A 72,089-nucleotide genomic window follows, 5' to 3' on the forward strand; every position below is an offset into this window, starting at 1 on the left:
TATATATATATATATATATATATATATATATATATGTGTGTGTATATATATATATGTATGTATGTATGTGTGTGTGTGTGTGTTATTAAATTATTATTATTATTTATTTTTTTTACTTCCTAAGGTGTATTTTCACTTTAAGCAGAGTGAGAGAACTTGAAAGTTCTGTCGATCAAAGAATAGATTTGATTGATTCTCTCCCCTTTATTTCCGAAGGTCCTTTGTGAGGGCAGGTTGAAGTTGGAGCTGTAGCCTCCTGCTCTCTATTAAAGTCCTCTTTGCAGCAGGTTTAAGCTGCTTTCTGATTACAAGGATTTAAAATGTGTCTCATCCTCTCTGCAAGGGAGCACACACACTGCAGAGAGCTATTAATCTGCACACATCTGTTATCTTGTGAAACTATGCACTTAGAGGCATATTCTATGTTTCACCAAACAAGACACAACAGAATGGCTGAAAGGAGTGTACCGGCTGATGGGGCATACCAGCAATGTGCTCATTTTATTTGGTACACGGATCAGTGCTAGTATACAGAAAATTAAGTAGTGAGCAGTGTAATGAGTGTTGCACTAATTCAGTTTAGATTGTACAATGTATAGTATACAATAGGGGTTATTCTGGTTGACATGCAGAACTGCGAAGTTCCCAGCACTGTGTGTGATTTTTCGCCCACCGCTCACAAATGCTGCTGCGCCCCTTCGCAGGCCGAATTCGGCTGCACGGCTGCGAATGGATGTTTTACATTAACATCCCTTTGCAGCCTATAGGGAAACACCCACATCATTTGATGGTCACCGACCATCGAATGATGTGGAGGGTACACGCGAAACGAAGACACTCTAAGGTGTCTTCGTTTTGTGTGTATTCCTAAGGGGAAAATGGCGGGCAGCTGACATCCGGTGATGTCAGCTGCACGCCCCTGGCACCCATGTCACATTGTGATTACCATGGGAATGCCCAGCATTTCATGGGAAGGCCCATGAAATGCTGGGCTGTCCCATGGGAGTGACTACCCGCTGCTGCACCACGCCCCCTGGCCTCATTGGTGAGTGCGTGCGCACGGCGAACACTCTGTTCGCAGTGGCAGCTTGCACCGTGCGCATGTTCGGAAATGCGCATGTGCAAATAAGAAACATTGTGCTCACATGCAAATTCGCATGCAAGCGAACAAACCAAAATAACCCCCAATGTGTGTAGAGTATAGTATACAGGGAAGTGATATATACACAGTGGATAGTGGATGTATATATTGTGTGGAGTTACCTCGCATAATAAGGGGAACTATCCTGAGAAACAGACAACTTACCATGCCTGATATCTGACTGCCCTTATAATAGAAGTGTACCAGGAAACAAAATAAGTTTCTGAATTCTGTGCATAGGTCAGGTCATACACATATCTGTATGGGATCAGTATGAAATCCCAGCAGTCGAAATACCGATGCCGGAATCCCAACCGCCGCAATGCCGACAAGGGGGGGGGGGGCGTGGATCGCCCCCCACCTTGCGGGCTCACTGCGCTCGCCACGCAGTGGGCCCAGTGCCTCGCTGCGCTCGGCACACTTTTTTATTCTCCCTCTATGGGTGCCGTAGACACCCATAGAGGGACAAAGTGTCAGCATTGCGGCGGTCGGTATTTTGACTGTCGGGATTCCGACCGCCGGGATTTTGACCGCATCCCATCTGTATGCTGTGTATACAATGCTCTCAGTATATATTGCCCCATGTACTCTGCGCAGTGTATACCGTGACCGTATGTCAGTGTATATGTGGCAGTATACACAGATAATTGCATTGTATACAGATACAATATGCAGTGTTCAGAGTGCTGTATACAAGTGCTAATAGATACAGAGGACAGTGTGTCCAGTGCAGTGTGTCCACATATTCCTTTACTGTCAATTTTGGAATATAGACCCATGTTTTATGGACAAAAGATATAATTATTTTATAATGGAATTAAGATCAAATAGTCCATGTTATATACATACTGATATAATACATATGTATTATTTTTACCAATTTTCATCAATTCTTTGTGAGATCAATAAATATATCCTGAATTTTATATAGCTATAATGTGGTGAGATGCTTATCTTCCTCTTGGTTATCCATTTTTCATAACTGTATGATTGCTGTTGCACATGCATGGGATGTGCTAGGCGTTCTATCTATTTCTGTCCTAGTTGGAGCGACAGCAGTTATCGCTCATCGCTTCAGCAGCAGCATTTGTGACAACTCATCGAGCCAGAGTATAGTGCAGCCTTAACCTATGTCATAGTTGTTTCATTGCATGATAATCACCTTGTATTTCTTGTCTACGTAGGGAGGCGTGTTGTGGACTACCTGCGCACATCTGTACATTTGGAGTGTGTTTTAGTGAAAGTTCATGAATGGACCCATGTGCAGTCTATGTGTAAGCCTACTCTCTTGAGTTGACCTCATGTGCTGCAAACAAAGTGCCAATGTCTGGGGAAGTGGTGGAGTGATTTCTGCAGCATTGGTGAAAAGGTGAGATTTTTTAGGGGGGAGGGGGTACAATTATGTGCGGTGTGTATGTACAGGTTGAGTATCCCTTCTCCAAAACGGTGGTGTGTCTCAAAGGTTTCTAGAGAAATTAATCTCCTGGTCTTCGCTGAAAAAAAATTTCAGTCATTCACGCTCTGTTTAGAGATCCCCATGTGTGCACCACTGGGGTCAGCTGTGTGCTTTTATTATAAGTGAATTTTCTACTTTGTAACCTGGGAAACAGTGTATAAGTAGTACTTGTTATGAAAATGTAGCATTATACATTGATTACAATAAGCAGGCTTAGGGTGTACAATGAACATTAGTGTTTTACAGTCATCAATGTTCAGTGGTTGCTATCGATGGTGAGAGCCCAATGTTTCTGGATATTTTCTGTCAATGTGGATCCAAATGCTGCAGTATAAAAACATTTACGGAAACATTAATCGCCACTGGCCATGTGTGGAGTGTAAGTCCTTGAGTCCTTATGCAGGCTCCTGTATATATTTGGTGTGATCCAGGGCAGTACAAAACCCAATGGCTTGCATGCTACTGCTAACATAGCGGGTGGACTGCACATGTTCAAAATCAATCCTTTGTTATCACTAGCAGTGCCCTCAATACCCTACATAATTTACAAGCTTTGGCCATTGGGGGGACAGTGATATATACAGTGCTACAAAAGGGAGGCATGTTACCCCCATTTCCTAGGCATGCAGAGGCCAGGGTTTACTGACGCGGATATTCTGGCCTCGGCAGAGGAGTTCCGGCAGCCATTCTGAGTAAGCTAAAGCTGGCCATACATCTACAGATCGATTGTCAGATTGGGCTGGTTGGACCAAAAACCTGGTAATATCTGAATGACAGTTTTTGGCAGTTTTCCAGCAATTCAAAGCAAATGGTCAACTGTCATTTGCTCTCATCCATGACCAGGATTTTGTTCCAATCAGCCCAATCTGACAATAAATCTGTAGCTGTATGGCCAGCTTTAGGGCCAGATTCTCTAAGCTTCAAAAGTGATAAAATGCAGAGTGATAAACAGCCAGCCAATCAGCTCCTGTCTGACATTTTTTAAACACAGCCTGTGACATGGCAGGTAGGAGCTGATTGGCTGGCTGTTTATCACTCTCTCCATTTTATCACTTTTGAAGCTTAGAGAATCTGGCCCTTAGTCTTAAAGGTGCCCACAGACGCATCGATCCCGGCGTGCGTTGTGGGCTTAAGTAGCACACATAGCATCGCATCGTATGCCTTGTGCATACGATGTGCATGTGATGCGATGCTATGCTAGAAAAAGCTAGTACAAAAAGTATGTGCAGCACATACTTTTTGTACTGTGCGATGACGTGCCGCGGGAGCACGCACCCCATCGTATAGCATCGCACCGCCGGGATCGGTGCGTGTGTGGGCACATTAAGTCTCCCATACATGACCGCTCCATTTCCCCGGTGTAATGTCATGGCAGATCGGCAGCTGTCTAGGGTTGGCATTCCGTGGGGGAATCAGGGAAATGAAACTTGGTAACAATACCTGATTTTCCAATCCCAATTGTGTTCGTTCAGGATTTTTAAACATGTATAATATTCCTCCTTTCCCAATCTGGCTAGCAGGGAAATGGGAAATTGGCGGCAATCAGCCACTGCTATGTGTCTCTACTCAGATAGCTGTTGGTGATCTGATGCTGCGTCTCCGCCTTCAGCAATTGGATCTATGGATCTGGCAATAGGAGCCTTTTTTTCTTTTCTGCAGATTTTATAGCTCTGCTGCGTCCATTGTGCATTGTTTACACGGGAAGAAATATGACACATCTAGTTATACTACAGCAATGTGACTTATCTGCATCCAAAACATGAGTTTCCATGCTATTCCCAGCATAGCCCTGAATTTAATTGTTCCTACAGATTGCAGTGCATTCGTGGAGTACAGATGTATACAGTCATTAGTGTTTGTGCAGTATACTGGGAGCAGTGCATACACATTCACAAGGAAGAAAATACAGGGGATCACACAGTACAGTAGAAGTGGGCGAGCTAGAAAACCCCGCCCTGCTATGTGTACGGTGGCCTGGGTGGGACAGGCCGGCTTGTGACGTCACGCAGTCCCTGCCCAGCCGCAGCTGTCACACGGTGCCCGAACACCCGGATCCGGCCTGAGGTGCGACCCGGGGGATGGGAGGTAGAACATGGTGGGGTGTGTAAAGGGCTGCAGTCTGGGTGCACAGTGCCGGGATACGCAGGACCCGGGGCAGCAGTGAGGGATACATGAGACCCAGAGCACATACTCAGTCATCATGTGTAGAACACAGGCCTGGCTTGACTGGTGTGTGTGCAATGACTGCATGCTCCTGTCCTGTTGTTTTACCATTGCAATGAGTGTACCTTGCGCACTGCACGGGGGAGGAACGCGGGCAGGCTTTTATATCTCATTAATACCTGTGTGTAATACTGACCCTACTCATCATGTGTGTGTGTGTGTGTGTGTGTGTGTGTGTAATACTGACCCTACACATCATATGATTGTGTGTGCGTTATACTGCCCAACACATCATATGCCTGTGTGTTATACTGGCCCTACACATCATATGCCTGTGTGTGTGTTATACTGGCCCTACACATCATATGCGTGTGTGTGTGTGTGTGTGTGTATGTTATACTGACCCTACACATCATATGTGTGTGTGTGTGTGTGTGTGTGTGTGTGTGTGTGTGTGTGTGTGTTATACTGACCCTGCACATCATATGCCTGTGTGTGTGTGTGTTATACTGACCCTGCACATCATATGCCTGTGTGTGTGTTATACTGACCCTACACATCATATGCCTTTGTGTGTGTGTTATACTGACCCACACATCATATGCATGTGTGTTATACTGGCCCTACACATCATATGCCTGTGTGTGTGTTATACTGGCCCTACACATCATATGCGTGTGTGTGTGTGTGTGTGTATGTTATACTGACCCTACACATCATATGTGTGTGTGTGTGTGTGTGTGTGTGTTATACTGACCCTGCACATCATATGCCTGTGTGTGTGTGTTATACTGACCCTGCACATCATATGCCTGTGTGTGTGTTATACTGACCCTACACATCATATGCCTTTGTGTGTGTGTTATACTGACCCACACATCATATGCATGTGTGTTTTACTGGCCCTACACATCATAAGTGTGTGTGTATGTGTTCTTTACTGACCCTACACATCATATGCTTGTGAGTGTTTTACTGGCCCACACATATGCTTGTGTGTGTGTTTTTTTGCTGTCCCTACACATTGTGTGTGTGTGTGTGTGTGTGTGTTTTTACTGACACTACACATCATATGACTGTGTGTGTTTTATTCACCCTACACATTGTGTGTGTGTGTGTTATACTGACCGTACACTTCCTATACCTGTTTGTGTTACACTGACTCTTCTACATATATTCCTGTGTGTTATACTACCCTATACATGTATGTTATATTGATGACCCTACACATGATATGCCTGTGTATGTGTGTTATACTACCCCTACTAATAATTTTTCAATTATTTTTCCACCAGCATTTCAGCTTGCTAACCACCAAAAAACTGTGATGTTTGCTGCAAATGCAATGAGCCCCGCCGTTATAACGGTCCTACTCGCTGTTTCCACCTCACCTCAGGGAACAGGCGAGGTGGAAACGGTGAGTGCAGGGGGGGTCATTTGGAAACTGACCGCATCATATTCTAAACTGACTTCATGAAGTCTGTATTGATAAGTTCCATATATATTATGCTCTAAGAGTAAATTATACACTAAACTTACATATAATATGCATTTTGCACCCTAAACCTTCATCATTCATTACTGCTCTGTACATTTTCTCCTGTATTATAATTTACTGCTTACACTAAAAATTTAGCAATCTAGTGAGATTCATTCCAACCCCTGATCTGTCATCAAAAGCCCTCTACATTATAGTTATTGGTCATGTAGCTGCCCAGTGATGTCCGTGATTTCTAGAGAAAGAAACTATCCAGTGTGTAAGAGTCAGGGGCTATGTGTGTCTGTATAACATGGAAGAATGGTCTTCAAGTGTTTGCCTGTTAAAATCAGAGTTGCCTACCCTCCTGGAATGGCCAGGTCCCTGGAAAGGTGGAAAACCCTCCCGGATATCGCCGCTGCCCCCCCCCCCCCCCCCCCCCTGTTAATTTCCTGCGTTTCACACGGCTTTTGGGGGTGGGGCTAAAGATGTAAATTGTGCAATTTAACCCCGCCTCCTCTTCTAAGACTGCCGGATTTTCAGTAATAGGGGTGGGGCTTGATTACTTCTATATCAGGCCCTGCACCCCTGAAAGATAGTTTAAAAGAAGGCAACCCTGTGTTAAATGCTAACTGTATATTGATGATATGACCCATTTTAAATTGCAGAGTATTTTCTTCTTTAGTTTTTGTAGAAAATAACCATTTGTTCCTGAACGTTTACTATTGGAAGCACTTAAGCTGATCAGAGTGCGGTTATTACTTCACCTCCTTTGGGGTATAGTCCACCTAGTTTGCTAGACCGAGTACCCCAACGTCTCCAACTTAGGGGTAAAGTTACTAAGATGGGACGTTGCCCATAGCAACCTATCAGATTCTACTTATTTATTTAGAACCTTCTAGAAGATAATAAATAGAAACTGATTGGTTTCTATGGGAAATCCCATTTTTAATAGAACTCAATAGATCCCATCCTATTTTCAATAGAACTCATATCTTTATAAATGCACCCCCTAACTTAGCTTGGGCTAACACACTATTTCAGACCAGGTCTTTTGAGGAATGTCACCACTTTCTCTATGGGTTTGGCTCATGAGGAATGTGGTATACACTTCCTCACATGATGAGGAAGGGGAGTCTTGGGAAGACTAGGATGGTTTGACAATTTGATCGGGTCTCCAAATCTGATGAGTCCTTCCTGTTTGGATTTTTTTATATGCTTATTGGGCTGTTGCTCTTGTCCCTCTCATACATCCGTGCTCAGAGAACTTGTCATCCATTGCACTCCCTCTTTAAAGAGGGGCAGTGGGCAGACCCAGACAGTTACTTTTGTGCCTCATGGAGTTTAGGATCCCCTTATGGCGATTTGGAGTTGTGAACATCTTTCCCAGCAATGCATAGTGGCAGGGTGACACAGACGAGAGTTTAGACAGTCTTCTAAAAAGACCTATATCCAGCGCTGGTTCTGCACTAATTCTCTTGCAGCTCACGTGAGCAGCTGGAACATTTGCAAAGCTGATGCAGCTTGCCCTAATATCTTGCATGTTTACTTTTACAAAGAGATGCTGGATTATATTGACATCCGACCTGCTCCTGATCATCAGAGGGGGCCTAGTTTTTGCTAATGGTTCCCAAGCAGGAATGCTTCTTCCAACTTCTTTTGGATCTGAAGCCCTGTTATGTTTTCCTGAAAGAGTAATTATATCTTCTGGATCAAGTTTCTTCAATTGGTATCGGTGAGGGCAGATATTCGTGGATATTGGGATCTCTATATCCATATCCTCATGTCTGTGGTCCACCAGTGTTGCCTTTGCTTTTAAGGGAACTGACTTGCAGGATTGGTCAGCTAGATCATAAAGAGGCCCAAATAATTACTAACCGCAGTGATTTCCACAGTGTTCCTGGACGCCTCTTCCTCCTACCTTTTAGTCATTTGTTCTCTACAGGTGCTAATATCCACCTGAAGAACATACACTCTCGTCAATACTGTATTAGTATATTCACCTTATAAATAATGCCCTAAACATAAATCTATAATCATTTAGGGCTTATTCAGATCTGAGCTCAGTACACATTTGTTTGGAAAATGGGCAAAACCATGTGTACTGCAGGTGGGGCAGATGTAACATGTATAGAGGGGATACGGTCAATTATCGACCACAATTAGGTCGACACCGTTAGGTCGACAGGTGGGAACGTCGGCAGGTGTCTAGGTGGACATAGGTGAAGGTCGACATGGGTTATGTCGGAAGGTCGACATGTTTTTTTTTTTTACTGTTTTTTGAGCCAACATGTGCCGACAGGTGGTATTTCATGCCCTACCATCCACTAGGGCGTGGTGGGAGAATAAAATAGTGTGCAGAGCGCAGCGAGGAACCTTGCCTGAAGGCTAGTGAGCGAAGCGAGCGATGCGGTTGCCTTCCAACTGTGTTCATGTTGACATTCGGGTAAAAAAACAGTAAATAAAACCATGTTGACCTTCCGACCTGTTGACATAACCCATGTTGACCTAACGCTATGTCCACATAAACCCTTGTCGACATTGTCCTATGTCGACCTAGACACTTGTCGACCCCCCCCCCCATCCCGACAGTGTCGACCTAATGATTGTCGACCTTAGTGTGGTCGATAAAATGATCCACACCCGTATAGAGAGAGTTAGATTTGTGTGAGTTATTTTGTTTCTGTGCAGGGTAAATACTGGCTGCTTTATTCTTACACTGCAATTTAGCTTTTAGTTTCAGCACACCCCACCCAAATGTAATTCTCTCTATGCATGTTACATCTGCCTCACCTGCAGTACACCTGTTTTTGCCCATTTGCCAAACAAATGTGTACTGAGCTCAGATCTGAAGAAGGCCCTTTGTGCAAAAGTGCATATCCCCTGTAGTGGAACTGGTCTGTACTAAATGTCCCGACCATTTATCTCACAGGCTGGATTACTCGCTGAGTTGGTGAATGGATATCCCATATCCTGTAATCTGGGACCCTTACTGTGTCTCCTGAGATAGTGATTTTCTTTGTTCACCATGCTTGGGAAACTTGTCTTGCTCCATTTTTTTACCATTTATATGTTACAGAACCCTGGCTTGTAGTGGGTCCTAAGCATCTGGACATTTCTTGGTAGGACCAAGCAGTCATGATGCACAGTGCTACCACTGTGACATCCAAAACATTAAGTAGTTCCCAGGCCATTAGGAAAGCATCTTGCAGGATACATTTGTTCTGACTAGAGTACTGACCTAAATACTGCGTATGGATGACTGGGAATCAGACTGTTCAAGCAGCCGGTGCTTACACTGAAGCAAGTAGTCCTTGCGCAGTTCTGAGTATCCCTGGAAGTAGACCTGTTTGCCTACATCTTGTCATCTTGACTGAATCCTCAATTATGTTTATTTCTTGATCAGTCTTCTATTGCTCCTCTCTTTAGCCAGCAATATTTGGGGCCCTATTTAATAGCCTTTGACATGGCTCTTGAAGCAATGATGCTTAAGGATAATAGTCTTGTTGACCCTGTTATTGAGGTCATGCAGCAGCGCCTTCCCCAGATTATCATATGGTTTTGATATCTTACTTGGTCAGTTGTACATTTGGTACTTGTTTCCTAGCACGGCCACAATCGCGGCCATCGGGGGTAATTTTTAGTGGCCTGCGACGCGACCGACGCGATGCCCCCGATTTTTCCATTGAAATGCATTGAAAATAGTGGAAAATCGGGTCGGTCGCGTCGTGTGCACATAAAAATGCTTAAATGGTCCAGACGCGATGCCCCCGATTTCCCCATAGGGAACAATGTTAAATGCCTCAATTTACCCGCGATGACCACGATTTCCCATAGGAAACAATGTTAAATGGATCAATTTACCCAAATCAGCATAGGGAAGAATGGTAAATGGGCCAGAAACCCCAAAAAAACCCACAGAGCAGTGGAATGTCCCCCCAAAAGTAGTTGACGCCACCCCGCCATCAACGTGAACCCGAAGCGTGGCGAGTGCAGCGGTACGCGTCCTCCGACCTTTTCATGCCCTAATATCCACTAGGGCGTGGAGTGAGAATAGAATAGTGTGGCGAGCCCTGCGAGGGGACGCGGATACCTTCACAGGTAAACGCGTCCCTTTGCGGGCTTCCCAGGTGTCCGCGTCGCCATGGACACCTGGGAAGCCCGCGAGGGGACGCGTATAACTGTGAAGGTATCCGCGTCCCCTCGCGGGGCTCGCCACGCTTCGGGCTCGGTCCACGCCCTAGTGGATAGTAGGGCATGAAAAGGTCGGAGGACGCGTACCGCCGCCCCTCGCGGGCTCGCCACGCTTCGGGTTCACGTTGATGGCGGGGTGGCGTCAACTACTTTTGGGGGGACATTTCAAAGTTCAGGGGTGTTTTTGGCCCATTTACTATTGTTCCTATGATAATTTGGCTAAATTGAGCCATTTCACATTGTTTCCTATGGGAAATCGTGGTCATCGCAGGTAAATTGAGGCATTTAACATTGTTCTCTATGGGGAAATCGCGGGCATCGCGTCTGGCCCATCGCACCCGATTTTTTAGCGGCCGCGATGGCCCCGATTTTACCCCCGATGACCGCGATTAAGATCGTTGTGGCCGTGCTAGGAAACAAGTACCGTTCATTTTATACCTGATACTTAATATTTCTGTTATTTCGCCTTAAGTGGGGACAGGGAAACAGTGTATTTCTCTGCATTCCCGCATTCTGTAAGTCCCTGCCCTCTCTGTGTTCTTTAAGAACCAGTTTGTACTACTTTGAGCCCAGTTAATTCTATTCCCTTGTGTTTTCTCACTTGCAGGGTCATTTTGCACGTAGTTCATGTTTTGGCTGCTGTTTCTGCTATGTCTTCTGGGGCTCCGCCTCTCATCCTACTAAATCCAAGGTGGCAACATATCACTTTGACAAGATGCATAGTTTCCATGTCTGTCTTTCCTGAGTTCAGGAGTTTTCCCTGTGGATCAGGATGGCAGTCCTGCGGGACTATTCTTTGCTGGGGTTTATTATGCAGAATAGATTAGGGGATATTATCTGGATTTTATTTTTTCTGGTCTATGTATCCTGTGGCTTCAATCATTATTATACATTTGACTGCATTAAAGATACTAAGTAAAAGGATCCAGTTTAATGTCCCATACACACGGTGTTGATTCAGTGTCATTTGGACTATATAGTCTAAATTGAATCAAAAGTGACCCTGAATCGCATAGTACCAGCCGCATATGATGCAGATTCGATCCCAATGCGCGGCATCGGGATCAAATGCAGAAATAGACTGTTTAGGTGTCATCCCGCCCTCCTGACTGCACTCCATCCCGCCCTTCTGACTGCACTCCATCCTGCCCTCATGGCCGATGCTGGCAACTTACCAGATCTCGGCGGCTGCCAATATAAAACCATAAAAGTTTGATGCTTTGATTAAAGAGTTGTCCATTCTTGTATAAATGGGATTATAATGAAAGTGGTAAAAGGTTGGCAGTGAGGGTTTTGGGCATTGGGTAGGTAGAACTTATATGTGCAAAAGTGTACCATGATGTGTGGAATGTGATGGGAAGCCTGGAGTATGAAGGTTGTTCTAGAAACTGCTGTTGGGTTGTAGACCTGGAGGAAAAGGATGGGATATTTGGGTATAAAGGACAGTAGTGGAGTGCGCTTGGGCAGCAAGGTAAGATGGCCCATGCAACAAATCAGACTGGATATGAGATACACGTTTTGAAAACTGATGTTAGAACAATAAGGAGCACTAGGCCAGTGAGAAGAGATTGCCATAGGATTTGTATGAAAGTGGACGGTAGAAAAGATGTAGCTGTGAGGAACTACAGTTTTGCATGGGTGTCAGGAAGAACAGTGACTGCAAGAAAATAGAAGGGAAACTCTGTGTAGTGAGATAAGGTTGGCCGGGATATAGCTGGGCCAGCATATGACCGCAAATGGATAGACTAAACTTTATAGACCACTAGCACTAGGCTTGTAGTTCTATTTTCTTTTTTTGCCATTTGGAAATGACATTTTCTGATCAGAGGTCTCTTTGGGATGTCTCTAGCTTGCACCAAACTTCCGGATTTAAATTTTATTACATGCTGGACAAAGTCTGAGAAGCATCCAGCAACTGACTATTCTGCCTGTTCCCTACAGTGCATGTTTCCCAGCAGCACAGAAGTACATGGCCACTGAGTAGCTTGCTTCGAAGCTAGGAATTGCCTAACATGTTAAAGACAAAAGCTGGACAGCAGCTATAGGATTGTTTTGTCTCCTCATCCGACCACTTTGCTATATGTTTCAGGATGAGATCTCGGTGAGTGACGACAAGCCGGATATGAATGACAGCACATGGGTAGATCAGTCGGGGAGCCCAAGTGAAGAAGAGAAGATGAGGAGCCCTCGGAATGAGCCAGGCCCCGAGGATGGTGAGTGATATACATACATACAAATACTGATTTCTATAAGAAGTGCTGGAATAGTATAGTGATTCCCACTTTCCACAAGCCCCTGACAGATGGCTGTGAATTGTCAGTTAATTTGGGGAGGTAAGGGTTACTCGTGTCTGGAATGTGCAGGAGGAAGAGGTCAGGGTTACTAAGGGGTGTGTTAAATCTGGATGAGCTGGATTGTAAAAGGTAAATAGACATATTCCAATTTAGGTCAAAGATCGTTTCTATGGAGTTTGGGCCCGCCTACATTTCAATTAAGATAGTGTGAAGGAAGAGTGCGCAGGGTGTCAAATGGTAGACTAATTGTGAGGAATATATTCTAGTGACACAAAAAAATACGCTGCTTGTTGGACTGTGGGATTAGTGAAAGAGGGTTGCTTTGTGACTCTAGTAATAGGAGGATGAGTACTGCTTACATGCTGTGGTAATGGGAAAAGTGCTCGGCTTGTATACTGTAGTGGTAGCGAGTGCTGCTTGTATACAGTGATGGTGAGAAGAAAGCACTGCCTGTATGCTCTGGTGGTGGGAAGAGGGTGATGCTTGTATACAATGATGGTGGGAAGAAAGCACTGCCTGTATGCTCTGGTGGTGGGAAGAGGGTGATGCTTGTATACAATGAGGGTGGGAAGAAAGCACTGCCTGTATGCTCTGGTGGTTGGAAGAGGTTGATTCTTGTATACAATGATGGTGGGAAGAAAGCACTGCCTGTATGCTCTGGTGGTGGGAAGAGGGTGATGCTTGTATACAGTGATGGTGGGAAGAAAGCACTGCCTTGTATGCTCTGGTGGTGGGAAGAGGGTGATGCTTGTATACAGTGATGGTGGGAAGAAAGCACTGCCTGTATGCTCTGGTGGTGGGAAGAGGGTGATTCTTGTATACAATGATGGTGGGAAGAAAGCACTGCCTGTATGCTCTGGTGGTGGGAAGAGGGTGATGCTTGTATACAGTGATGGTGGGAAGAAAGCACTGCCTGTATGCTCTGGTGGTAGGAGGTGATTGCTGCTTGTATACAATGATATGAATGGAGAGGTCAGATGAGCTATAGCTTGGCATAACGTCCCAGATGGCCCACTCTGGTGTTAGTGCAAACCCAATTCCTAGCGCTGTTGATATATCTGCGTAAACTAGATTCCAGAATTTCTTCACCTCCACACAGGACCACACAGTATGGACGGTGTAACGGTTAGCATTACTGCCTCACAGCGCTGTGGTCATGGGTTCCATTCCCACCTTGAATGTAACTGTGCGGAGTTTGTATATTCTCCCCATGGGTTTACTCCGGGTACACCGGTTTCCTCCCACAATCCAAAAATATACTGGTATGTTAATTGGCTCCCAACAAAAATTAACCCTAGAATGTCTGTGTGCGTGTACATGTGGTTGGGAATATAGATTGTAAGCTCAGGGACTGATGTGAATGTTCAATTATACTCTGTAAAGCGCTGCGGAATATGTATGCGCTATATCACTTTGTGAGCATTTAAAACAACTAGAATCTGTAAAGACCCCAGTAAGAAATCTCAATATAGGAGACTGATATGTGCGGTGTGGTAGTTTATGTTGCATTTCTGCATATGATGCAGAGTGTTTATTCATTTTGATAAAAGATTTAAGAATTTTGGTCAGAGATATTTTAGGGAATGTATCATTCCATTTAGCAATACCAGCTTTTTTCGAGGTTAGATCTTTTTTATGACGTATATGATCATAAAGCATGGAAGTGATGAACAACAGAGTAGGGCAGCGAGATAGAACATCATCCAAACACTGATTATCAGATTGAGGAGGCCAGTATATTGGTTACATAGCTGCGGATTTGAAAGTACACAAATAAAGGCATCCGAATATGTGGGAATTTATCCTGCAATTGATTGTGGGAGTAAAAGGTCATAGTGGATGTGTCTACTAGTTGGTGAGTGTCGCTGAGCCCCTGGGAGTTCCAAGTGGTAAGAAGTTGTGACAGAAAGAAGGGTTATGTCCAATGGGTCAAACTTGGTCTATAATAAATTTTGTGTTATGTGTGGTGAGAAGACGCTGGGCGAGCGTGTAAAAGGCTAGTTAATGGGACATCAGTGCTGAAAGATTGCTCTAGAGGTGTATCAGAAGAACCATTTGTGACTTATCCAATCTAGCGCATAATGACAATTTGCACATAGTGCATATGATTGAAAACAAAAAAAGGTTTACTTCATCTAAAATTGGTGATTTAGTTAAAACCGAGAAATTATAGGCATTTCCCCATGCCCAAATGAATGTGCTGACAGCTCTATTCAAGACTTTAAAGTATAATTCTAGGGGCAATATCGGGAGCGTTTAAAGAAGATATAAAAACCTAGTGAAAGAAGTCTTTTTAATTTGCTGATTATATAAAAGGGGAAGATATTTACATTTTCCAAAATCTTGGAGATTACGTCTCATTATAGTAGGATAGTTAGCTGCGTACAATGGCCTAGATCCTTGATGGCTAACTTTGACAATCCAGATGTTTTTAAACTACACATCCCAGCATGCTCTGCTTCAGTTTTGCTATTTTGGCCATGCTAAGTCTGATGCAGAGCATGCTGGGATGTGTAGTTTAAAAACATCTGGAGTGTCAAGGTTTGCCATCAAGGGCCTAGATATTTCAAAGTGGTCTTGGCCCACTGAAAGGGGAAAGATCCTTTCCAGTTTTTGAGAACGTCTGAGTGCAAGGCCAAAGCCGCCATTATGGATTCATTTATTAAATTTTTTTTTTAAAGATTTTAAGATCAGTAGTTTAGGTACCACAACATGCGGGTTCTTCCAAGCGCTTTCTTAAACTTAACATGTCTTAAGGCCCCCTTTAGGGTATTTCATGCCCTACCATCCACTAGGACTTGGTGGGAGAATAAAATAGTGCCCGACGCATAGCGAGCTATGCGGTGCACTTTAAACTGTGTCCATGTCAACTGTGAAAAACCCTGTGTCGACCTAGACATTGTCGAACTAACGACCTGTCGACCTTTTCGTTTTGACCTTTGATTTGACCACATTTGACCGATCTAGTCTGATTTGATCACTTTTGATTTGAAATCGGGTGAAAAGTGGACAAATTGGATGTGTTTGACATCTAAGTCGATGCTGCCTACTAATCGCTTCCTCCCACTCCTACATACAAGACTTTTCACATGCTGATTTCTCTACCTCTCTGATTCGGCTCTTTACCTCTCTACAAAACTTCAAACTAGCTTGGACCACTTCACCAAACCTAGCCAAATCTTACCTTAATCCTCTGTTCCTTGCTCACGGTCTACCCCATTTGGGTCACCCCTGTCTGCTCCTCCCCTTTAGAATGTAAGCTGTCATGGGCGGGGCCACTTCCCTGCGCTTTATTCTTAAACCAGCTTAAATGGCACCTAATACTGAGGTTTTATGCCATCCTTTCTTTTATTGTTTTCAACTGTTAAGGCCCATACACACAGGGCGATGTGCGTTAGCATGGATCGCTCAATACACATCACTGTACACGCGCCAAACACGCGCAATGTACGCTGAGCGATCAGTGCAAGGCAGCATTTAACAATGCGATCTTAGCAGGATAGATGGCGCTGCGTGGCCCATTGCTATTCCACGTACACACATTCAAACAGTGCACCTGACATATCATACCATTCTAGCAATGCCACACACCTGCCTGCATTCTGACATATCATACCATTCTAGCAATGCCACACCTGCCTGACCTTCTAAGCCAGGCATGTCCAAACTGTGGCCCTCCAGCTGTTGTGAAACTACACATCCCAGCATTCCTTGTCATAGTTTTAGCATTCCCTTATAGCAAAACTGTGGCAAGGCATGATGGGACTTGTAACAGGAGGGCCATAGTTTGGCCATGCCTGTTCAAAGCGATCTAGTCAGATCGCTTAGAAAATAGCCCCAAATCGTCCCGTGTGTATGGAGGGGATGCGATCATTTGGTCTACAGCATGATGGTTGACGCCGTTAGGTCGACATGGGTAAAGGTCAACATGGTTCTAGTTCGACGGGTCATTCGTTCGACAGGTCATTCGTTCGACAATGTCTAGGTCGAAAGTCAAAATGTCGACATGGGGTTTTTCACTGCTATTTGAGCCGACATGTGCCGACAGGCGGTATTTCATGCACTACCATCCACTAGGGCTTGGTGGGAGAATAAAATAGTGTGCCGAGTGTAGCGAGGCACCGTGCCCGACTCATAGCGAGCGATGCGGTTCACTTTACACTGTGTCCATGTCAACTGTGTTGACATTCAGGTAAAAAAAACAGCGAAAAACCCCATGTCGACCTTTTGAGTGTCGACCTAGACATTGTCGAACTAACGACCTGTCAAACTAATGACCTTTTGACCTTTTCCCATGTCGACATAGACCCATGTCGACCTAATGACTGTCAACCATCATGCTGTAGACTAAATGATCCCAACCCGTATGGACCTTAAGCCCTGTTTCCTGTGTTGCTTATTTATGTATAACAATAATCACAGCATACTATTTAACCTGGGACACTCATGAATTACACAGGTTCTGTGGCTGGCTGAACTTCAAGCCTACATTTCATGCAAAAGAACCTGTGTAATTCAGTAAATGTCCCTGTTTAAAGGGATAGTATGGTAAGCCTGACCATAATACATGATGATTCCCTGATTACAGTTTAAGCAGAGTAATGAGATTAACTTGTTTATTGTTTGAAATACTAATTGGCGTGTCCAGTGTTTCATAATACATAACTGGGGTGCTACTTAACCTGTCTAGTCCCTCTAATTGGCATAATATACTAGTACAATAGTACTGTGTCAAATGGAAACCATGTAATTAATACAGTGAGCATTTCTGTAGTAAATAACCGGATTGAAGCAGTGAGAGCAGAATAGGTGCAGTGAGGAGTTGGGTTTAAGCATAGTGTATGCCGAATACTTTCTAGGCACTGAGGTGAAGAATATATGCAGTAAGGGGTGGTGTGCTGGATAGATCCAGTGACGTGAGAATGTTACCACTGGATGCGGTGTTCTGCAGGATGCATGCAGTGAGGCTGATGTACAGATCAGATGCAGTTAGTTGTGGAGTTGTGGCATTGGAAGAGGCTGAAAGATGTAGAGATTAGGGCAATTATTTTGAGGTTGAGGCATCATATTGGTTGGTGTCTGAGGTAGGGGAGAGGCAGGGTTGAAGTTTTTGCCACCTTGGGTAAGGCTATTGCTTTGTACAACAAGCACATCTGTGTGTTGTGCTTGTACTGCAGGCAGGTGTGTGGCATTGCTAGAATGGTATGATATGTCAGGTGCACTGTTTGACTGGGAGGGGTTATACCATCTTAATCTCTGTAAAATCATGTGTAAAATAAGTGTGGGGGAGGGGATGTTCTCCAGTCACTCTCCCTGCTGCTGTATGCAGTTATAGCCCACACCAACATTGTCTCACGTCTCGCACACACTGCTTTTTTACTGTCTTGCTATGTCTCTCACACACGCCTATGCAGTGTTATTCTGTGTTGCTCACACACTACTGTGTACAGTTATACTGTATTTCGCACACACATCTGTGTATTGTTTCGCACACACATCTGTGTATTGTTCCATCCCTGTGTGGCACTTAATGCTTTATTGTATTACATTGTCACATAGGCACTAATATGTATTGTGACACAGTCACGCACACACTGCTGTGTCTGTTTTGAGGATAGATGTTGCACATTTTTATTTTGCACTTGCTAAGTAGCCAATCTTATGGAACTACAATTGTTGTAGACTAGTGCACCCCTTAGTCACATCTCCACTTGTGGTTGGAGGGCATGACTCAGCCTAGAAGTGAAAGCCCTATTGCTGCTGTGTATTCAGTGTGTTGAAAAAACCCTCCTATGTTCACCTGGCATAGGACTGGTGCAACTACATGCTAATGAAGGCAACAATGACGATCACTAGTATATGCATAGAGGTGGCAAGGTCGCAGAGGTGCCTACAACTCAGCTTGTGGGAGAATATCAGCATAGTACCCCTGTACTCAGAGTGTGTAAATATGGCTGACTTGTGTGTGGCACATAATCAGCTCCACTGTGTGTATGTTACCATCAAGCATACTCACCCATACTCATCCATACTCCTTTTATTCCACAATACAAAACATCTCTAAGCATACCACATCCACCTTTCATTCACCCATTCATACTCCCATCACCTTCACCCTCCTTATTCCCTTCACAAAATGAAAATTTACTAAGATGTGTGTTCAACTTCATATGATGTTGCTATGGGCAACCAATCAGAATCTTCTTATTTATTTAGCGCCCTCTAGAAGATCGTAGACAGGATCTGATTGGTTGCCCTTCGCAACATTACATGTGAAGTAGAATACACATCTTAGTAAATCCCCCCCACTGTATCTGAAAGGAAGTATAGCATCCTGTTTCATCATATAGTAAAGTGCTTACATGTCATGGTCAGACATATTGTGAGGGGGGTTCTGCTGAGTACACTAAATAGCGAAAAAGAGAATAGCAATCCTGTTCGTTAGTACTGTAATTCTAGAGAAATATCAGATAATGTGAAAGTCATATGGTTTACTATGAAGTAAAACAAGGAATATGACCTAGCACAAAAATATTTTAACTATATTAAAAATGTTTTACTAAATGTGTGTTTAAAGAAAAGCTAAGTGAGAAAGTGACACACAGACACACCTTGTGTAGGTCTAAAATCTCTCTTTTATCGGTGATGTTCTAAATTGATAGTTATCTATATGTGTTAATCTCTCCGAACAGGTGTCGTAAGGAAACTTGTCAGTTAAAGTTAAGATAACATCGTCGTCGTATAATGCGATTTTGTGTTAGGTTTATAATTGTTTTTGTTTGGTTACGAACTCCTTTTGTTCAGGAGACACTTCCTTGTGCCCTATCACTTACATACTATAACTTCTATATCAGTGTAACTATTTCTTAATGCCTTAAATCAGTAGTGAAGCTTCCAGTAAAGCCTGAAGTGCTGTTTTTAAAAGATGGTGGTTGGTAGTCTTTTTTTTCAGTGCTAGGATGAAGCGGTCAGAGACCACCGCCAGTCTCAGCGCTATGCCGAGAAACCATGTAATCTGGATCCTGGGTAGGCAATCACAGCCCTCTACGGCTCAAACCCCCACCCCTGCCCCACCACAGGAAAAGAGAAAGTATACATTTAATTTTTATTTATATATATATATATATATATATATATATATATATATATATATATATATATATATATATATATATATATATATATATATATATATATATATATATATATATATACACACACACACACACACGCTGCCTCCTTCTTGTAGACTCTGCCATAAGTATGTATATATATATATATATATATATATGTGCCGCACCGAGTGCCGCACCTTCTTCGTATATATATATATATATATATATATATATATATATATATACTTAGTAAATGCTCACTTTCTACACACTAGGCCCCTTCTCAGCTTTACATAATGTCATAAATGACTTCATCAGACATGCATTCAGACACTGGAAGCACAGGAGCTAGATCATTGATCCAGGTTATTGCACTATACCTAGTGGAAATATCATCCTTTAATCCTACTTGAGATTCTCTTATCCTGTAGGAAAAGAGTTCTTTTCCATAATCTTTAACACTATCAAGAAATCTTTAAACCTAAATTCAAATGGTTTAGAGAACATAACCCCTGATGAAGTCATTTATGACTAAACGCGTGGGGTATCAATTTTGGAAGAATTGGATTATGGAATCCGTGTCTGTTTTGATCTAATAAATTTTACTGATTTTAATTGTATGGTCTACCATTTAATTGTTGATTGATCACATCAAGCGCACCCTATATCTTTTTCTTCCATAGATAGATAGATAGATCTATCTCTACCTCTTTCGTCCAGTCCGGTGACACAGCTAACCTTGGGATGTAGGAGGAGTCCTCACTTGTAATACAGCTAAACCAGATATATGTATATGAATTTCTGTTTTGGAGTTTACTAGTACATAACTCCATACTACCAACAGGTCAGATACTTTGTTCTATAAATATATGTACAGGGTGGTCCATAAGTGTGAAAGTACCCTCATAAAAGAATGAGTACGGGAATATTAATCCAGTGTCTACACATGACATGGGAGGGAATTTATTTTGAAGTGTATGTCACCAGTATCGTGGCCACCTTGAATGCATCTTTTAATTGAGAAGGTAGTCATGTGACATATCAAACATACAGAATTTGATAAGAAAACAATAGTGTTCTCCATTTTAGGGTTTCTTTATGCATTCTCCAGTTTAACATAAAGTACTTGCAAAAGTTAAAACACAATAATGGTGACACTCCCTAAAATGTTTTCCTTAGGCCACACATAGTGGCAGACCCGCTGCGCCGCACACAGGCTCCTATGCCGCTGGACACACATTAGCGGTGCGGCCGCAGCTATCGGGTCTGCGGTAGGACCGGATGACTGGATTTCAATGGGAACACATACATTTCAATGCCGCACTGTGTTACACATGAAATGTGGTCGGGAGTGGGCGGATCCTGTTCTGCAGGATCCAGCCACACAGGGCCTCCTCGAGGGAACTGATTTGCTGGTCCTTTATCACCCTCCACTTTATCTCTTGTTAAGGCTCAATACATTTGACCCAAGTGGTAGAGGGTTTCAGATTGCTTCTCTGTGAAGATTATAGGTGGACTTTAAACAGTAGAAGGCACAGATGTTGCATTGTTCTAAAGATGAGCAGTGCATAACTTGGGAAGGTCCATTTTATCCTTGTTACAGACTAGACTTCCCCTCCCCCTTTGTTTCCTTCCTTCTCCCTCTTTAGATCTACGACAGCCAGTGTCTCTAGGAAGTAATCCCATGTCCGTTCATCTATCCCAGAATTAGCTAAATCCTCTCAGATCTGTGGACTTGAAATGTAGGTGTGCACTGAATGAGATTGTATTTTGCAATAATCTGACTTATACTCTGCTACAATCACTCTGTTGATCCTACTTCCGATGCTGAGTGACTACAGCATGTACATTGCTGCTGATATGCCAGGCAGAGGTGTGTGTATAAAAAATTAACAAGCCCTTCAGTCCTTTGAGTGTCAACATTGCTATGAGAGATCCTCAACATATCTGCTAAAAATATATATATATGTATATTTTGAGGATCTCTCACAGCAGCGCAGACGCTCAAAGTAGCTTCCCTCGCTCACCATTATTTCTACCTTGACACTGCCACTATATTATCTAGAACGTGACCCACAGCTGTAGACTGACCCAGACAAATAATGACTAGGAATTGCAAGGTCCCTTCTCCTTTAATTTACAGCTGGTGCACATGCAGCTCCCTCAGTAACGACAGCCAGGGGGAAGGGTGGGGGGGTGTTGTGCCCGGTGACAGTTGGGCAGCAGTCAGTGTGGGTACCAGCCAGAGGGAGCGACCAGTAGTGAGAGTAGCGGCAGAGTTATTTCCACACCGCTAAAAGCCGGATGGATGGATGAAACATGGTTTCTTGGGTCGAGTATCGGATGAATGCAGACTGGGTGAGTTCAGCGCTTGCAGGATTCAGAGCATCAGAGGCTTATCCGTGTGTATCTTTTGCAGATTTTTGACACTGAGCAGCTTTTCATGGTCCTATTACGAATAATTGGTGGTAGCAGATCTGATAGGCCCTACACACAGAGCGAGCTGACAGCACCAGCATTCTCCGGTGGCGACCAGCGTGATTGATGGTCACTGCCCATTAATCTCGAACAGTGACGTGCGGGGAAGCACATTACTATCACAATAGCCCCGACACACACACACACCGATGCAGGGGCATTTTCTAAGCGACTTTGTCAAACTAAGCAAAGTCTCTTAGAAAATGCCTTAATATCAGCATGTGTGTAGGGCCTATAAGAACTTGCCGCTGACAGGAAATGAAAGCTTCAAAATAAAGTTTTATGATGTTGGTTGCAAAGGAAACAGCCATACAATGTTCCTTTTAACAGTGCTGAAATACATACACTGAAAAGCACTGGTACTTGTTGATCAGGAGCAGATACAAATTGTACTAAAATAGAGGCTTAAAAATTTGGTGGCAGAAAAGAAACTATAGGTCCAGCTAGACTTCCCTTTTAAAGGTTCGGTGGGGGTGGGGGTAGGCGGGGAGGGGGTGGTTAGTTCTTTCTTACGTTACAGCTGTAACTGTCCCATGCGTGTTTGAGTTCTTCTATGAGCCCTCGCCACATTTATCACCATTTCTGTATGGATTCATTTTTAAACTTAAAGTCCCTCCAGTTTGAGATCATCTTGTTATAGAAATGATGTGGCCTTCCTGTAATCTGAGAATACTTCCCATATCTTTAAATATAGAAATAGCTTTGTATGACCTCTTTCAGTTGTGTTTACTGATATACGTTTTATTGTGTGGTTCATGTACTAATATAGTAACCCTAATATGTTCCATTTTTATAATGCCTTTATGGAAGTAGGGACTCTAGAAATGTATATGGTACTCCATGTTGTCAGCTTGGACCATCCTGCAGATTTGATTAAATCCCCAGCACGGTTTATAACAGACAGCAGTAACATGGCAACTACTAGTGTTATGCCAGGTACACACCACAACGCTGTTGGCACAATTTGTCATTTCCAGGCTAATTGGATTGACAAACTGTGCAGATCTGTCAGTGTGTGCCCTCAGTTGCACTTTCCTGCAAAGTTGCACTTTTTACGTCTGGTTGTGATTGCTGCACAGTAACTCCGTAGATACCGTGTGACCTGTTGGCCCAGTGGAAGGCGGATCAGCCGGAAATACATGGTTGTGTTGTGTACCCGGCCTTGTATATAGTGATAAGTTCAGGCACCTCTTCCATGTTGGATTGCTGGCTTTTAACTCCCTTCTGGAAGCCACAAACCTCATTACTTGGTCCCAGGAAGATCAGTCCCCTCTTAAGGGCACAGGTAGAACGAACATCACAAAGCTAAGGGTGCTTACAAGCAACCCAACACATTTGGCAGCTAGGCAATGGTCTATTTTCTTCAGCCTACTTATCAAATTATTTGTTTTATTATAACTTTTTTCAGTGATAATAATGTATAGTCTCTGTGGAGAGTGGGTATCGTGTGACGCAGTCGGTGGGTGTCCTTGTGCAAGGATGTTGGGTTACAGCAGAATCAGCAAATAGGAATTATGAAACTTGTGGGCACATTTTATATTTCACGAGCGGTGTCCGTTTTGGTGCCCTAACAAGATTTTTCTGGTCATGGCTAGTTCCATTTTAGCTGCTTTGTGCCTTTGAGTGTATCAGAAGTAATGGGCAACCGATTGGAACAGCAATTGAATTGCTTTGATGGACGCCCATTACCTTAGATGTCCAATAAAAGTTTAAAGGCCCCCAGTATGTCTAAATTTGATCTGGACAGATCATGATTTCATTTATTAGGTTATGAAGTAACTGATTCTCATATTATCCAGCTCATTAAATTGTTTCTTCCAGATGACTCTTCCTCAGAGAGCTGCAATGGAAATGTCTTTCCTGTGCTAAACCCGTCCACCACCCCCGCCAGCACTGCCCTAAGCCGCTCTCTACCAGACATGAATGGGAATACCACTGGATCTGCCCTCGAACTCACTGCCCCATCCGAGGAACAGCCCATCAATCTCAGTGATAAGATACGTCCTACATTGGGGGTCCCACCATATCCATCTGAGGCTTGTACAACTGAGGCGCTCCGCACACATGGAAAATATGCCCTTAAAGCCACATCTGAGGTGATTCTAATAAAATCTTTGGTAAATAAAAATGGTCTTAAAACCTCTTGAGAGTTAAGGCCCATACACACTGGGCGATTATGCCCTGCCTGTATGGACAGCTATGACCGCTGTCACCACTGGGGGAAAATCCGCTTGGTGCATACACACTGAACGGCTTTCCCACTGCCCGGCGCTGTCAGCGCTATGCAAAGCCGCTCATCTGCTGGTAATACAAGCAGATGAACATCGTACACATTTGGCTGCTTTGACCTGAAAGCTGCTCAAACTTGGTGTTTTGAGCTCAAAATCACCCAGTGTGTATGGGCTTTTACACACCCTTGCATTAGTACGTCATGATGGCTCTTTTGAAACTGCAAATACCCCATTGAATTAAATGCCATAACAGTACACTGATCTTGTACATATAGAATTTTTCTGCATGTAATCCCTCCCACTCAGCGTAATGTGAGAGTGCTAATATATGGGAGGAATCGGATAGATAGACATAATTCATAAACGTGTATGGCTTGGTTTCAGTCCCCTCCTTACAGCTCAGGAAGTTATGATTCCATTAAGACAGAAGTAACTGAAGTAAGTGGCTGCGCAGAGGATCTGTCAGTAGGTAGAACTCCGGCAGTTGACGATGATGATGACGATGACCATGAAGATAATGATCGCATTACAGATACGGAAGGGCTGGACCCTGAACGTCTGAAAGCTTTTAATGTGAGTGGCAGGTTCTTGCCCCTACATAGAGACATGCTATGTTGGGCCTGTATCTGTAGCCTATCCATTGTATATCCCACTGCCTGTATTGTTTATGACTGTAAAGGACCTTTGGTTTATATTTTCAGATGTTTGTACGCCTCTTTGTGGATGAAAACCTTGATCGCATGGTTCCCATCTCCAAGCAGCCCAAGGAAAAAATACAGGCCATCATTGAGTCTTGCAGCCGCCAGTTCCCAGAGTTTCAAGAGCGTGCAAGAAAGCGCATCCGCACTTACCTGAAATCCTGCCGTCGCATGAAGAAGAACGGCATGGAGATGGTGAGAACCGAACCGGATACTTGCAGGGTCTATGTGAGTTGACAATAGGTGTATAACTTGTTTGTGTGTGTGACACTATACAGGTGTAGAACTTGTCATGTGTGATATCATACAGGTATATAATACATCTGCGTGTGATATCCTATAGGTGTGTATAATATAGGCACATATCTGGTCTGTTCATAGTAGATTAGAGGTGTATTACTTGTCTGCTTACAGCCATTGCTTATGTAATACGACACGTGTGCATGTATAAATGGTCTAAGTACTTGACTATCTTGTCTGTCTGATGCAATATAAGGTGCAAATGTTGTCCATGCTTGCTACATTAACGGTTTACAGTATGCTGGATATCATACTTATAACTAGTGACTGTGCCATATCACAAATGTGTATAACCTGTTATGTGGGTGTCCTATCTCTCAGGTGTGTAGTCTCTCTGTGTATCCTCAATGCTTGTTTGATAAAATATAGTTGCGTAACCTATTTGTGTATGATATCATACAGTGAGATGTATTTGATATAATAAGTGTATAACAGATCCATAGATATAGATCAGAAGTGTCATATACTCACTACCCTCCTTTACAGGCCAGGCCAACTCCTCCTCATTTGACCTCAGCCATGGCAGAAAACATTTTGGCTGCTGCCTGTGAAAGTGAATCCCGGAAAGCTGCCAAGAGGATGAGACTAGAGATTTACCAGACTGCTCAGGTAATGCACTTTACTCGAAAGGGGTCACCGCTTCGTTACTTTCTAAGTTTCTTGGCAGCTATACATGACGTTAATATTTAGGCATTAGATGTGCTATTACAAATCATTATAAAATCATCATAATAATGTTACATTAAAATCTATGGCCTAAACACAGAAACCCCCATAATACACTTCAGCTAAATCACATGATTCGGCGTTCTAATTCTTTGCATTCGGTGTCTGCTGGTGGTCTTATATTACAGTCGGCTATTTTAGGATGGGTGTCTCACCGTGTCTACAATGATATTTAGGTTTTTAGTGCTGCGCTCTGCCCCAATGTTGTGTTGTGTGCACTCTGGTAATAATAATCTATTAATTAATTGCAAAAACACACTTTACTTGTGAATATGAAAAACATAGGGATACATAGAATATCTCTATGTTTTTCATATTCACAAGTAAAGTGTGTTTTTGCAATTAATTAATAGATTATTATCACCAGATTGCACACAACACAACATTGGGGCAGAGCGCAGCACTAAAAACCTAGATACTATCGTGCAACTTAAAGGCGTAGTCATCCTTCAGTGCAGCTGCTAGCCACAATGATTCGGTGTGCTGATAGCAAACCCATTTACCTGTGTCTACAATGAGTATGTTAAAATTACGTTGGCAGCATCGGAATAACGACACAGGTGTAATGCTGCTTGCAGAATTTTACCCATGTGGGTGTTGTAACTATTAAACATGCCACATACCAGTATGTATGAGCACAGCGCAGACAGAATAGGCTGGCAAACTGCTGCATCATATACTGTATATAAATGTACCTGCACTTGTCTCACCGTGCTACTGCCCGTTATTGTGTGCACTGATTTGTCTTAGAAATGTGCACTTGTTTTTTTTTTACATAAAATACTACATATTAATTTGAGTTCAGAGTCTCAGAACTATTGTGATGAGAGGAAGGCAAAGATTCAGATATAAATGTGTTCAGCGGGTTTTTGCAGCATGAAAGAGTTTTGTGACTGTGCTTGGTGTGTAATACTGGCTTGTCATGGCACATTGGATCTTGGACACAATCTGGTTATGTACTCCACACAGGAAGAGAACATCTCAGTAGAGAAGCCCTCGGGGCTTACACAGTCAGCATATGTGCTGCCAACAGGCACTTACAGCCAGGATTCGGTCTCTATGAATGGCAGCCTCCACTATACTTATCGTGGGTATGGATCCATTGGAGGGAGCCTCCCGCCACCTACTTCACTGCAAACTGGAAACCATTGCAATGGTAAGGGAACTGTGGCTGAGCTAGAGTTATGCTAGATATGTATCCACGCATTAATGAGCTATTTTATACTGATTATTTTTTGGGTTTTCTTTAGCTGAAAAACTATTTTTTCTTTCATCACTGACCAGGTCCAACTGACCTCAGCATTAAAGGTTTGGCTTCTGGTAGCACCCATACTAACACCACCAACAGGGCTGTGCCATGTGCCCAACTCAGCCCTACTGAGATTGGGGCAGTGCGGCAGCTGATCGCTGGATACCGGGAGTCTGCTGCCTTCCTCTTGCGCTCTGCCGATGAACTGGAAAACTTGATATTGCAGCAGAACTGACTGGTGTACCGGGCTGACCTTCAACCTCAACTTCTTGCTCTAAGGACTGAGATAAGACAAAAATGTCTCTTTACCCCTCAGATAGTCGCAGACACTGAACCTGCTCTCAGAGCAGGAGCCATACTCTGTTTTGCTGGGAAATCGGGGACTCTGTGTCTGCACTAAGAGATTTCCTTTTGCACCCTACTGTTAGATTGAAGTCTGTCCAGCACAGGGGACAGCCATCGCATATTTATTGAGAACCGAACTTATTCTTTTAGTAATTTATTTGTTTTGTTTGATTTTCTATTTCATTTATACAAAATAGTTGTTTGGATCTGTTATAAAGTGGAGGCCTCCGTTTTTTGCGAGATGAACCAATGTTCCGCCTGTCTCTTCCCCAGGAACGTGTCACTAAGGCATGATTGATGTAATTACTTACTGGTGAATGGACAGACTTAATGCTCATTAACATTGGGTCATTCAACAAAATGGCTGCCTTGACTTTGTGCTGGTGACGGGTCTGCTTTAATGAACTGTAGCATTAAAAAGTCATTCCATCTCTCCAGCAGTGGTGCCACCTGCAACCTTGCCTGGAAGCATTCCACTAGGGCATGGTTTCTCTTGGTCCACTGCACCATTCCCCCCTATTCCTTGCCCAAAAAAACACTCCACTAACAGCTTAGATTGATTTTCCCTTTGTTTCCTCAGGTCCAGGACCTTTCTGTCATCTTCCATACTCAGGCCATAACATTGTGCACGCAGTTGGTTTCACACTGTTTTGTGCTAAGCATTGACAAAGATCATTTATTTGTGATGTTTACCTACATCTTTCATCCATGGGAAGCTGAATCATTAATACACGGTTAGCTTACTGCTGCTATAATTCACTTTTTTTCAGGTTAACTCAGCTTCCCAGTGCATATATTGACCATCTGACCTCTCCTGCTTGCTAACGTTTCTGCAAGTTTTGCACAGAACGTAGCAAATAGTACCTTTTGCTTCACACAACTCAGGCGGACAACCGGCTCAACACTCAATCTGCACTTCCGATGCTATAATCAGACTGACCTCACATGTTCACACCATTCCTATCTACGCTCAAACTGCTGTCTCCGTGTAGGTCCTCGCCATTTCAGCATGTGTTTCCCAACATTCCAACAGATGCCTTCTGTTCATGAGTTGTTGTTGTTTTTTTATGTTGTGGTTTTCTATATATTTGTTTTCTTTTAATGTTAAACCATTCCAAGTCCCATTGTTCCCTCCTCCCAGTTCATGTCAGTTTAGCACTTTCCCATGAATGCATTTTCCTTGGGTCCTTTTCAGGGAGGATTTAGAAAACTGTCTTGTCCTAGCCAATTAGTCCATCCATTGCTGTGATCTGCTCACCTTAGGCAACTGTGGTTTCATTTTACTGCTGCTGGTGGGTTTGCTTCTGCATCCACGTAGCTTGTTCAGGTGCAGAAAGCGGCTAATTTGTATTTTGTGTGAAGGACGTGGTGGTGGCGCAGTTTTCACTAAGCACTTTGTGGCTAATTGAAATCTGATTTTCTTCTGACCTCATTTTCAAAACAGCCACACCTCTCTCTGTCTTCATAGGTGCAGCTAGATTTGATTTTGTTTTTTACTTCTCAGAACAAGACATAGCAACCTATTTTATTTGTATATTTATGTGGTGCTTTTAATTATATTATACTTTTTTTTTTTTGCCTTTGCTAAACCATTCCTTCCAACAGCTTTACCTACAGCCAATGTGTATTTTTGTATGAGTTGATTCTGATTTTGGACTCTGTAAGGGTCCTGTTTACATGTACAGATGTCCCAACTCCTGCAAAACCTGGTGTGGATGAGTAACCACCAGGGGGCACTCCTCTGCTTACTAAAGCCACAAGTACAGGACAGTAAACACTGGCTTCTTAGCAGACCGATATCGTACACTCATTTCACTTTATCCCCACTAACTCAGGTAAAACACATGCACACTTTATAGGCACTGCAATCAGATACAGGTTAACTTAGTAAAAGTGTTTTAGAAGGGAACAGAAAGGTCCCTAACTAATCCACGACGGAACGCAAATTATACGATAAGGCTGAAACCAAACCATAAAGAACAGCAGCCATGTTGTAATAAATGGTTGGCCAAAGCGATCGTCCCTACACAAATTAGAACACTAAATCCACTTTACAAGGCCATGTGCCTAAGCCCTCAAAAAGGTCAGAGCGGCAAAATGCTGGCATCCTCCACCCCTTGCACTACTGAGTTGCGGCATACTTTCATCCGTCCTTGCACTCCACAGTATCCCTTTCACTCAAGAGCAGCCCCTTCTGTATGTACTTACCTCTGCACTTGGCTCTTCTAAGCAGATGAGAAATTCCAATAAACATATATATATATATATATAATATATAAAATATTTATTGTTACTTACAGTGCTTTCTTTATCAGTAAATGTGGTTTTAATTATTATAATTTGTAGAATGTTTTTGTCATACAATGTGATGTGTTTAGCAGGCAGTCCCCATCATTTACATAATCCACCAAGATGTCTATAACACAGTAAACCCCATGGTATTATTAAATGCTAAGTGCACTGACTTGCCACAAAGTGGATCCCTTCCTTTTTAATATGTATGTCATATGTTAGGCTGACTAATGAATAAACCACTGCATAATAAAATATTCCACCTTTCAGAAACTGTGTGTGACTTGTAATTCATATGCGGTGGTGGCACAGTACATTCAATGGAATATACTATGTCGTGCAGCACGGACGGTGTAATGGTCAGTATTACTGACTCACAGCACTGAGGTCATGGGTTCAATTCCCACCATGGCCTTAACTATGTAGGGGTGTATATATTCTCTTTGTGCTTCGGTGGGTTACCTTCAGGTACCTCCTGTTTGCTCCCACACTCAAACTGCTAGGTTAATTGGCTGTGAGTGTGTATATGTGGTAGGGAATATAGATCGTAAGCTCCACTGGAGCAGGGACTGATGTGAATGGTCAACTATTCTCTGTTAAGCGATGCGGAATATGTGTGCGCTGTATAATGAACTTAATAAATGCTAGTGAGCTTCAGCGCATATTAGTGATGACAGGAGGGAAGAACAGTTAAACAATTGGGAACCTAGGGCTTGCACACTAGTAGCTGCACAGGTTTTGGTGCATGTTGGGTCTGATGAGGGGCTGTAAGCTAAAATGGTATGCAGTCATTTGTCAACATTTACAAGTTCAACTATTATAATGAGGACACAATGTATGGTGACATTTATGATGTTGACAGTATTGAAAGGTCAACATGTGAAATACGGACACTTACAGTTAGGCACTTTGGGGGGTTTAGAATAAGGTTGTGGAAGGGGAGGTTGGGAGTTAGCAATATTCCACACGAGGACTGCCACAGAATCAGCCAGTAGTCACCATCAGCTGACCGCTGTAACAGGAGTAAAGCTGCCTAACCAAGCAAGTCGCCACTAGACCACCAAGAAAAGTTTGGCGGTAATCTACGATGTTGCCGTAACGAATGTCTTGACAAGCATGTCTGCATGCAGACATAATGACATCAACATTATCATGATGACCGTTGAAAATATATCACACTACTGAATGTAGACTATAAATTGTGGACAAGATCACTGGTCACTGCTATCTAGCTTCTACACCACTAACCTAACATAACACCATGTTTCTCACCAGCAGCCAAATACAAATTACTGGTCTATATGAAGAACTGATAAATTGATGGCTGAACTGTAACCAAGCTTTTAGAATGCATACTGGACCACATGAACACAATCTTTCCTAGTAATTCAATACAACAAAGAACCAATTAAATTTTTACTTCAAACGTTTCCAAACCTAGATTTTGAAGGCTCTGGCGAGGTGGGTATTGAAAACAAAGCCTAAAATCCTCATGCAATTACTTGGAATTATCTTGGATTTTTACCAGGTGATGATCCATCCATGCAACTCAAGCACTTTCACTTCTTTAGTAGATCCATTTGAAGAACATTGTTGGAAACAATTTTAAAATGCAATTAATTTAAATAGGGAATAACCGTATTTCCTGTACATCTTCGGATGACTTTTGGAAATATTAAAGGGACTGTAACTAATTGGAGAGCAAATTGACCACAAATTTTAGCACATGGATAGCTCTCCCAAATGGGTTTTGCGGGTAAGCATCTGTTATGTCTATATCTAGAGCTAAAATGATCCTACCTCATTTCTGACCATTCTAACAGATTCCATCCTTAATCGGTCTACCGCCAGTCTTGTATTTAAGTTCTTTAAATTTAAAAAATGTAAATTTTGGACTAAAACAGTGGTTCCCAACCTGGGGTACTAGTACCTCTGGGGGTACTCTGCAGACCAGTTGGGGGTACTTGAAAATAATATTGGTAATAGTGGAAGATGAAAAAAAAGTCTTTTGATAGCAGAAGAAGAATACCCATTGCTATGGAGAAGAACCATGTTGTGTCACTTATGGTTCTGTCTTCAGCGTCATCAGCATCTCATTGTGCTTTTGCTCACCAGCAATCCACTGGGAGCTACCCGTGCTGCCCTCAGACACCAGCGATAATCTGCCCTGCACTGACACGGGTGGCAGAAGCAGCGGCATTAATCCTACAGGTGTTAGTGGGAACCCTGGAGACAGCACACAACCAGCGGCAAGACACGGAAGGGCACGATTCCGATCCGCTACTCCTTAATATAAGGACATGCATAAGGATACGCATACCGCTCACTTCCACTCCACTCGTACGGTCTATATTTTAAATTGAGAGGAGGGGGTACTCCTCAATGAAAAGCCTAATCAAGGGGTACAGGAGAGAAAAAAGGTTGGGAACCACTGAACTAAAACATTGAAATATAATTGTATTTCTTTTTCACTTTCTGGTATTCAGACAACTCTTACGACTCCAGAAGGTCATGAATAGGGTGTTCACACAGTGCGATTTTGCTTGTGACTAATCGAACAGCAAGAAAAATGCATTTGATTTGGACAATATAGCACAGATCTATACTATATAATACCAAATGGAGATATGGAGGTGTTCCTGTGGCGCTAAATAAGTGAAATTCTCTTTCTCATTCCATATAGGTGGATACCCAAAAGAGAAAGAAAGATGCACATAGAGTAACACTGTATGACATTTTTTGGTCATAAGCACAGATATTCAAAGGATCCGTACCAGAGGTTGTGGTCTACTTAGACGGTAGACAATTGTATTTGATGGGGGGGGACAAACTTCTGTCACCTGCGGCTTTAAATTCCTCCACATCAAGGGTAAATCACTCAGCTAAAAGATATAGAGTAAAACACCATCATAGTGTAGTACAATTTAACCCCTTCCTGACAGAGCCAGTTTTTGCGTTCCTGACAGAGCCCTTTTTTTCAAATCTGACATGTCTCACTTAAGTGGGGATAACTTTTTTTTGCTTTTACTTATCCCAGTGATTTTGAGATTGTTTTTTCGTGACACATTGTACTTCAAATTAGTGGTAAATTTGGGTCGATACAGTCTGTGTTTTTTTGTGAAAAATACCAAAATGTCGTAAAAAAATGGAAAATTTAGCAATTTGCAAAATGTTAAATTTTCTGCTTGTGAGACAAATAATCATACCACTCAAAATAGTTAATAACTAACATAGACCATATGTCTACTTTATGTTTCCATCATTATTTCAACTTCCTTTTAATTTTTTTGGACACTAGGAGGCTTACAATATGAATAGCAAATTCTCAAATTTTCAAGAAAATTTCAAACACTGATTTTTTTAGGGACCAGTTCAGTTCTGATGTGACTTTGAGGGACTTGTATGTGTGAGACCCCCATAAATGATACCATTTCAAAAACTGCACCCCTCACAGTATTCAAAACAGCATTTTGGAAGTTTGTTAACCCTTTAGGTGTTTCACAGGAATTAAAACAAAGTGTAGGAGAAATTTCAAAATTTAATTTTTTTTGCAGATTTGCAATTTTAATACATTTTTCTAAGGAACACAGTACATTTTACTAGAGAAATGTGACTAAAAATTGATTCCCCCAATTCTTTTGTTTTCATAAATATCCTATATGTGGCCCTAGTGTGCACGTTGACCAAACCACAGGCTTCATAATAGAAGGAGCACCTACTTAATTTTGGAGCCTCCTTTTTATGAGATTATTTTTTAGGCACCATGTAGGTTTCTAGGCACCATAAGATGCTAAAAGTTAGGAACCCCCCCACAAGTGACCCCATTTTGCAAACTACACTCCTCAGGGAATTCATCTAGGGGTATAGTGTACATTTCAAACCCCCAGGGGTTTCACCAATTTTGATACAAGTGGGCAGTGAAAATGAAAAATTACATTTTTTTACACAAAAATGCAGTTCTGGCTCAAAATTTTTCATTTTCAGAAGGTATGAAGGAGAAAAAGCACCCCAAAATATGTGCCCCAATTTCTCCCGAGTACGGCAATGCCTCACATGTGACCAAAAAATACCAGTTGGGTGCATGGCAGGACTCAGAAGGGAAGGAGTGATTTTTGGATTTTGCAGCTCAGATTCTGGTGGAATTTTGGTGGGTGCTATGTCGCATTAGCAAGACCCCCCAAGCACCAATACAGTGGAACCCCCCCACAAGTGACCCCATTTTGCAAACTACACCCCTCAGGGAATTCATCTAGGGGTATAGTGTACATTTCAAACCCCCAGGGGTTTCACCAATTTTGATACAAGTGGGCAGTGAAAATGAAAAATTACATTTTTTTACACAAAAATGCAGTTCTGGCTCAAAATTTTTCATTTTCAGAAGGTATGAAGGAGAAAAAGCACCCCAAAATCTGTGCCCCAATTTCTCCCGAGTACGGCAATGCCTCACATGTGACCAAAAAATACCAGTTGGGTGCATGGCAGGACTCAGAAGGGAAGGAGTGATTTTTGGATTTTGCAGCTCAGATTCTGGTGGAATTTTGGTGGGTGCTATGTCGCATTAGCAAGACCCCCCAAGCACCAATACAGTGGAACCCCCCCACAAGTGACCCCATTTTGCAAACTACACCCCTCAGGGAATTCATCTAGGGGTATAGTGTACATTTCAAACCCCCAGGGGTTTCACCAATTTTGATACAAGTGGGCAGTGAAAATGAAAAATTACATTTTTTTACAAAAAAATGCAGTTCTGGCTCAATTTTTCATTTTCAGAAGGTATGAAGGAGAAAAAGCACCCCAAAATCTGTGCCCCAATTTCTCCCGAGTACGGCAATGCCTCACATGTGACCAAAAAATACCAGTTGGGTGCATGGCAGGACTCAGAAGGGAAGGAGTGATTTTTGGATTTTGCAGCTCAGATTCTGGTGGAATTTTGGTGGGTGCTATGTCGCATTAGCAAGACCCCCCAAGCACCAATACAGTGGAACCCCCCCACAAGTGACCCCATTTTGCAAACTACACCCCTCAGGGAATTCATCTAGGGGTATAGTGTACATTTCAAACCCCCAGGGGTTTCACCAATTTTGATACAAGTGGGCAGTGAAAATGAAAAATTACATTTTTTACACAAAAATGCAGTTCTGGCTCAAAATTTTTCATTTTCAGAAGGTATGAAGGAGAAAAAGCACCCCAAAATCTGTGCCCCAATTTCTCCCGAGTACGGCAATGCCTCACATGTGACCAAAAAATACCATTTGGGTGCATGGCAGGACTCAGAAGGGAAGGAGTGATTTTTGGATTTTGCAGCTCAGATTCTGGTGGAATTTTGGTGGGTGCTATGTCGCATTAGCAAGACCCCCCAAGCACCAATACAGTGGAACCCCCCCACAAGTGACCCCATTTTGCAAACTACACCCCTCAGGGAATTCCTCTAGGGGTATAGTGTACATTTCAAACCCCCAGGGGTTTCACCAATTTTGATACAACTGGGCAGTGAAAATGAAAAATTACATTTTTTTACACAAAAATGCAGTTCTGGCTCAAAATTTTTCATTTTCAGAAGGTATGAAGGAGAAAAAGCACCCCAAAATCTGTGCCCCAATTTCTCCCGAGTACGGCAATGCCTCACATGTGACCAAAAAATACCAGTTGGGTGCATGGCAGGACTCAGAAGGGAAGGAGTGATTTTTGGATTTTGCAGCTCAGATTCTGGTGGAATTTTGGTGGGTGCTATGTCGCATTAGCAAGACCCCCCAAGCACCAATACAGTGGATCCCCCCCACAAGTGACCCCATTTTGCAAACTACACCCCTCAGGGAATTCATCTAGGGGTATAGTGTACATTTCAAACCCCCAGGGGTTTCACCAATTTTGATACAAGTGGGCAGTGAAAATGAAAAATTACATTTTTTTACACAAAAATGCAGTTCTGGCTCAAAATTTTTCATTTTCAGAAGGTATGAAGGAGAAAAAGCACCCCAAAATCTGTGCCCCAATTTCTCCCGAGTACGGCAATGCCTCACATGTGACCAAAAAATACCAGTTGGGTGCATGGCAGGACTCAGAAGGGAAGGAGTGATTTTTGGATTTTGCAGCTCAGATTCTGGTGGAATTTTGGTGGGTGCTATGTCGCATTAGCAAGACCCCCCAAGCACCAATACAGTGGAACCCCCCCACAAGTGACCCCATTTTGCAAACTACACCCCTCAGGGAATTCATCTAGGGGTATAGTGTACATTTCAAACCCCCAGGGGTTTCACCAATTTTGATACAAGTGGGCAGTGAAAATGAAAAATTACATTTTTTTTTACACAAAAATGCAGTTCTGGCTCAAAAATTTTTCATTTTCAGAAGGTATGAAGGAGAAAAAGCACCCCAAAATCTGTGCCCCAATTTCTCCCGAGTACGGCAATGCCTCACATGTGACCAAAAAATACCAGTTGGGTGCATGGCAGGACTCAGAAGGGAAGGAGTGATTTTTGGATTTTGCAGCTCAGATTCTGGTGGAATTTTGGTGGGTGCTATGTCGCATTAGCAAGACCCCCCAAGCACCAATACAGTGGAACCCCCCCACAAGTGACCCCATTTTGCAAACTACACCCCTCAGGGAATTCATCTAGGGGTATAGTGTACATTTCAAACCCCCAGGGGTTTCACCAATTTTGATACAAGTGGGCAGTGAAAATGAAAAATTACATTTTTTTACACAAAAATGCAGTTCTGGCTCAAAATTTTTCATTTTCAGAAGGTATGAAGGAGAAAAAGCACCCCAAAATATGTGCCCCAATTTCTCCCGAGTACGGCAATGCCTCACATGTGACCAAAAAATACCAGTTGGGTGCATGGCAGGACTCAGAAGGGAAGGAGTGATTTTTGGATTTTGCAGCACAGATTTTGGTGGAATGAATGGTGGGTGCTATGTTGCACCAATACAGTGGAACCCCCCCACAAGTCACCCCATTTTGCAAAGTACACCCCTCAGGGAATTCATCTAGGGGTATAGTGTACATTTCAAACCCCCAGGGGTTTCACCAATTTTGATACAAGTGGGCAGTGAAAATGAAAAATTACATTTTTTTACACAAAAATGCAGTTCTGGCTCAAAATTTTTCATTTTCAGAAGGTATGAAGGAGAAAAAGCACCCCAAAATCTGTGCCCCAATTTCTCCCGAGTACGGCAATGCCTCACATGTGACCAAAAAATACCAGTTGGGTGCATGGCAGGACTCAGAAGGGAAGGAGTGATTTTTGGATTTTGCGGCTCAGATTCTGGTGGAATGAATGGTGGGTGCTATGTGGCATTAGCAAGACCCCCGAAGCACGGTGAAATTATGAACCTAATAATCCATAGATGTGTGGTATATTTTAAAACACTCCTTTATACATAGGCCGGGTTTGTCGGGGCAAGTGTCACACTGGAAAATAGTTTGCTTTCTTATTCCCTTTTTATAGCAAACTTTGCACCTTTTTTGTGTCCTGCCCTTTTTTCCAGTGGAGGGGATTTCATCAGGAAAATGCTGCCCTGGTACAATACGGGGGCCAGTACTAGAAGTACTGGGGCCCTCTGCCTGCTGGTTCCCAAATATTAGGCCCTTTATGACTTCCTCTTGAAAGTGCATAAATGTCCCCCTCTGGCCGGTAGAACGGAATAGCACGTAAGCGTTATACAGTGCCATCTGGATGATATACACGGCCAGCTTCTTGTACCAGATTTTTGTTTTCCGCAGGGCACTGTACGGCTTCAGTACCTGATCTGAAAGATCCACTCCGCCCATGTACCTATTGTAATCCAGGATACAATTAGGTTTTGAGGTGTGGGTACTGGTACCTCGTACAGGGACAGAGGTGGTACTGTCTCCGTGAATTGTTTTCAGTATAAGGACATCCCTCTTGTCCTTATATTTGACCAACAACATATTTTCGGTGCATATTCCCCTGCTTTCACCCCTTCTCATTACTTGGGCAATGTGCGTTTTTGGGAGGCCTCTTTGGTTCTTGCGCACAGTACCGCAAGCTGCTGTACCTCTTGAACCAAGGGCCTTAAACAGGGGGATGCTGGTGTAAAAGTTATCCACATAGAGGTGATAACCTTTATCCAGGAAGGGGTGCACTAAATCCCAGACAATTTTTCCACTAACACCTACGAGGGAGGGGGGGCATTCTGGCGGTTCAATTCTTGAATCCTTCCCTTCATATACCCTAAACCTGTGAGTGTACCCTGAGGTGCTTTCACACAGCTTATACATTTTTATGCCATACCTTGCCCTCTTACTGGGAAGGTACTGGCGGAATTTAACCCTTCCTTTAAAATGTATAAGGGACTCGTCTATGCAAATGAATTTATCTGGGATGTACATCTCTTCAAATTTGGCACTGAAATGATCAATGACCGGCCTGACTTTGAATAGCCGGTCAAAGGTGGGATCATCTCTGGGTGGGCACTGTGCATTATCGTTGTAATGCAAAAATTTAAGGATCGTCTCAAATCGAGCCCGGGGCATGGCCATACGGTAAAATGGGGTGCTGTACAGAACATCTGTACTCCAATATTGCCTAATTTCTGGCTTTTTTACTATGCCCATATGAAACACCAGACCCCAAAACGTCATCATCTCTACTGCATCTACAGGGGTCCACCTAGCAAATGATGACGTGGGGTTTTGAGCAATAAACTGCTGGGCATATAAATTAGTTTGGTCCACCATTAAATTTATAAAATCATCAGAGAAAAATAATTTGAAAAAGTCAATTTCTCTGAGACTTGTGGAATCAAATTGGATTCCTGGCATGGCCAAAAACTCAGGAACCTGGGGCTCAAAATTGTCTGGTGGTGGGGTCCATACGAGATCAATTATTGGGGGGGGGGGGGGTCTCAGCTGCTCTACGGGGGCGTCTTTGATGGGGTCCCTCATCACCAGAGGAGGAAGAGGAGCTTAAGGCGAATCCTTCAAATTCCCCGCTTGCATCACTGGCTGTGTCAGAGTCAGAAGCAAGCATGGCATATGCCTCCTCCGCTGAATACATTCTTCTGGATGACTGGGATGACATTTGGGATGCCATTTTTATTTTTGTGTTACTGGTAGTGAAATGTTTCAACACGTGTATAGTGTAGGGGGGGGTACAAACTTTATTTCAACCCGGGGGGTATGTAGTGTGTAGTGTGTATGTAGTGCAGAAAAAAAAAAATACTTTATACAAAAAAAAAAAATTGAAGGGGTTAAAAAAAAAAAAAAAATTGAAGGGGTTAAAAAAAAAATTGAAGGGGTTCAAAAAAAAAAAAATTGAAGGGGTTAAAAAAAAAAAAAAAAAAGGTCCTGCGCCAAAAATTGAGCACAGATGTTGGTCAGTAACGTCCGTCACTGAACAGCGCTCAAAGGCAACAGGAATTTGATCAAAAAAAAAAAAAAAAAATAGATCAACCCTGTGCCGAAAAAGATGATCAGTGATGTACGTCACTGATCAGCGCACAGCGGCCACAGGACACCCACAAAATCACAGTGTGTGTAAAAAAAAAAAATTAAAAAAAGACCCCACAGCACACACACAAAAAAAAAAAGGTGATCAGTGATGCAACACTGATTACCAGTGAGGGGCAGCAGGTGCACAACCTATATACAAGGTATATATAAAAAAAAAAAAACCTCTGCACCCCCAAAAAGTTGCTGATCACCTCAGATATAGTGATCAGCACAAAAGGCGGGGGCAGCAGACACAAAATTTAGCACTCTCTATCACTCTCTGTCACTATCTCTCTCTATCTCTCACTATCTAACACTCTATGACACTGCAGCAGCAGCAGTGACAGGTATATATATATATAAAAAAAAACCTGCGCCCCCAAAAAGTTGCTGATCAGTTAATTTATACTGATCAGCACAAAAGGGGGGGCAGCAGTCAGTTATATAAAAAATATATAGCACAATCTGTCACTATCTCTATCTCTCTCTATCTCTCTCTATCTCTCTATCTATAACTATCACACTGCAGCAGCACAAAATATAGCACTCTCTGTCACTAGGCCTCTCTATCTCTCTCTCTCTCTCTCTCTCTATATCTCTCTATCTCTCTCTATCTCTCTCTAACTATATCACACTGCAGCAGCACAAAATATAGCACTCTCTGACACTATCTCTCTCTATCTCTCTCTATCTAACGCTATTACACTGCAGCAGCACAAGTTCACAACACAGGAAGTCACAAGTAACAGGATCCAGGAAGCATCCAGCACACTACAAGCAGTGATGAAGCAGGCAAGATATTTGCAAGGATCAGGTAAGTATTTGGCAAGGTTCAGGTCAGTATACTGCGGCAGCTAGGCACGGTGACCGCACTGCACGCAATTCCAGACCGGAATGGCGTCTGCAGTGCAGTCACCGTTAGTTTAAACCCCCCTCCATGGCTGTGATTGGTCCGTCGGTCCGACGGACCAATCACGGCCTTTGGGGGCGGGCGGGGTGAGGTGGGGTGACACCAGTGTCACCCTTACACCCCGCGGTGATTGGTGCTGTACTTTACAGCACCAATCACCTCCGATCGCGTGTCACCGGCGAACGTTATTCGCCGGTGACACAGAAAACGCTGTAATTGGCTGTTCACACTGAACAGCCAATCACAGCGATCGCCGACGGGGGGGCGGCATCGCAGCCCCCCCTGGGCATGCACGGACATGTCTGCTGTCAGGGACAGCAGACATGTTGAAACTGTCACCGCGTCTATAGACGCGGTGACAGTTACAAGCCATGACGTACATTTACGCCATGTGTCGGGAAGTACTTCCCGACCATGACGTAAATGTACGTCAATTGTCGGGAAGGGGTTAATAAAATCTTCATAAAAAAAAACAAGGTGGTACAATAAGAATGGACTCTCACCCAGCGTTTTTGTCCACAGGTAAATGCAGACAAATAAAGCATAGATAAAATTTCTCCACACAGGCGTCCCTGGGAATGCTGCACAGGAGGTTAGAATCCAAAAGAATAGTCCCTCTGTGGTCCACAGATTACCGACTGATTTCGACACTAACAGTGTCTTTTTCACCACCTCTGCACACTACTATCCAAGTGGGCACAGTAAGAATATAATAAAGTATGAACCAAGTCTGTCTACACCAAAAAATTTTGAAAAACGCATGTTTGACCTTGTGGGTGTTGACCATGCCCGTGTTGACCTACTGCCAATTTATGGAATTTCAACCATTTCAAGGTGTCTTATCTAGTCACTGTTGACCATTAGCGGTCGACCTAGATATTGTTGACACAGGTACCGCATACCGTGTGCCAGACCCTTTGGAGAAACTAGTTTCTCATTGTCTAGATCGTTAGTCTCTTCAATAGGAAATATAGTCTTTTCTTTAAATCAGGCAAGTCCAAACTGTGGCCCTCCAGCTGTTGTGAAACTACAAGTCCCATCATGCCTTGCCAATCTTTTGGCTATTAGGGAATGCTGAAACCATGGCAAGGCATGCTGGGATGTGTAGTTTCACAACAGCTGGAGAGCCATAGTTTGGACATGCCTGCCATACAGACTCCTTCCATTTTATTTTATGTCAGGGAAAGGGACATATTGAAGTCTGACAAATGTGCTACATTGGCATCCATTTTTGGCAAAAGCCAGGATTACTAGGGATTAATTTACTAAAATGAGTTATATTGAAAATGGAATATTCTAGAACAGTGGTTCTCAACCTTGGTCCTCAGGACCCCCCAGCAGTTCATGTTTTCCAGTTCACCCTGCAGGTGCACTCAATATTCACTGACACATATTAAAAGATCTGCAAGTGGGGCTAATTACTTCATGTGATTCTGTGTGGAGACCTGCCAAACTTGTTAAGGGGTCCTGAGGATCGAGGTTGAGAACCACTGTTCTAGAACATAAATTAATGTGATTGGTTGTTATGGGCAACACACAATCTTCAAAATAACTCCCATCTTAGTAATTGAACCCCCTATTCTCAGTACACTGGCAAATTTGTTTTTGAAAACAGTCATTCAGAAATCTGGAGCCACTCACATATTAACATCATCATGAGTTAACAAAGGTGTGAGAAAGTGGTTAGAAAAGTATTCATATCCAAAGATGAAAGATTTTGCACACACCAACTTAAGTATGTTGCCGTTCATAGAGGCAATTTTAGATTATCGCATAGTTACAACACCCTCCAATTGGTTAAATTAGAAAAAGATTTTTGAATTAATTGAAATCAGGCATAGCCAACTCCAGTTCTGGAGAGCTACCAACAGTTCCTGTTTTCCAGGTTTCCTCATAGAATCACCCTGTGGATCTTTTAGAATGTGTCATTGTGCACAAGCTAGGTGCTCTAGAAATGTGAACTGTTGGTAGCGCTTGAGGACTGGAGTTGGCTAGCCCTGATTTAAATAATTTTCTCAGTCTTTTAAGAGAAAAATGACTGTCACCCATTACACTTTGGGACTAGACTTGTTAAGCTACCTGTTTGATTTCCATGTATATTAGATTGTGTAACCAATGATGGTCAGGAAAAGTGAAAAAATATCCCTTTTTATAAGGAATCCAAGTAAACCTAGTATACACATAAAAGAGGAATGATACAAAGATGCAGACAAGACAGGTTGAAAGAGTGCTTTACTCCTTAAAGTGTATGGCAGAGTCAAGAGTGGAAAGACCAACATGACCAGTGAAAATCATCGACAACCGCTTAGGTTTTGATGAACAGTTGCATTTTAGAAAGAGTTAAACACATTGGGATGTAGTGTACTACAGTCGAAGCACTGGACATTGATGGAAAATGTTGGAGAGGGTGTTAAATGAGATGAGTGGCTGGGGCATTTGCAAGTAAGAGCGAATAGTTTAACATGGATTATATAAGGGGCTGAAAGTAGAGAATGGCCAGACAGAAACAAAGGGCTTGGAAAAATATATTGCTAATGAACAGCAATCACAGGAGGACCTTGGGAATTAGGTGCATGTGGGTGTATTAGTTACAATCATGCATGAGAACAGCTCATTCTACTTTAAAAAAAAAATGGGATTTTGGTATTTACCAGGTAAATCCTTTTCTCCGATTCCACAGGAGACACTGGAGAGTTTACAGCGGGTTATAGATTGGAAGTCACCGGGAGCATGGCACTTTAAGAAATTTAACATACTGTAGTGTGGCTGCTCCTCCCACTCTAAAACCCTCCCTCAAGGCAGTCTTAGGAACTGTGCACGAGGAGAGCTGAAAAAGTAGAAAGGTGAGAACAAAAAAAACAGTGCACATATAACCGAAGTAACGCAAGCAGAAAAACACACATTAACAATACACCATGGCAGGAAAAGAACCAGTGCTGCATGGCCATTAAGGGTCTCCTGTGGAATCTGAGAAATTTTTTTTACCTGGTAACTACCAAAATCCCAATTGTCTCCTCAGCAGGAGACACTGGAGGTGGTTACAGTGGGGAAGTCCCAAAGCACCCAACACAGGTGAGAGAGCTGGGAACCCTGCAGCACCATTCATCCAAATTGAGAGGACGAGGTCACAAAATGATCAAACCTGTAAAACCTTACAAAAGTATGACGGCTAAACTAAGTCGCTGCCCTACAGAGTTAATCTATAGAAACTCCCCGGCCAGTTGCCCATGAGGAAGCCACAGACCTAGTTGAATGAGCTGAAATAGAAACTGGCGGAACCCTTTAATTGCCACATAAGCTTGGTGAATGGGCAAGCGTAGCCAACGGGCCAAAGTTTGTTTGGACACAGGCCCTCCCTTGCGAGCCACGTCATAGCGAACAAAAAGAGAATCCAAATGGGGCTGTACAAGCCAAATAAATGTGAAGAACCCTAATCAAATCAATTTTTTTTTGTCACATACAAAAATCATACATAGTACAATATGTAGTGAAATGCTTATTATACAACTGTCCTACATTACAATAATTAGATCGGCTGAGGAAGAGTGTAGAGAGAATGTGTCGGGTAGGTCTAGAAAGAAAGAAAGTCCCAGTATTAGGAGGTCTGGTTGAGAGCTCTAATGGTCTGCGGGAAGAAGCTCCATCTCATTCGCTCGGTGTTTGCCTTCAATGAGCGGTAGAGTTTCCCTGACCGCAACAGAGCGAATAGTCCATTGTTGGGATGGCTGAGGGCCTTCATTATCTTCCTGGCTTTGGTCCAGCATCACTTGCTGTATATAGTGTCCAGGTCTGGAAGCTCGATACGGATGGTACGCTCTGCCAATCGCACAACCCTCTGGAGAGCTTGTCTGTCTTTTTTGGTGCTATTGCCAAACTAGGCCGTGATATTTACTGTCAGGATACCCTCAATGGTGCAGGAATAGAAATTCTTTAGTACTCTTGAGGATAGTCTAAAGTCCTTCAGTCGTCTAAGGTGTAACCCGTACCATGTCCAGGCTCTTAGAGGCAGGGGAGTCCTCCGAAAAGACTGGAACCACAATTGGCTGATTCAAATTAAAACTTGAAACCACCTTGGGATGGAACTTTGATTTTTCACAAGGACAGGGTGGAGCTTTATACCATTCCAAATAGGGAGGTTTACAGGAGAGCGTTCCCAATTCAGAAACTCTTCTCACCGAAGCTAAAGCAAGAAGTAGAACCACCTTCCAGGAGAGATACCGTAAATCCACTGAATCCAATGGTTTGAAAACAGAGGACTGTAAAAAGGACAGAACTCCAGGTCACAAGGAGCTGTAGGTACAACAAATGGAGGCTGTAACCATACATCTTGAAAAAAGTTGCACACCTGGTAGAAGAGCCAACTTTTTTTGCAAAGAAATTGGACAAAGCAGAGACCTGCACCTCTAAAGATCCCAACCTGAGGCCAGCATTGAACCTTGCCTGTAAAAACATAAGTAGGCAAGATGTTTTGAACGTAAGGATAGAAAAACCATCATGCTCGCTCCAACCAATGTAGGCCTTCCAAATACAGAAAGAGATGCGGCAGTAACGGAAAGGAAATAGATAAGAGAACTGGAAGTCTCATGGAGCCACTAAGGCGCCTACCCGAATAGTTTCCAGGTCTCGGGATCTTGCAAAGTATAGAGGGCGTTGTCAATTCATTCTGGACATCATGAGATCGACCTGTTGATGGTCATTCCCCATCTCAGTGGCAGCATGTGGGACACCTGTGGGTGGAGAGACCACTCTCCCGGATCCACAACCTGATGACTGAGGAAGTCCGCTTCCCGATCTTCCACCCCTGGTATGAAAATTACCGATAGAGCCACGGTGTACCTTTCCTCCCAAAGTAAGAATCTGGTCACCTCCTTCATGGCTGCGCAACTCCAAGTCCCTTCTTGGCGGTTTATGTATGCCACTGCTGTGGCATTGTCTGATTGGACTCTTACAGCCTTTCTTTGAAGAAAAGTGTGGGCCGACTAAAGAGCATAAAAGACTGCTCTCAGTAGTAAGATGTTGATTGATAAGGCCGACTCCGTCGGAGACCAGGTTCCCTGGTCACTTAGACTTGCATTTGTTGTGAGCAGAGTCCACTGGTAAAGGTTAGACCTCCGCCCCTCCAAGAGGTGCCTGGAATCCAACCACCATAGGAGGGACAGTCTGGTCGTTGCGAATAAGCAAACTTGTTTGTGAAGGAATAAATGGGAGCCTGACCATTGACGTAACAGGTCCAGCTGAAAAGGTCTGGAATGAAATTGACCATAGGGAACTGCCTCAAAGGCAGCCACCATCCTTCCAAGAAGGATGATACAGAGGTGCACTGCCACCATATTGTGCTGCAAAACCAACCGAACCATCTGCTGGATTGCCGAGCACTGATGGTGTCCAGGACCATGCCCAGAAAGACAAGCCTGTGATGGTTCCGAATGGGATTTCTGATAGTTCAGAACCCACCCATGCTTATGAAGAAGGAACAGAGTCTTCTGCAAATCCTGAATAAGTTGATCCCTGGAAAACTCCTTTAACAGGATCTTTGAGACAAGGAATAATTGTTAATCCTTGAAAATGGTCATCACCACTATCACTTTTTTGAAAACTCTGGGTGCGGACAGCAGGGCTCTGAACTGGTAGTGAGCGGATCTGATGGCGAATTATAAATATTGTTTGTGAGGAGGCCAAATTGGCATGTGTAGGTACACATCCTTTATAATCAATTGACACAATAAATTTTCCCCAGTGGAGTGATGCAATGACGGAAACTTAATCTTGAACAGATACTTTTTTAAGAAAGGATTGAGATCCTTTACATTGAGGATCGGTCTCACTGAACCGTCCGGTTTGGGGACTAGGAACAGAGTGGAATAAAATCCCTGTTTTTGCTGTGTGTAGGGTACTGGAAGTATCACTCCTGCAGTTAGAAGGACAGATACTGCTGTCTAGCTAAAGAGCTAGACACTTTTCCTTCGACACCAGTAACATGGTAGTGAAGAAATGTGGAGGTGAAAAATACAGTTTTGTAACCCTAAAGTACGAGGTCCCTTAGCCATACATCTAGGCAAGTGTCCTTCCAGACCTTCTGAAAAAAAAACTAAGTCATCCTCCCACTCTGGGGTCCCCCAGGTGGGCCAGATGTCCATCATGCACTGGGTTTTTGAGTGGGCTTGGCAGATTCAGCTCTCTCTGCCTGGGAGAATGATGTAAAGATTCTACCTCGGCCTCTGAAACCCCTAGATCAGCGGTTCTCAAATTGTGGGTCCTGACCCCAAAGTGTTTACGACCTTCTCAGCATGGGGTCGCAACTCCATGTTGCTGACCATCAGGCTGATAACTTTTCTAATCTCAGACAGTAATTCAAGGAGTCTGAAAAATCTGTTGAATTGATTATGCCTCCACAATGCTGTCATGCATGTGCTGTCTGGTGAATAAACGTGATGACCTTCTGCACTAACTTGCTGGGGTCCAGTAATTATTTTTCTTGTCTGATGGGGTCCCAGAGCAAAATAGTTTGAAGACCGCTACCATAGATGAATGGGTCGTCCTTCTGGATTCGACCCCTGAAACATGCAGTCGGGCAAAGGGAAGGTCTAATGTAGCGTCTAGGAAGTATGGCTGAGGGAAAAATTGTTAATTTGCCGCCAGTGGCTTGTGTATCCATTTATCGAATTCCTCTCGAAACAATACAGAAACCCATGAATGGAAGAGCCTCCACTGCCTTCTTGGATTCAGAGTCTGCCTGCCACTGTCTCAGCATGCAGATACTGACAAGGCAGACAATCTGGCCACCAGGGAGAACACATCCTTTGAGGCTTCCCCCAGATAAAATTGCTGACTCCTAAACATGCTCAGCTAAACAGACAATCTCCTCGATTGTTCTACCTGAACGTAAATCCTCTATGATCTGAGTCGCCCAGGACTCCACCCAGCAGCCCACCATGGCTGGTCTTAACATAACCCCCGACACAGAGTTTTAAGAGGTGCATCCAGCTTCCTCTGTGATGTTCCTCTTCTGCAGGCTGCATGAACTCTCCCTCTTCTAGAAGGGGTGGATCCTCATCATCAGATGAATCCATCTGTAAAACAGCCAGCAATAGTCAGTTTTTTTGTTAAAAGAGCCAAGATGCCCCTGCTGGCGAATTTTGGTTCTAATCTATGCCCTGCTTCTCAGGCATGCATGTGTCACAAAACTGTGAAGCAGGGTACCTTTTTTCCTGCACATTTTGTTCAGGTCACCAATTTTTGGGGAGCCTTGGCACCCTTTCCAGCCACACAAAGCAAAGATAACACAGGGACAGCAGCAGAGATAGTCAAGTCAAGGGATGAATCAGCCACCTGCTTTTCCCCACCAGCCCAAAGGCAATACCTGTAAATGCTGGGAATGTACTGCAGATTCCCCTGTACAAATCTCCACCACTATTCATGCCCCTGGTGTGCTCCTGTAACGACAGGTAGGTTTAATCAGGATTGCAATGCCTTGTGCGGTTAAAATTGCCGCTGACATTTATTACAGGGGATGCTGGGAGCAGGAAGAAAGCTCTGCCCCCGCCACTATGGCGCTTTTATTTTTAAAAAATGCTGCGTACCACTGTATGCTGTACTTCTGGGACACTTGTTTAGTATATATGAAGCACCCTCCACATTTATTATTACCTCTTACTTAGGTAAGTCTTATCACATATAATTTCCCCTATCACATCAATATGATGCCGTGGGGTGGTTCTGCTGGGCTGGCCTGGGGAGGTCCTGTGCCCTAGACCTATCTGAGAGTAGTGTTAGGGACTTGTCCTATTGAGGTAACCTGGACGTGGTGGACAAGCCGATAATAATGGCCATCATTATGCCAATAACCTCAGAAATGCAATATAGCAATGATATTAAAAGATCTAGCATTTATATTTAGTGTGCACCTGCAGACTCCTCCCTCTTGCTTGCTGCACTACAGGTCTCAGCAAGTAGCACCTCAGATGTCCAGGATGTGCAGTTTAGGGTCCCTTCCCCTATGTAGTCAGGTGTCCGGCAGACTACTCAGTCTTAGGTGCAGAGCCACTCACTGAGCACAGCGGGTCTGGGCACCCAGAGACAGGGTCTCTGAATCGGGAAACCCCAGTGGCGGTGGGATGTCCCCGGCCAGCCCATGGTGTGGACAGGCAGTGGGAGCACTGCCTGACCTCTTCATGCTGATTGAACAATCCTAGCTAATAACAAACCCTACAGGAGGACCTGAACAAAATGTCCAGCTCCCTCAGGCGCGAATCTAAAGGCCCCCATACACTATCCGATTTTGTGCCGATTTCATCACTTTGTGCCGATAATCGGGTGAAATCGGCCCAAAATCACAGGTGTGATATCTGATCCGATCCGCAGCCCCATGCGCATCGGACCGGATCAGGAAAGTCGGAGGGACAGTACATACGATCACGTCTGACCTCCCTGTATGCATATGCCTGCCCACCTGACAGGCATATGCATGCAGACACCGGGGGAGCAGTGGGTCCCTGAGCGCCGGGGAGTGCTGACCTGGCCGGGCGGTGATGTTCATATATATCAGCAGCACTGCGGGAGTCGGGAGGGGACGTGGTGCCGGGTGCGGCGAGTGCTGCTGGCTGACCTGGCCAGGCATGTGATAACAAATAGCAGCGACGGGACGCGCAGTGGCGGCTATTAGATTTTTAAAATACCTGTCAAATGACCGGCCGTTCTCTGATTGGCTGAGAGCTCTCTCAGCCAATCAAAGAACAGGTCAGCCAGCAGCACTCGCCGCACCCGGCACCACGTCCCCTCCCGACTCCCGCAGCGCTGCTGATATATATGATCACCGCCCGGCCAGGTCAGCACTCCCCAGCGCTCAGGGACCCTCTGCCCGCCCCGCAAGCGATTTATCACATGTCAAATTTGGCTCATCAAGTGCCAAATGTGTGTGAGCCTCCCGGGGAGCTCTCGGGCGGCTCACAGGAGAATTGGGTCCGACTTGTCTTAAGGACAAGTCGGCCTAATGTATGGGGGCCTTAAGACTACCTTGAGGGAGGGTTACAGAGTGGGAGGAACAGCCATCCTACTGTATGTTAAATTTCTTAAAGTGCCATGCTCCCAGTGACTACCAATCTATAACCCACTGTATACATCTCCAGTGTCTCCTGCTGGATGAGGAAAAGAATATTGTGATGAGACATTGAATTTGCAGTGCCTTTTTGTACCTCATTGTCATTCATTTGTGTGCAGACTCCACTTTTCAAAAGATCATTTGGGAAAGCCACACACAGTCTGAGGGAGTAGGCGGTCATAGTGTTTTATTCTTATTCTGCAACATCCTAAGATAGCTGAAACATAACGGCATAGCACAAAAACAACTGTGGAGCTTATTTGGAACATTATGGTAGGCTGCAGAATCATTTTGTCATTTGTTAAAACCTTCGACTCCCTAGAAGTTGTATAAGATATGTGAGCATTGGCAACAAATGAGGTTGTAATTTGTCCCATCATGTTACTGTACCTGTACTTAGGGGGGAGTACTCTATCCCCAACACCATTTCTGACTGGGGAAATAGCGGCAGGAACCTATTGAACGCTATCTTGCCCAACTACATTGAAGAGGCAGAAAAAGCCCGACTTTAAAAGCGGTCAGGCACCTTATGCCAAAAATGGCCGTGAATTGTCATGATCACGGTCGGATCTCGGCAATCTACGGCCAATTACGCAGACACATCCACTTTTGCAAATGGGCAGACGGGACATTTAATCCCACCTGGCGATTTGCAGTCTAGCAAAACAAAAATGGGCCAGCATAACAGCTGTCGAGATGGATCGACAGTCGTGATCTAGGATTGAATACCCCCCTTAAAATCATAAAGTCTCTATTTCATTCAGGTTGGGGGGGGGGGGGGGGGGGGTTACTAGAGTTACTAGTTATACAACAGGCTGCATGCACACAAGTAGTAATTACACAAGCCCAATGGCTAAATACCATATGTGTAATGTTAATTTGAACAGCTGTGCTTAAATGATTAATATGGCTTCTACATTTTATCAGTGAAAGAGTTAAAGCCCCATACACACAGAACGATTTGAAGGACAATGGGGCAGATGTATTAAGTCTTAACAAGAGATAAAGCCAAGGGTGATGAGGAGAGATAAACGTCCAGCCAATCACCTCCTAACTGCCATGTTACAGGTTGTGTTTGAAAAAAGTCAGTAAGGAGCTGATTGGCTGGACATTTATCTCCTTATCACCCTTGCATTTATCTCTTGTTAAGGCTTAATACATGTATCAAATTGTTCCGTGTGTACGCACAATGAACAATTTGATACTCGTGAACGATATTTGAACGCTTCTGGCATCATTCCGTGGGTATGCACCTTCATACAGGATGTCCAAAATATGTGTGTGTATACATATTATGCAAAGGAGTATGTGTACTGAAATATATGTGTACTAGAAGCTGGTAAGTACCATATTCTATGACAATAATGAGTTGATGTACACAACAGTTGTGGCATTGCTACAAAAATAAGTGTATATATTCAGCCGCCAACTGAAAGAGAAAAGTGATCTCTACACAGAAACACCGCTAGAAGAAATCCTGCCATGACCACTAATTCATACTCCGGTTACATGGGGTCAGGTGAGTATTGCTTCTATAGATGCAGATACCCAGCATTCATGTAAATAGGATTCATAAGCATTCTGCCTGAACCAATAAGCTGCATTCTCCTGACTAGCTGCTGCTGCATGCAGACCCCATCCCACTGGTCTATATAGTAGATGTGCAATAGTAAATGAGACACACGCAAGAGTGCCAGCTATACAGAATATACATTTATAGTGTGGGTCAGTAAATGTTTACAACATAAATACAGGAATAAAACACAAATGCAGAAGCCAAAATATTTTACTTTATATACAACCTGTTTGACTTTCATACATTGCTTCTTTTCAGAAATACTGTCCATGCATAACAAGAGATGGACAAATCCCCTCCCTAACCCACCCCCCCCAGAACACTGACCATTACCCTGCCATGCAGCCGTAGCACAAACAAGGCAGGGAAACCCCTCGCACAGCTTCCCAACATCCTCCCTGAGTGTGCGAGAGCTTAAAAAAAGGGGCAATAATGTGTAAAAGGCATTCACCAAACATCAATATACCTCAAAACCGTGTACACCTCAGCAAATAATAGAATCATTGGACTTTTGATCATATTAATCAGTAATTACAAAACGACTTGCAGAGGATGTACATAGTGGATTTGTTAGGGATTTCAGCAAAGGGACTATGATAAAGAAAAAGGTTCTATATAAAAAAAAAAAAATTAACTACACCACATACTTTATTAAAAAATAAAATAAAGTTTACAACTAGTTATTGTTATTGGCTGTGGCTTAGTAAATGAGAAAAAAACATCACTTTTTCAGATTGTTTTCCACATTAAGGGGTACATTTATTAAACTGGTTTCTAGGAAAGGTTACCCATAGCAACCAGTCAGACCACTTGTCATTTATGTAGCACCTTCTAGAGGAGAATAACTAGAATATGATCCGTTGCTATGGGCAACAATTCTGACTTTAGTAAATTTACCCCTAAGAGTAGAACAGAATTTGAATGAAAAGCTGAAATTTGAAAAAAGGGCCTTTATCTATTGCATGCCCTCACCACACTGTTGTGGCAGCCATTTTGAGACTGAACCTGTCTGTATACATGAGACCGCAACCTATCAATTTACTCGGAACCAGTGACATTACAATAGCTAGCCATTTAAGGATGAAATAGAATTTAGGGGATATCACTTGTGTGCTTCATCATCCCCTATTATTCATTAGGGTCTGGTTTATACAACAGATTGATTGCACTCATGAACAAAATGGCTGACTGCAGTTAAGATACTTTGAATGCAACAGTCAACTCACAATCTCTAGCAAGAGACCAGTTTTAAAAAAAAACACGAGTTCGTATTCCTCCGTTCCTTAGATTAAATAATGGTTTCAAACTGCCGGAAGAAAGCCCAGGTATTTTCTGGCCAGTTACACTTTAGCATTCATTGTTTCATACAAGCTTTATATTTTTATGGGTGGGCTTCCTTTTTAAAGCATCTGCTACTTTAAGTGTTCTGATGCTTGTGATTATTTTGACAAAGTTAGTGGAAGTTATCCTAATACCTGTTGTCGTTGTCCTCCTCCCCCCCTAGTTTACCCTACTCTAGCAAACTCACATTTTCTTTAGAAGTCAATGTATCCTGTACCCCACGCAACCATTATTACACATAAAGAACAAAAGAAACCGCTTATCTGTGGAATGGACCTAGAAGCATTTCCCCTGCCGCCAAACCTCATCCTGTAGGTGCTGCATCCACTGAACTGTTTTCAGGCGGCCAAGAGTGATTATTTCTCTGGGGCTCCCACTCCATGTGCAGCCATGCTCAGGAAGTGTGGTTGCCATCATGTCAAGAAGGTATCTAAGAACACGGAGCCAGATGCACTAAGCTTCAAAAAAGTGATAAAATGGAGAGTGATAAACAACCAGCCAATCAGCTCCTGTCTGACATTTTTTCAAACATAGTCTGTGACATGGCAGGTAGGAGCTGATTGGCTGGCTTGTTTATTACTCTTCATTTTATCACTATTGAAGCTTAGAGACTCTGGCCCCTAATCTTACAAAGCTAATGTTACCTGCAACAAAAATCACCAGCTGCCATTTCTATTGGGTACAGGGATGCCACTATCAGGGGAGACACAGTAAGGTGTGTGGTTCACAATTTTCCTCTTTTGTAGTCTCATGTTTAGATGGAGATAAATTGCCGTTTGAAAACAGGACTTTGTGATCACACAGCCTATGTACAGGACGTGTGCCACAGCAGCCTACACTGAGCAATAAAAATAGGCTTCAGGCTGCATAAACACCTCAGCAAGTACTGTGGTGCAAAAACTTATACTTGGTAAATATGTTCCAACAACCAGAGGTTTCATAAAAACAAAACAATCTACCTTTTAGCATTACTACCCCTTCAATAGGATCTTTAATCACAATAAAAAGCTGAATAATAGTCATCAGCACTTTAATCTCTAACAAAATGAAGCATAATACATATTAACATTTCCAGGCTCAAATATTATGAAAATACAGACACTAAACTATATAATGTCCCAGAGCCATCATTTATTATCTTATGACAAGGCACGAAACACAAAGCTTGGAAGGTCCTATGCAGTCAGTATGACAGAAAGCCCCACATCCTTCACACATGGTCATGGCTTTGAAGCTGCAAGAACACCGCACGGATACTTTTTCACCACTGTCGTGCTCTGTGAAAACCTCCACAGAAAGCGATGCACTGCCGGACATCGTATAGTCCCCAGGGAACCCGGACAGACGGACACCGTAACGATAGGTCCCTGCCTCCTGTGACAACTTCCCAAACAAAGTATTCTTCATTTTGTGAGTTGAAGAGAGATCGGACAACCCTACAGGCAGCTGGACATGAACCCCGACCTCCTTCGGAAAGCAAAGGAAAGGCATATCCAAAAACAGAGGAACTTTGTTGATGAACTCTGTAGAATCAGCCAGCAAACGCTCTTGGTCACCACAGCTCTCTGGACATCCCAACGGCATTTCTTTACATGGGGAAGGGCTTAAGTAGGTACAAGGCTCTGTACCATCAGGACTATGGTTACCTGGAACATCCGATCCCTTGCCAGGAGTTGTTGCTTCAGAAGATGAAAAATTAGATTTCAGGTAAGCGCTTCCCTGTTCATTTTTGACCTTCCCTGCCAGAATATCTGCATCATTGGCAGGCGAGGTAGTGAATTTAGACAGTTCTTCCTCAGGAACGTCATTCAAGATGGAAGGTGCAACTTTTGGGTGTAAAAAGCCCATGCCTCCTTTATGATCACCAACTGCAGAGTCAGTCTCCCATTTCAGAAGTGAAACGCTTCTTTGTGGCACAGGAGTGTTTTCACGCAAATTACCATAAGATTGTGAGTTATGGGTCAGTGAAACGTCCTGAGTTGGCTCTGCCTGGTTTTGTATAGCACCATTTAATGGGTCAGATTCATTTGGCTCCTGTAAATCTAGATCATTTGATATGCTGACCATCTGACAAGGGGTGCTTTCCTGAATTTGCCTGTTAAAGCAAGGATTACTCGCATACTCCCAATCTGTGTTATGAGCTGAGGTGTCATTGGTACATACTGCTAAGTAATGTCCCGTTGGTGAGGTTTGTGTTGCTTGCAGGTTTTCCACGGTCTGAAAATGAACTACCGGTGAAGTTGGGAATTCCTGCAGTCCGGCACATTCCGGCTCATGAGATTCCATGAGCACACAGTCACTTCTTTTTTCAAAGGACTCCTTTTCGGTCAAACCAGATGTGACCGGTTTAATTCGGTTCTGAAACGTGTTTGACACATCACCAAGAACAGGTGCCACAGTCTCACAACTTTGTCCAACAGTCCCATGTACTGATGATCCATCAACAGGTTGAGTCAATATACGCTCAGCAGTTAAAATATCACCTCTTTTATTCTCCTCCTCTGTGTCCACCATAGACTCCCCTTTTACACATACAGCTGCAGTCTTTTCAGTAGTAGAGTTGTAGTCCAACGAAAAGGAAGCAATACTCCCATTGGGAACAGGCCGTGTGACATGCCATTCTTTGGTTATAGAGTCACAAAGGTGTTCCTGGTCTTCGGGAGAGCTCCTTGTCCAACTGATTTTGACCCGTGGAACTTCCGGCTTCTCAGTTGTCTCTTTCACTGCAGCGGACGGCAGTAATTGTGTTCTGCAGCAATTTGTTGCTTTCTTTCGGTGTCTTCTCTTTGTAGACCGTCTACTTCTCTTGGAATCCCTGGGTCTGTTTCTTTTGCTTGTGTTGTAACCTCCGCCTGGGCCTCCACCCCCACCAATGGAGGTCTGGAAGTGATGGCCACGGGTCTGACTGTCAATAGACGAGCAGGTACGAGTCCAGCTCCCAGTGGGATCAGTGTTTGGGATGATCCGGGGGCAGATCTGGTAAGCTGGCAAACCTTTAACCACCCAGGGAGGTTTGATCCGAGAAAGCTGTATCTGGGGAGAGGGAAGACATGGATTATAAAAATAATAAAACCAAAAATGCTTAATAAAAATCGTATGCAACACATTAGGAACATATAAAATGTATAGACCCAATGTACCTAAAGTTTGTTCACAGTGGTGGCAGCTACTTTGTGGCCTGGAAAAATGTGTATGAGAATGCAACCTAGCCTATCAATACACTAGAGCAGGCATTCCCAACCTCTATCCTCAAATCACAGTGTCCAGGATTTAGTGAAATTCATGCTTGGCCACAGGTGACAGCCTAGATATCACTAAAACCAGCAATTGCGGACAGGGTCTGGAAATGCCTACAAGTTACTGAACTTTAAAGAAAATGAAAAATAATAAATCATACTTTGCTTGGTTATACTGTTTCTAGCAAGCCTAGTGATTGTTTAGGTCTCTGACCCCATGAACAGCTCATTTACATAAATGAAAATTTAAAGGGGGAAGCAAGAAGTGCCACTATTTCTAGTAAAAGAAAGAACAAAGCCATTTGTGTCACCTGTGTATAGTACACACGAAAGCAGGATTAGGTTTGTTTTATCAACAGCAATACATTTTTGGATGTAGATGGAAATATCATTTAAGTAGGCTGTATACAGTTTCAGACCACAAAATAGCTGCTTCTATTATTAAAGTTAAGAGAAGGCTCATCTCATACCCGGATTGGTGGGACTTTTGGTTCCTCTTTGGTGGGCTGTGGCTTTTCGGGGTGAACACTCTGAATTGTGTTACGAAAGGACCGACGCTGTTCCATCCGTGGCTTCTTTTCGAGGGAGGGGTTGGAGGTCTCCGGCTCAGAGGTCTTTCTCTTCTGCTCGGAAGTTTCAGGATGAAGCTCTGGGACTCTTTCAGAGGTGGATGGGAGGCTTCCAGCATCGCTGAGGAACAACCTTGGCTCTATGACTGGACTGGCAGCTTCTACTGCCTCTGCACAAGGTGAAGAGGTGGTTTTCACTTCAGCAGTTGGGAGGGTTGGCAGGATTCTCTCTTTGTGTCTGTGGAGACTCCTTCGAGTCCTGCCCAGAAACTCTGGCACAGGCTCTTCAATGTGACCAGGTTCTGGGCTTGTACGCTGCACACATGCGGTTTCCGATGGATTACATTTATCGTCTGGATCAGAACTTGGCTCATCCGATAATCCAAGTCTAGAGAGAAAATATATATATATATAAGACAACAATTTTACTGGAAATACTGACATGTAAGATCTCCTAATAGCAGTAACATTTCAGGACTGAAGATATTGTAGATTTGTAAATTAAGTTGAATGGTGGTGTGTGAGGGAGGGTAGTTTTGGGGCTTGGTCAGTAAGGTCTCTGAAGGAACTATTCCCCAAATAATGGTTTTATCCAAATGCATCTAGGGAACACTGCTCACCATGAGCTGCTGGAAAGGAACGAAGTGAAGCCACTGAACACAAGCTCCTCCACTCTACAAGCCTATATTAAAAGAAGCCCAAAGCCATGTGATAAAGTAAATTGTTAAAACAAAAAACGCCCACATAAAGACAAATCTAAATATGGATGAGCTCACAGGTGGGAAGGCAGTGTCCCCAAATACATGGAAAAATAAAAAGGATTTAATGGTAAAGAGAAAAAAAACTACATTTTCATTCAAGGTCACACTCAGTAAACTGGAATAAAGAAGCCATTAGGGTCGAAGAAAGAGCATGCGCAACCAGCCCACATGAATGACCAACTGCAGAAAAATCTCCACCCCAGTCTCACCAGAAAGCAGCCCGAGACCCTGTAGTGTAAAGGCTAGAAATCCCCAGTTCGGCACTGCTGGCACACATCCCTCAGTAAAAATAAAACCCAAAAACACAAAAAGTAGAACCCTAACGCCAAAGTTCAGGGATAGAAGATGGTCTTAAAATGATAGTTTGTTTTAGGTGCCAGTCACGTTCATTTCAACAACCCATGGTGAACAGTGTTCTCAAGACTGGATTAAGGAGGGGGAAATAGTGATTTAAGTAGTATGTTAAACATCCCAGTTCCTTCTAGCTGCAGTAACTCGCCATGAACGCATTTCAATTGTGTAAACAAATCCTTTGGGAGTATGTTCCCACAGCATCTACCTTTAACGCCAAATGACCTAACCTAAGTTGAGAATAAGAGGTGGGTGGTTGGTAGTTCTAGAAAACCAAGCATATACTTCCGACACAGACCAATTTAGGTCCTGCTAACACATGGATGTATTAGTTTCCTACATAATGCAATTTTGCAACAGCAGCACAGCATAATGATGAAAAAATAATAGTAATTCCTTCCGCCACAAAAGCAGGTTCAAAGAATATTCCAAAAAGCAAACCAAAACAGCTTACTTCTGTCCGTAAAAATCTTCAAAGAACATCTCTTTCCAGTCTTCCACCTTTTTCTCCTTGCCCATCTCTTGCCTCATTCGCAGCTGCATCTCAGGAGTAAATTCACCTATAGATAATAATCTGTTAGAGTCATCATAGACAGATACTTGCAGTAACAGAAAATAGGGCATTTCTTGCCACGCACCATCTCCAAGCCTCTCCCGCCATCTTTGGCATGCGTGAGCAAAGAACTCATTATTCAGGGCACTTCCACTCATCCGCAATTGTCCTTCGGGATTGACCTTCAAAGAGAGGACAGCTTACAGTAAGAGCAGCTATTGTTGAGGTGTGTGTGTGTGTGTGTGTCTGTGGCCGGGTGGGGGTGGGGGAAGAGAATCTCTCCACAACAGGAAAAATACCTGTCTGTCAACCTCCGGGAGCAGAAGTAGAAGTTGTTGTTGTAGATGGGCGGGAAGAGCGTTAAATGTTCGAACATTGATCAGTGCACGAAGGTTTGTGTTCACAAGGATGGAACCGGGCGTCTCAAAATCAATCTCCTCTTCTTTCTTTTTCACTTGAACTGTGAGAAGACACTTATTAAACCAGGTACATATCACTATTGTCTAAGCCAGGCATTCCCAACCACGGTCCTCAAAGCACACTAACAGTGCAGGTTTTAGTGATATCCTGGCTTGAGCACAGGTGACTTAATTAGTACCTTAGTGATTCTGATTAAACCATCTGTGCTGAAGCCTGCATATCACTAAAATCTGCACTGTTGGTGTGCCTTGGACAATGCCTTGTCTAAGCAAATGGGCATGTATGTAACAAACCTGGAGCAGACACATTTTTGATGCTTCGCAGATGATGAGTCGAGTTCCCACTCATTGCTGCACGCCGGTTAAAATTCAAATTGCCCCCAAGGGAGCGGTTACTGGAGGACTCGCTCTCTGCATGACGAACAGACAAGCCTGAGACAAAGGTTTAGAAGAAAAGTAAATCAATGTTGGCAAATAAAAAGTTATAAGCCCGGAACTGTATTATCCAGCTTCTATCCTTGAGTTTACAAGTCATGGTTGATAATGCCTTTATACTTCCACAAATAAATGTATGCATTGGAGTTGCATTGTAATTGATCACCACAACGTGATCTGAGCAAGTGTTTGAGAAAGTCATCTCTAAGTGCCCTCAACACAATGAAAGATGGGGGGGGCCTTGATACATAGAGCATTTAAAAAAACACATTCACCTGAAGTTGATGGAAGATGAGCCCCATTTACTTTGAGGGGTGTTAGCACAACACGGGGCAGAAGGACTCCGCTTCTTCTCTTCTGCTTATTCACCTAAATGAAAATCAAAATTACCAAAAGGGAATGCCAGCAGCGATAGGCACTCAGAAAAGCAACACGCACCTGTACCAGAGATCTGGTTTCCCGGGCATTAGGCTCTCGAGAACAGGAGGCATTGACAGATGTCTCAACTACGGAGGTAAAGAGAATGAAAACCCTGAGCTCACAGCATTACAGACAAACGGTGCCTAGCACAGACCAATATCACAAACTCATCCATGAGTCCAATGCATTGAGCAGGTACTTTTATTGTTACACATTACCACAAGAAATGTTGGTACTTATATGTTAGTTGGGCACCCACTATAGTTAGTACGCTCATACCCCCACTATCCATGTCAGCACGGAGATGATTTTATATAGTGTGGCGAGCGTAGCGAGCCCCGCGAGGGCACAAGGAAAACTAAGCAAATATACCGAAATGTTCATGGACCAAAAAAAATAAATGATATCAATCCTAATAGGCAATTTTAGTCAGAAATTAAGATCAGCCCTAGGATATGCTGACTTGATACTAAGGGTGCTCATATAAATAAATTATATATCTTTCTAAATATAGAAAATTGGAGAAAGTAAAATTTTTAACACACACTCCGCACCCACTGTTCAAGCACTTCCCACTCACCAGCAGCCACAGAGCTGCCTTCAGTCCACTGGCTGCCTTCTTCATCCGCAGTGTCCTCTGTGTCTCCATCCTCAGGGAGTGACACAACACGAGACCACTGCACAGCATTTTTCTATGAGAAAAGACAGAGTCCACATAGATGCAGTCTTACCAACTATACATAGATGCGTCCTCATACCTCTAGCATCAAAATGCTTCGCAGCGCGAGACACCTGGCGTGAGTGAGCTGGCAGGTCCTTCGCAACTCTGCTAAAATTGACCATTTTCTTTTGCTGAAAACGCATATTTGCAATGCAATGTGACTAGGATACACAAGGAGACTGTGCTGATAACAAAGAATACAGATATTCGGCAACAAAAGCTGTGGCTGCTACATTGTAGCACTTACACATATACAGAGTCGCCTCGTGCCTCCTACTCGCATTGTGTCCAAGAAGCAAAAAATAAACCAGTCCCTAGAAGATTCATATGGGACCTGACGTGCCAAGAGGGGCTGTATGGTGTGGCTGCAGATGTAGGAGGACATGTCTGTATCAAGGGCGGAACTCAACCTATAAATTATATGGTTTTGGGTGGCAGGGTATGGTGAGACTTGCAGTTCCACAACACGTAGCATAACCCTGCCGCAGAAATATAACCAAAGCCCCTACAGCATTAAATGGATATTTAATCCCTACAATATAATGCTCCATTGCTACAATGACTGCCCAGAATGGTAAATCATGGCCATCACTACAGTTCTGATAAATCAAGCCACGCCCAATTTATCATCTGCTGCCCTAAGTACAGTTTTGCCATGTGCCCCAGAAGATTACCAGGGCATTGTTAACCAATTATCTTGTCAGAGCAGCCCTTTCTCTGTCAAAAAAAATATATTTTTTTCTCTATAAAGTTGTGTTACTATAAGATACAATAAAATCCACCCAGTTGTCATGTTCAACAACACCAAAAACAACCTTGCCGATCTTTATATATTTTATCTAATTTAAAAAGAATTTACCTGTAATTTCATAAACAATTACGGATGTCCACAGCATGATGTCACGACAAAATGCATTAACAAAAAATGTAAAAACAGAAGGCTAAAGTTTTAGGCACAGTTCCCGCTACTGCAGTGGAAGCTTTCAATGCCTCCCCTCTCTCTCCTAGAAGCCAGTTTTTCTCAATTTACATAGGACTGAGCAAGAGACCAAATTTCCTTCTCAGATGTGAAACTTGCTCAATTCCTACCTTATACTAAAGAGATTGTTTACAAGCTCTATAACACATGGTCCTATACGCCAAGTAAAATTAATAGGACGCCTGTAACGTGGATAATGGAGAAAAGGGAAATGCTGTGTGTTGCATATGTAAACTAGGATGGCTCCTTGTACTCACTAGTAACCACACACTCACCTTCATGGTAAATAGACTGATGCGCCCTGGGAGCTTGTAGAAAAGGGCCTCTCGCGTCCGGGAGTTGGAATGTAACATGGCATTTAAACAGGCAAGTGGGGAAGTTCCACTATATGGGCAAAAGACCACAAAGAAAAGCCTCATTAGATAATCTTACGGATTTGCTTACTTTGCAGCCATTAACCACTGCCACCTCCCAAGCATTTTTGCCATCCTTACCTTCTATAGGTGCCAGGTAGACATGCAAAGAAAAGAAACAAGAATAGTCACTGATTTGACACTAGATAAGTAGAATATGCTAGAAAAGAATACAGGTCCCAATAGTCTGCCTCAGCATCTTTCCTAGATTCAGATGCTATACTCAATAGCCGTACCTTCTTCCCATACAGCTTACACTGCAGAAATCCCTACCACAGCTGCTGGGAAGCTATTGCATGGAACTAGCTTCCTCGCCGTCTTTCCTTATGCATTTTTGTTTTAGCCTTCTTCCCTCAAATTCAGTGAGCTCTATATTTAGTAACTGGCTACATGCCCCCAAGAACTCTATACATTACTAGTGGTGAAGTCTATGTAGCAGCCATATAACCTCACTCTTTCTATACAGCCAAGTGTTCTATAGGCTTCTCCCACTGGCCATACAATCCTCTGTCATATTATGTGCATTTAGTTTACTTCTGTGATGCCAGACCACAAAAAACACATCCGTAATATTTCTATTATAAATAGGAAAAAAAGTTTACATTCTGCTTCAAACAAAACCACTTATTGGAATTATAACCACGCAAGTTGAAAAAATGGGGCCGAGTTAATTACACACGCATACTCGCTCCAACTGCTCACAGCCATCTTACTTCATTTCCTTCAGCCCCTCGGCCTCAATCACATTCAGAATCTGTTTCGGAGTCATAGGTGCATCTGAGTAATTTTCTAATACCTGAAAAAGAGAGAATGGTCACTTCTTGACTCCAAACTTATCTGCTACTAGGATCCTCAATTTCAATAATATCAAAGAAACGAGGGGTAGATTTATTAAGCTTGGTGAAGTGATAAAGTTTCTGTTTATCACCGGCCAATCAGCTATCTGTGAAGTTACAGGATTGGTTTGAAAAATGACAGGAGCCGATCGGCCGATGATAAAAACCAGACACGATCACTTCACAAGCTTAATAAATCTGCCCCTTATTCTGTTAAAATTAGCACTGCTAATGTGCTGTCGGCCACTTCAGTAGCTTGCAGCAATACACAAGGTATAAATGAAACAACCACAGTAGGCAGAATACATGTAAAGATTCAAAAACTGGGAGATAAAGATATCAGTTTACATATAATCAGCATTTCATCTGCACCATACTAGTGATGGTTTCATTATTTCTAATTTAGATACAAACTTGATGAGTTCTTATAGGACACTAAATAAAAAGTCTCTCGCACTTTAGAATCATAAGTAGTTTAATGAGTGGCAGTAGGGGGAAAGTTTTTTGTATTTCGACTACCAGTACGGAACAGGTCTTTTATACAGCACCACCAATGAGGACACATGTTTACAGCTGATACTGCACATTGATGATACTGTCTAAGCTGCCGAACACACAAGCTTACACGCCATTTGTGATTGGCCAAACAAAAAGGTATCTCCATTGTAGTAAGGGACATGGTCACTAGGCAAATTAAGGTTAAAAAAAAAAAAGGAAGACGACCAGGAACACCAAGATTTGGGGGGGGGGGGGGATCACTGCCTGATCCTCAACTAATTCCAGTCTTGTCCCATTCTATATAAGTGGACCAAAATTGTGAAGTTTCTTATGTCTCCATATACTAACGCCCACAAACCATCACAGTCATGCAGACAGAAATGAATAAACCTAGCACAAGAAAGCATCCTAATGTAGCAGCCGTTTTACTATAGTGACCTGGCAATAAGCCGGATCGCTGAGGTCAGTCAAGGGCTGTCTCCAAACGCTGCCTCCTTCATAAGTGTGAACGGGACCCTGGCCGCTCATTCAAATTGCACAGCAACCCAGTTTAGAGCAGTGTTCACCAATGTTGTGACCAGGGTTGAAATGCAGAGTTGCTCAACCTGGGAATTTGGACTTTGACAGTCTGAAAGGGGCAAAAGTCTGCACTGAAAGTGAATTACTATATCCTATAATAATCTTCTCACTATAGACATTCTTATGATAGTATAACACGTTCAATTTTTTCACTTTTCTGCTATGTACTATGACCATAATATAGGTATACAAAGATTAAATGCATACATGACTCTCTAAAAGGTTATTCTTTATTAGCATAAGGACATGGATTAGGAAATGTATAGCACCTGAAGGTTTTTTGTACTCAAAAAAGGAAGAAAAATAAATAAATTTATAACCAATATGCCCAATCATGTCAAGAATTAAACTTCATTTAAAAATATGAAATTTGAAGGTTTATTCCAATATGAAGACCTAATAGCCTTAGGTCTACGCCTCGCTGCCGCTTTGCATAAATCTTCTGAATCCAGAAAGTTGCCAGTGCCCTTGTAGAATCCTCCTTGCTTACTTAAGGGAGATCCCCTTGTAAAGGCCCATACACACTAGATTTAGTTTCCAATCTGGTTTGAAAGAAAATCTGGAAATTTTTGGGAGCAAATAACAATTGACCATTTGCTCTTAAACATGGAAAATAGACGAAAATGGTCCTACAGACAAATTGGTTAAATCTATTTATGCAGATGTCTGCTTTTGTCCATTTTCCAGCTTTTGGGAGCAAATGGTTGATTGTAACTTGTTCCCCAAAACTTCCATTCCAACTACGCAGATTGTAAAGATAATCTTCTAGAGCAGGCATTCCCAACCACGGTCCTCAAGGCACACCAACAGTGCAGGTTTTGTAGATATCCAGGCTTGAGCACAGGTGACTTAATTAGTACCTGAGGGATTCTGATTAAACCATCTGTGCTCAAGCCTGGATATCACTAAAACCTGCACTGTTGGTGTGCCTTGAGGACCATGGTTGGGAATGCCTGTTCTAGTGTGTATGGGCCTTAAAACTGCACAATGACCACTTTAATTTATCTTTTAAAAAAAACCTGCATGGATTGAGCATGTCCTTGCCAAGATCGTACAGTAAAAGCAGTTCAACCATTTTCCTAATTGCTTTCGCTCTAGAAAGATTCACAGAACCGGTGGACCATATCCAGTATGGTATTTGTTTTTATTTTGTCATTGGTTGCTAGTAGAAACCAGATGAAGCATAATTCTTGATTCATACCAAAAGGTAAACCCCTTTCACATCACACCTCGGGTTACGACGTATGGCATACAGGGGGTTATTCAGGTTCATTCACTCCTCTGTGCATTTCTGCTCATGTGAAGACACAGCGCGCATGTTTCAACGGCGAACAGAATGTTTGCCAGGTGCATGCGGGCAGGGGGCGTGGAGGTGCGGGACAGGCATATGGGAACGCCTAGCGTTTCATGGGCGTTCCCATATGCAAATGCCCCGATGACACGGGTGCGGCCAACTGACATCACCGGATGTCAGCTGCCCACTCACTTCCACACATAAGTGACTTGAGTCACTTTTATATGCGTGCCCCTTCGCCATCAAATGATGTGGGTGGATCCCCCCTAGGCTGCGAATGGATGTTACAGGCCCTGCGAGGTAAACTCCCTTGCGAATGGGTGGTGGCCAGGCCCCCATTTGTAAGGCCGGGTTTGGTGGACTGGAATCAACCAGAATAACCCCCACAGTGTATTGTATGCAGTCCTACCAACCAGGAAGCTGCCGGGAGCTTTAAGGGAAATTGCCAAAGACCACTGCCTTCAGAGCAATCGCCCTAGCCTAGTGTATGTGCACCTTAGCAGTTTAAGTATTAGTGAAATTGATGCTTAAGCTCAGGTGTCTTAATTATTTCCTCAGGTATTTTGTAACCATATTTGCTGAAAACCTGGATATCACTAAAACCTGCACTGCCGGCAAAAGAACATGTAGATCAGATATGCCCCACCTGCAGTGCATATGGTTTTACCCATTTTAAGAACAAATTTGTACTGTCATCAGATCTGAATAAGGGCCAACGTCCAGACTAAGATATATGATAGGGATTCAAGAAACAAGACAGCGCCAATCCTGCTACAGTACATCAGCAATACTAAATGCCACTGTAAACTATAAAAAGCCTGGCATAAACGCAAGTACAGCTCTTACTTCCAATGCTTTTCAGCAACTACTGCAGTGTGGGCAAAGTGAGTAGATTGTGGGAACACATTTTCTGCCCACGTCATAATTATTGATACTTCGGTTATCATGAGCCCGTTTCCTGTGGGAACCATTTTTAGGTTGTTAGACTAAAATAGTAGTTTGGTTTGTGTGCTGAGCAGCAGGTCATACGACCCTGAAACATTTCCATGCAGATGTTTTTAGTTCTGTAGCCACACTACTTGCAGCTTTTAGCCTTGGATTTTGTCATCATAGTAGAAAGTTTATTGCAGTCTTTGTAAGCTGAAAGCACTTCCCATCTAAAGATCTCTCCTATGCCACCTTGTGTGGTATGGATCATGGGGTCGACAGGAAAAAAAGTCAACATGAGGTCTTCATTCTTGGTGTCTACGTCAACACAGACACCTTATAAGTGTACCACTTTGCTCATCATTGCATGTGGACTAAACACCTCCCCTGCGAATAAATGATTTGCATAATCATCCACTCGCAGTAGTGGACGCGAGGGAGAAATCATTTGATGGCCGTCGACCATCGAATGATTTCTCCAGCATTCGCAGGATCGTGTCTCAGACCTGCGAGCGCCCTGCTCAGGAAGCAAACATCGGCTGACTTCAGCTGCCCACGTCACCGGCCCATTACTATGGGAACGCCCATGAAACACTGGGTGCCTGCACCAGCATCAGCGCATGTGCAAAACATCTGTCCCCCGTGCAAACGCGCGAGGGACCGAACAAATTAGAATAAATCCCTAAATGTACAGGACTTCTTTTTAAAGACTTACAAAAAGGCACAGATTAAGCACATCGGAGTTAGGCGTGAGAAAAAGCCGCAGGACACCATTACAGCACGTCATACAGATTCTGTTGCACACAGATATACAAAATTTGCCGATATAGCACAATGTTATCTAGCAAGGTAGGTTTTGTATGTACAAAAAATACCCCCTTTCACATTGCAAATGTCGGGATTTGGACAGGGGTTCAGCTCCCCACCATTTTCCCTGGGTCGTTGACCTCAGATGGGGTGGGCAGGAGCAGAGGTGCATCATTGGGGGTGCTGGGGAGGAGGTAGCACTTGGAGTTGACACTGTCTCCAAGCGCTGCCTCCTCCATAGTGTTAACGGGACCCAGGTCGCTTTTCCCAGATTACCCGTTCACACTGCACAGCAACCCGGGTCGGAATGCCGTGTTGCTGGACCAGGGGAATTTCAAAAGACCCTTTCACACCGCACAGAGACCTGGGTCGACGGCAACAACCCAGGATCGGCCCAAGTTATTTTTACGATGTGAAAGGGGTATTAGGTGCACATTTTGATCAAGCATAGCTGAGAAATGGGTCTACTTGGTGCACTTGTAGCCAGTGTATGAGGACACATGTACTTCCTTTGGGTATATAGTGTACTCTTGAGTGATGAGCGCGCATTTCTCCACATTCCATCAGAATTCCATCTCGCAGATATCTGTAGAGATGCTTTCAAACAAAAAGTACCTAATTTCCTTCCCATATCCTGAAGTAATGAAAAGGTCATATATGCACTGGCAGAAATGCCGCTTCCCTGGAAAATAACTGTGCTTCTATGAATTGTTGTGAGAAGATCTTAAACATTGATTTTTCCCCCCCTCCATTATGGCATTTACTAGTGCCTTCCTATAGCATTGTGTCAAACTTTCTCCCCAAAGCTCCAAAAAACAGAAGCAGGGTTAAGATTCTCTGAATGCGTCCTGCGGACCATGTTCCCAAACCATAAAGGTCCATACACAGTGAGCGGCTTTCTCCCTGCCCGGCGCCGACAGAGGGGGGGGGGGAAGGACGGCATTGCATAGAGCAGAGCTATGCAAAGCAGTCCTCAACGCCGCTCATCTGCTGGTATTACCAGCAGATAAACGGCTTTCCCGGCGATGATGCGGGAGCGCGCAGAAGCGCTCATCGCTGGGGCATACACACTGGGCGGCTTTCAGATCAAAGTCGCCCAGTGTGTATGGGCCTTAAGTCACATCTGCCCACCACCACACCAACTTCTTACAAAGATTCAAATGAAGTTCTTTTGTAGCAACTCAGTTTTTATATTTCACACAATAAAAAAAAGTTTAGGTAAAAGTTAACATTCACCTGGTGGGTACAGCGATATATGGGGGATGGTCGAGCCACAGCACTGAGGGCTCCCAAACTTTTACAGGGCACATAGGATCAGTGTCTGGCTGACCATTCCTCTAGCTGTCAAGCCTGGAAACAATAGGAATACTACTGTGTGCCTTCCCAGTAGGCCTGGAAGCTATCTTCTGATTGGAGGTGGTGCTAGAGCCCAGTAACAAAACCCTGCAAGTCTGGACAAGAGGTAGAGAGATTAGATCCCCCATCTCAGACATAAAGGCTCTAGGCTGGAAGGGGGGCCAAGCCCACTAGCAGCAGATGGCCCAGGAGACAGACCTAGTACTGTGCCACAATGGAAAAGTTAGAATATTGAGACTGGTTAATCTTTGTGTACATATAATGGGGAGTATCTGAACTGGTAAAGAGCTTCCACCCCTATTACTGTAAAACAGTATATAGGTGATGCTAGAGCATATAAAATGTGAAACATTACTCTAGCAACGAATGCATTTTATACGAGCTATTTGAGCCAGTAGCACCTTATTATTAAGAGCCTAAAACTGGACACCTACAGACTTATCTGTCCAATTTGTCTGGCAGGAACAAAAATCTGGTAATGTGTGGGAGCATATCACAATCAACCATTTGCCTCCAAATGCTGGAAAAGAGAAACAATTATTTGCATACATTTGTTAAATTTAATAGATTCAACCAATTTGTCTGACCACTGGCCGCTTTCCAGTGTTTGGGAACAAATGGCCAATTTTCCTTCACTCCCATACACTGCGAGATCTTTGTTCACACCAGACAGATCATTTAAGTATGTACCCAGCTTAACACTTTGTGAAACATCTGTCCCTGATACAATTTGGTGACCAATGGATTTAAGTGCTCACTTTAATCTTTATACCTGACAAAGTAATCAAAAAAAGATGCTGTAGTAGCTGAACATTTCCCAAGGAGCGAAGAAGCCTTGATGTAACTTGATGGCATGCCTACGGTCTTGCCAAGCTGTAGCCAGGGACAACGTATGCCCCTTATACATGAGGCGAGTTGAGCTTTGTGCAGAGTGACACTGCACTGCTGAAGACATAGCGCAGCACCAGTGATGTGTGATGAGCAATCTATCACTACCCAGGGAGAACAAAAGCAATGACTAGATATTTCACATAAATATACCACATTTGAAATATCTTGCCCAGTGGACATTCAAAACAGCGATTTGTGCTTAATTTCTAAAAGCCCATGCACAGTGGGCAATTTTGAGCTGAAAGCCACAAGTTTGAGCGGCTTTCAGCTGAAAGCCGCCCAGTGTGTACGGCCCCGCGATGAGCACTCCCGCATCGACAGGAAAGCCATTCATCTGCAGGTAATACCAGCAGAGGAGCGGCTTTGTGGGTGGCTTTCCATAGCGCTGCACTATGCGCTGACGGTGAACATCCTCACTGTGGGAAATACTCAGTTCTAAAATTCAAGTGCTATGGTAAGGGTGACAATGACTCTTGATTGCTAGTGTTTCCCCAAAGGGGTGTGCAGGTATCATAGTGAGGGTCACTGAGCATATCAAGTAGCAATGTGCACCTCCAGGCACATCTCAGGGTGCCAACACTATACATATCTGCCACACCCTCCCCAAATAACCCAACTATGTGTACCCACTGCAACACACACACACACAGTGTCCTGGCCACCCCTCCCCACATTTGCCAGCCTGGCATGCACAGAACCGCATTGCTGAGCTCGGGCTGCATTATAGCTCCCAGCCTGGATTGGGCACTGGGGAAACGTGTGCTCAGGATGAAGTTTCCGGGGCCAGAAAGTGACAATGGGCCCCGGGGGACTAAGTAGAAGAGGCGGGAGTACACGCTCAACGCGAAGCAGCAAAAACAGCCGACAGACCCGGGGGCGCGCACTACTACTAGGCCCCGAGTATCCTTCACCCCCCACCCGCATGTACCGTCCCCCTCTCCCCGGTTTGTACCATCCTGGCGGCCTCGGCCCACGTGCGTTCCCTGCGGCGCTTCTGTCTGTCCCTCATGGTGTTCGGTCAGCGGGCGGCTCGGCACGGTGTCGGTGGTGAAGTCGTTCTCTGCGGATGTAGCACAGCGGGGGGGTTGTCGGGAGTTGTAGTCCGCTCCGGCCCGGGCTGCTTCTACAAACCGGAACCACACTCCCCACAATGCACTGCGTGTACAATTTCCGCCCCGCCTCGGAAATCACGTGGGAGTGGCGGCCAGCTGGTATTAGCCGGTATTGGCTAACAATTGCAACAGCGATTCTCGCGAGAATGAAACCACCCACCCTGACGTCAATGTTTTAGAGGACCATGGGAAGAATGTCACTAATAAGTCTCCCATATTAGGAATGGCCATCGTTGCTTTTGTCATCGATGGCAATAGTATAACTGGCTATCGATAGTGTAATATTATGCAATGGATGACCATCGATGGTTTTACATATTCATGTTCATCCATTTAGTTTGACTGATTGGCCTGTGGGCCAATCAAAACAGCCCCTTGGGAAAAAAGAAATGTGTGGTCTGCACTACAGCCCACAGGCAGCAGAAGCTAGGGATGGCCATTGTTGCCTTTGCCACCAATGGTTGCCATTGATGGTAATAGTGCAACTGGCCATCAATAGTGTGAGGCTGGTTTCACACACTCTGGCTCCTGCCGGAAGGCGAAAACCTGTACAGCCAGGAAGCCGTGCAGCACACACTAGTTTATCATGGAGGGGATGCCCACAGCCTGGCAGCCGCACACTGCAGAGGCAAGATCCGGCTGCTACCCGGCGGCCGCGCCGTGACCGTCCACTGTGAATGGACACAGAGCTGTCCATCACACACTGTAGGGGCAGCACAGCTTTTAAGCCGTGCGGTAATTTCCCGTCCGGCAGGAGCTGGAGTGTGTGAAACCAGCCTAAGGCTGGTTTCACACACTCCGGCTCCTGCAGGACGGTGAAATCCCGCACGGCCAGGGAGCCGTGCCGCACACACTAGTTTATCATGGAGGGGATAGCCACAGCCCGGCAGCCGTCCCTTCCAGTGGCGGGATCCGGCTGCAACCGTGCGGCCGGGCCGTGGCCGTCCCGTGTGAATGGACACAATAGTGTCCATTCACAACTAATGTGTGCGGCACGGCTCCCTGGCCGTGCGGGATTTCACCGTCCGGCAGGAGCCGGAGTATGTGAAACCGGCCTAAGGCAGTTAGGACCCCGCCACTGGAAGGGACGGCTGCCGGGCTGTGGTGGCCATCCCCTCCATGATAATCTACTGTGTGCGGCACGGCTCCCTGGCCGTGCGGGTTTTCGCTGTCCGGCAGGAGCCGGAGTGTGTGAAACCAGCCCTATACTATGCAATTGATGGCCATAGATATTTTTACATATAGATCAGGGTTGCCTACTTTTGAAAAATCATTTCAGGGAGAAAAGTAATCGCCAGGGGGGCGGGCCTTGCGTTGCCAGGGGCGGGCCTTGCGGTGTCAGGGGGCGGGCCTTGCATCACCAGGGGGCAGGCCTTGCAATATTTTGATAAGCATGCAGCCAAATTGTGTTTATGTATGGGTGTATTTGAAAGTGGCAAAGAAGTTCTGTTTCACATAGGACACTGACTAAACAATTGGCTCTGCGGATGGATGCCCAGTGGAAGGAGAACCAGGGGAAGCATGGCCGATTGATGACCAGGGCAGGGGCAGTGGCAGCACAAGGAAGATGAGGTGACTGCCTCAGGTCAGTGTGTGGGGGTGGGGAGCTGTTAATTAAAGGTCCCCGGGGAGTGTGGGCTCTGCTAGGGGTGATCATCCCTAAAATAATGTGCAACTTTATTTTTCTATACAGTGTACATGTACACTGACTAAACAATTGGATGGATGCCCAGTGGATGGGTAACCAGTGGAAGCATGGCTGTTTGATGACCGGGGTGGGGGCAGGTGCAGCGCTCGGAAGCCAGGTGAGGTGACGTGACAACTGCCTCAGCCCTCAGGTTGGTGTAGGGGGGAAACTGTGAATAAGGAATAAGGTCCCCGGGTAGTAGTGTGGGCTCTTCTGGGGGTGTGCGTGCTCCTTTTGGGGTGCACAGCTGTAAAGAAAAAGCCATACTTACACACGCATGCTGCACGGCGAAGTCTTCTTTCACTTTCTCCCGCAGCTCAGCTTCCTTCACGGTACTTGTGTATTTTGGCGGTGCCCATCGCATCGCATACCATAACGCATACGATGGTATGCGATGCGACGCGATATCGTACGATAGTGCACAATGGCATACAATTTTGAAATTGTATGCCATTGTACATGGCATACAATGCCATACGATGCGATGCGATTAAACATTGTATAAGCACCCTAATGAGTGCTTATACAATGTTAAGCACCCTAATGGGTGCTTACAATGTTAAATGCACCCCCACGCCACCCCCCCACTATAAACGTGAACCCGAAGCGTGGCGAGCGGCGGCGGTTCGCGTCCTACGACCTTTTCATACCCCCACTATCCACGTCGGCGTGGAGTTGAGAATAGAATAGTGTGGCGAGCGCAGCGA

The 72,089-nt window shown here is 43.8% G+C and overlaps 2 protein-coding genes across 9 annotated transcripts; one reads left to right on the forward strand and one right to left on the reverse strand.

Annotated features, from left to right (window-relative positions):
* The first annotated feature begins 1,986 nt into the window (after positions 1 to 1,986).
* Positions 1,987 to 30,440, forward strand: NOL4L (nucleolar protein 4 like). 5 transcript variants are annotated; one of them, XM_083146574.1, is made up of 8 exons: positions 1,987 to 2,510; positions 12,521 to 12,644; positions 24,140 to 24,414; positions 24,934 to 25,122; positions 25,251 to 25,475; positions 26,034 to 26,156; positions 27,243 to 27,429; positions 27,558 to 30,440. In XM_083146574.1, the coding sequence occupies exons 2-8, from the start codon at positions 12,554 to 12,556 to the stop codon at positions 27,755 to 27,757; spliced, it is 1,290 nt and encodes a 429-aa protein (XP_083002700.1). In that variant the 5' UTR covers positions 1,987 to 2,510; positions 12,521 to 12,553; the 3' UTR covers positions 27,758 to 30,440. The 5 variants fall into 5 exon arrangements, with proteins under 5 accessions (XP_083002700.1, XP_083002702.1, XP_083002703.1 ...); XM_083146576.1 differs by lacking the exon at positions 1,987 to 2,510 and adding an exon at positions 4,525 to 4,661 and having other exon boundaries at positions 25,251 to 25,442; XM_083146577.1 differs by lacking the exon at positions 1,987 to 2,510 and adding an exon at positions 4,525 to 4,661 and having other exon boundaries at positions 27,524 to 27,700.
* A 23,058-nt stretch (positions 30,441 to 53,498) lies between these two features.
* Positions 53,499 to 69,779, reverse strand: ASXL1 (ASXL transcriptional regulator 1). Of its 4 annotated transcripts, none has more exons than XM_083146580.1 (12): positions 69,536 to 69,779; positions 61,477 to 62,191; positions 61,258 to 61,366; positions 59,863 to 59,974; positions 59,301 to 59,368; positions 59,138 to 59,231; positions 58,722 to 58,859; positions 58,308 to 58,468; positions 58,094 to 58,190; positions 57,910 to 58,015; positions 56,245 to 56,731; positions 53,499 to 55,565 (listed from the first exon to the last, which is right to left on the reverse strand). In XM_083146580.1, exons 3-12 carry the CDS (start codon positions 61,333 to 61,335, stop codon positions 53,673 to 53,675), a joined length of 3,234 nt encoding a protein of 1,077 aa, XP_083002706.1. In that variant the 5' UTR covers positions 61,336 to 61,366; positions 61,477 to 62,191; positions 69,536 to 69,779; the 3' UTR covers positions 53,499 to 53,672. The 4 variants fall into 4 exon arrangements, with proteins under 4 accessions (XP_083002706.1, XP_083002708.1, XP_083002707.1 ...); XM_083146582.1 differs by having other exon boundaries at positions 53,499 to 55,571; positions 62,109 to 62,191; positions 69,536 to 69,778; XM_083146581.1 differs by having other exon boundaries at positions 53,499 to 55,571; positions 59,138 to 59,219; positions 69,536 to 69,777.
* Between the last annotated feature and the right edge of the window lie 2,310 nt (positions 69,780 to 72,089).

This window comes from Crinia signifera, chromosome 6 (genome assembly GCF_055691185.1).
Source record: "Crinia signifera chromosome 6, ASM5569118v1, whole genome shotgun sequence".
NCBI lineage: Eukaryota > Metazoa > Chordata > Amphibia > Anura > Myobatrachidae > Crinia > Crinia signifera.

What these genes read in the sequence shown, in the direction of transcription:
- NOL4L (XM_083146574.1), top strand. Translation starts at nt 12,554, where the DNA reads ATGAATGACAGCACATGGGTAGATCAGTCGGGGAGCCCAAGTGAAGAA. An exon ending in CCCTTAAAGCCACATCTGAG is followed by an intron (nt 24,415 to 24,933) that starts GTGATTCTAATA and finishes GCTTGGTTTCAG; the next exon opens with TCCCCTCCTTACAGCTCAGG. An exon ending in CGGATACTTGCAGGGTCTAT is followed by an intron (nt 25,476 to 26,033) that starts GTGAGTTGACAA and finishes CCTCCTTTACAG; the next exon opens with GCCAGGCCAACTCCTCCTCA.
- ASXL1 (XM_083146582.1), bottom strand. Translation starts at nt 69,592, where the DNA reads ATGAGGGACAGACAGAAGCGCCGCAGGGAACGCACGTGGGCCGAGGCC. An exon ending in AGGCAGCTCTGTGGCTGCTG is followed by an intron (nt 59,369 to 59,862) that starts GTGAGTGGGAAG and finishes TTACCTCCGTAG; the next exon opens with TTGAGACATCTGTCAATGCC. An exon ending in TCATCTTCCATCAACTTCAG is followed by an intron (nt 58,860 to 59,137) that starts GTGAATGTGTTT and finishes CCTTTGTCTCAG; the next exon opens with GCTTGTCTGTTCGTCATGCA.